Source organism: Rattus rattus, chromosome 12, assembly GCF_011064425.1.
Source record: "Rattus rattus isolate New Zealand chromosome 12, Rrattus_CSIRO_v1, whole genome shotgun sequence".
NCBI classification, from domain to species: domain Eukaryota; kingdom Metazoa; phylum Chordata; class Mammalia; order Rodentia; family Muridae; genus Rattus; species Rattus rattus.
The window spans coordinates 50,992,565-51,064,653 of record NC_046165.1 but is presented as its reverse complement, the minus strand read 5'-3'; the positions used below and the strand labels follow the sequence as shown (position 1 = coordinate 51,064,653).

At 43.2% G+C, this 72,089-nt stretch overlaps 2 protein-coding genes across 2 annotated transcripts in view; both read right to left on the bottom strand.

Moving 5' to 3' along the window:
- Rb1 (RB transcriptional corepressor 1) overlaps window positions 1-1,155 on the bottom strand; it is a 152,478-nt gene extending 151,323 nt beyond the window's left edge. Inside the window, 2 exon segments of the mRNA XM_032917967.1 lie at window positions 792-870; window positions 873-1,155. Coding sequence (XP_032773858.1) covers window positions 792-870; window positions 873-909 — 116 coding nt within the window. The 5' untranslated portion in view covers window positions 910-1,155.
- A 42,948-nt stretch (window positions 1,156-44,103) lies between these two features.
- On the bottom strand, window positions 44,104-67,064 carry Itm2b (integral membrane protein 2B). Its single transcript, XM_032917341.1, has 6 exons — window positions 66,768-67,064; window positions 49,955-50,083; window positions 48,422-48,628; window positions 47,861-47,971; window positions 46,425-46,575; window positions 44,104-44,985 (listed from the first exon to the last, which is right to left on the bottom strand). Exons 1-6 carry the CDS (start codon window positions 66,882-66,884, stop codon window positions 44,900-44,902), a joined length of 801 nt encoding a protein of 266 aa, XP_032773232.1. The 5' UTR covers window positions 66,885-67,064; the 3' UTR covers window positions 44,104-44,899.
- Window positions 67,065-72,089: the final 5,025 nt, after the last annotated feature.

The following is a 72,089-nucleotide window of genomic DNA, read 5'->3' as shown; positions in this document are numbered from 1 at the left end:
CAATCAGCACGCAAGAAGAGTTCTACCCTGAAAAAAGGGAACAAAGTTTAGAAATTTTCAAGCCCTTGCATTTAAATGTCTCCTGAAACTTTTGCCCACATACCAGTTCTTCTATGCTCCACCAGTCTCCACAGATGGCTTTAAATCCCCGGGGCCTCAAAGCATTGTTCTAAAGAAACCCCCACAAAGCCCGGGAGCTGAGGACCCCGTGAGCAATTGACACCCACGACCCTGCATTTCGCCTACAAGGCTTTTCTTGGCCTCTCCCAGGACCAAGCTGCCAATACAGCGCAAACTCAGAGGGAAAGGCTCCCAACTGTTGCATCGCCGGACTGCAAAAGAGAAAGTCAACCCACCCCGGGGGTGCTCCGGATCTCCACGGAAGAAAAAAAAGGAGGAAGAAAGAAAACAAACATCGGTCGACTTTTTTTTTTTAATATTTATTTCAATTGTTTTTGCGTCTGACGGGGGCTCTCCGGGACCCGCCGGCTCCGCGCCTGGGCGTCGCTGGAGTAGAGCCTGCACCTGTCACTTCGCTCGGGAGCAGGAGCCCCACCCGCCCGACACCTGTCAAGCCGCAGTCCAGACCCCTTCGGGATGCCCTCCCTGTCGCCCGCGAGCCCAGGACCGTGTCACCGCGCCGCCGCCGTCCCGCGGAGGTGGGGGACCGAGGGGACCCCGGGGACCCCCGGCGCCGCTCCTATCGCTAGCCTGGCCCCGCCGAGATGCGCCCCGCGTCCCCGCGCCCTTCCCTTCCCTTCTCTCCGGCCCGCGGCGGCCGCGCTCCTCACCTGGCCAGGGGCAGCTCTTCGGGGTCACTGTCCTGCACCGGGTCGTCCTCCCGAGGCGGCGGCGGCGGCGGCGGCGGGGCTCGGCGGCCGCGGTTCTGCGCGGGGCTTTGGGCGGCATGACGCGCTGCGCGGGCCGGCGCGAGCAGGCGAGGAGGCGCGCGGGGAGGCGGCGCGCGCGCACGCCGGGCACGCCCCGTCCTCACCCGACTCCCGTTACAAAAATAATGGGGAACGTCCCCTGAGGAAAAACCGGACGCGCCCGGCAACCGAGCGCCCGGGCCAACCGCGGGAAAACGTCACTTCCGCCCGCGGCGTCACGTCCGCGAGGCTCGCGGGCCGCGGGCGTCAGTGGGGAACCGGGGCGGCGGTGGTGGCGGCGGCGGGCGAGGGCGAGGGCGCGGGCGGGAAGCCGCGGGGAAGCCGCGCCTGCCTGGCTTGTCTCCGCCCGCGTCGTCCCCGTGGGCGGCGCCAGCCGAGGCGGGGCGGGCCCGCTCCAAGGAGCCGCGGCCTCTGGGAGAACGCTGGACAGGGCGCGCCCCTCGACCGGCCCGCGCGGCCGGCAAAACAAAAACAAACGTGCCCGGCCAGTGGGAGGTGGGCTCGGCCGGGGTGGGCGGTCCAGGGTGGGGCCATTACTGGCCTTCTGGAGACGGGGGTAGATAGGCGATGTACAGGGTGAAGTGTGGAGTAAGTCTTTTGATGTGGAAACTGGAGGCGCGGTCCAAGCCCGACAGATCTTAACGGGAAAGGATCTTTTGAAAACCAGCTTGCCAGGCGGACCCAACTTTGAAAAATCGTTTACAAAATCGTTTGAAAAGAAAGCAGAAACCAGTTTGCCGTGTTAATGCGCGCGATCCAGCCCCCTTTCATAATTGTTTCTCAGAGACAGCCGGTCAAACTGGGGAGGCCAGCATTCCACTTTGCGTGTTGGAAATGGGAGTTCGGGGAGTTGATTGCCTGTGTCACATAGCCGGTCGGTGGCAGAGGACTCAAACCCAAGTAATATTTGGTGACTCACCATATCACCAACGCACAGACAAGGGGAAAGAGCACACTAGAACTACCGCCACCAAAAGCTGGCTCAGCAACTATCTTTTCTAGTTACAGTTTTCACGCGTCAGTCAACGTAACTTTCTCTCTTTGCCAGTCCTTATTGGTGGTTGCCACACAACTCCCTAATTGAGGTGCAGTGAATAAAAAGCAGTTGTTGTTCCGGTGTAAACTATCTTGGAACAGCTGAGCAAAAGCTGAGGAAGCAGGAACTTAATTGGGTAGGTTGCAAACCTGGGCTTATTCTCCGCCTTGACATGTGTGAAGGATACACGGACCTCCTTCAATTGAGAAGCCTGTGGAGCAAATGTTAGTCAGGAGGTTGAGCCCGGGCCCTGATGCAGCCACCGAGAATGTATGGAATTAAAATAGCAGTTGAGTTCACCTTGTCCCAGATTTAGGCAAGAGCTCAGGTTACATGCAGTCTAGGTTTGAGGAAGATACAGGATAGACTGCAGGGGGCCTGAAAAAAATGACAGTCCTGCCTCAAAATTATCAGAGAACGTGACACTTGCTAACTGATGCCCCTGTGGTAATTTGTGGCAAGCTGCAAAAGAACCTGGGCTCTCAGACATGTAACAAAGCGGGTGATTGGTCATCTCTGCTGGTACTGACCTCAAGCTGATGGTCAGCTATGTGTGTCAGAAGTCATTGGAATTAATATTTCCTCCATGAGCCCTTTTCAACATACAGACCAAAGTTGACCTGGTAGCTCAGGCTGTAATGCTCTGAGGCTAAGGCAAAAAAATCACAAATTTAAGTCCTGCCTTGGCTATAGAGTGAGTTGAACTCCAACCTGAGCAACTAAGTAAGTTTATTCCTATAATAAAAAGCAAAAATACGTGTGGAATATAATAGAATGCTTACCTAGCATGTGAGGAACTGGGATTTCAAATCCCAGGAACACATGCACATGCACACACACACACACACACACACACACACACACACACACACACACACACACGGGACGGGGGAGAGACAGACAGACACAGAGAGGAGGAGACAAGAGACAGAAGGCAAAATTTCATACATCATCACAGCCTTAGAATCTAAGGCATTGGCCACATTAGAACATAGGACAGCCAAGGAAAGGCTGGGGAATTATAACTCCATGTGTAGATAAGACTTGTTTTATTTGAACCTAGTTCATCAATAAGCTTGCAAATGAGATTTTTCAATTCTTGATTACAAATGCCAAAACCTGTTTCAAAAAAATGGGGCAAATAAATGGGGCAGGGCCAGAAGTGTAGCCCAGTAGAGGGGTTGAGGAGGGGATTTGGTGATAGAGAAGGAGAAATGGAGGTGGGGAAAGAATTTGACAAAGCATTTAAAGTGTTTGTGTGTCTGGTAGTTTGACACATGGAAACATCCAGGTGCTTGGTTTTGGACACCTTCTTACTCAGACTCTAGAGGTCTTCAGGTGGCCTTCAGCTTGCGTGGGCTGTTGGTGGGTAGGATGGCTGTGCTTTTGTCACATGCCAGGGAAACTGGAAGGTGAGTTTGCCCCTTGTTACTCAGAATAAGTAGGAAGCTGTAAGAATGTAAATATTTATTGGTATTTTCAAAGTCCTTTTCATTTTTTAATTGAGCCTGGTTTTGAAAATTCACAGCTAAATCAAGGAAGTAAACATTTTGTCATTTCTTTTGGATCTTATAGTGGTTTTTGAAAAAAAAGATCCTGTCTCACTTTGTCAGTAAAAGACACACATCTGTAATGCATTAGTAACAGTAGTAGATTTCACAATAGTCACAGAAATTATTCCAAAGAATTAAAGCCCTGTGGGTTTCTCCTGAGAACTGTAGTGTCTCGTTTATTTAGTAGGAGGCTGAGACAGAAGGATTCCACATTCAAGGCCCCTTTGGGTCCAAGAGTGAGTTCACAATAATACCCTCTCTCAAAATAAAAAAAAAAAAAAAAAAAAGTTAAAAAAAGTGGAGCCAGGCTGGGATGTAAGTCAGTACACTTGTCTGGTATGTATGAATACAGGTTCAATCTCCAGTACTGCAAAATAAAAATAAATTCAGCCTCCTACTTATTTGTAGCCATAGCTCTTAGCAATGGCAACAAAGGCATCAAATTTGATAACTATATGTCCAAAGTGGAAAGAAATTAGTTAAGGATTTGCTAACCATTTTGAATATTTACTTTCCACCAAAATAAACTTCTCAACAAAAATTCACAAATCCACACCAGGCCAGAGACTCTGGAATCAGAAATGGACCAGAATCTCTTTCTTTCACTGTTAAAAACAATTAAAATATAGCTTTAATCCTGTGAGCCAGCTTTTGGAACAGGATGTTGATGAAAGGCTAAGGATAACATTTTAAAATAAAGCCTTGCTTCCTTCCTTGTGGAGAAAAGCTTGCTGCCCGGGGCTGGACAGATTAGTAAGACCATCGCTGCTCCTGCAGAGGACCCAGGTTCGATTCCCAGCACCCTCATAGTGTTGTGGTTTGCCTTGGGGTTTTCTCTGAATTTGTTAAATAAAGGCAAGAGCGTGAGATTTGGGCAGAGGTAGGAGTTGGGAGTGAGAGGGGGATTAGATTCAGAGGTTAGGTTGACAGTTGACAGTTGGAGACAGTTGAGCGAGTGGAACCTGAGCAGGGGGGGTGAGGATTGACAGTTGAGGAGGAGGGTTAGAGAAGGAAGCCAGGAGGAAGAAGAGAGGGAGTTGGAGAGACGATGGGGAACTGAGAGGAGTTAGAGGTACCAGGGGGGAGAAGAAGCTGGAGACTTGGTAAATAAAAGGTGCAGGGATGAGTAATTTGGGAACTGGGATTAGGACAGTGTAATGTGGATCTGCCAAATCTAGACGCTGGATTGCTTTAATGCTAAATGAGTGTGTTTTTTTTTTTTAAGAAAGAGTCTCAATTTAAGTAAGTGTGGCTGGGCTGAGTTTATGCCAAGATATCCAGCAGATATCTGGGGCACTGAGGTGTGGAACCCTAGCAGGGTAAAAACACCAGTTGTATGCTCTTTTGTGTAAGAGTCTCAGTATAAGAAAGTGTGTGGCTGGGTTGTGTTTCTGCCAAGATATCCAGAAGATATCTGGGGAAGCGAGGTGTGGAACCCTAGCAGGGAAAAACACCCTGAGGGAAAACATTCCACCCCCGGTTTTCGTTTATACATTTTTACTTTTACTTTATTTTTATTTATTTACGACAACTTATGGCGCCCAACTAAACCATTAGAACTCAACTAACCTGAGATAAAAGTTTACTTCCCTCTCAACCCCAGAATAGGCAGGAGTACTAGTGGATTGGGGAATTGACTGGGTCTGGAGGGTCTCTGAAGAATCGAGAGGACTGCACGTATTCTGAAGCAGAGGAGAAAAAAAAGGTACAAGGGCTTCAGATCAGATACTACTTTGATGTAAGAGAGATATATAACTTTATGATACTTAAAGATGAGAAACATAATGAATATCTTTTGGGCCTTATGGAATGATATTTTGAATGGTCTGACAGTTGAGAATTTTGAGGAAAAAGACACTTTATCATTTACCAGTATTGCAATATTCATTCTTCTGATTTACTATATCTTCTCAAAAGACAGGGCCCTAAATAACAAATTTCTAGCTTTAGAACAGAAGATACAGGTAATTATGGAACAACATGAACAACAGAAAGAGAAAATTAAATCTTGGCAATATAGCCTAGAAGGAACACTAGAATTGAAGACACAGAAAATTATAGATCAGAATAAGAGACAGAAAGATGAAAATGAAAGTGATAGACAGGAACTAGAAAGGATGTTAGAACAGAACATACAACAGCACACAGCCCTAAATAGCAAATTTCTAGCCTTAGAACAGAAGATACAGGTAATTATGGAACAACATGAACAACAGAAAGAGAAAATTAAATCTTGGCAATGTAGCCTAGAAGGAACACTAGAATTAAAGACACAGAAAATTATAGATCAGAATAAGAGACAGAAAGATGAAAATGAAAGTGATAGACAGAAACTAGAAAGGATGTTAGAACAGAACATACAACAGCTCACAGATCATACTGAACAGCAGAGAGAAAGTAATGAGGTTTGGAAGCAAGACTTAGAGAATAACTTTTTAAAATTAATCAATCAAAAGATAATAGATAACAAATTATTAGAAGTACAATATAAAGAAAAATTCAAAGTGTGGAAGCAAAACCTTGAACAGAGAATTCAGGAACTCAAAGAACAGGGGGAAAGACAGAAAGAGAAATATGAAGCACGGATACAGACTTTAAGAGAGGAATTTAAAATTACAACTAAAGAAAAAAAACTCAGGTAGAGACAGAAGATAAAATTAAGGAAAGCCAACCTAAGGTTTTAGGAAACAAACTTTAGTCTATCCAGTTAGTGTGCAACAAAAGGCCTCCAAACGATGATCATCCACAGGGTTATGAAGAATTTGAATGGCAACCCATGGATGTATTAGAATTAAGGAAATTTAAGGAAAGTGTAACTAATTTTGGAATGCATTAGCCATTTGTAAAACAAATCTTAATTTCTTGGGCTATTAAAAATAGAGTAATCCCCAAGACTGGAAAGATATGGTAAAACAATTCTAGAGCCTGCTGAAAATTTGCAATGGATTTCATGGTGGAGAAGAAGAAGTGAGGGAGATAGCAAGACAAAATAGAGCTAGGGGCAGAGAGATTTCCACAGATCAACTGCTTGGTGAAGGCCGCTTTGCTGAAGTAGAGGTGCAGGCTATATATGTGAAAGAAACTCTGTCATGGTGTGATTGTCAGCCTTAAAGGCCTGGGACAAAGTCGCAGAATCAGGAAAAGACTTGAAACATTCACTCAAGTCATACAAGGTCCTAAAGAAACCTTCCCTGACTTTTTACAAAGGTTTACCTAAGCTGTGAAAGGGATTGTATCAGATTCAGCGGCAAGAAAGGCGATAATTGAGTCTTTAGCCTTTGAAAATGCAAATACCAAATGCAGGGAAGTAATTAGACCACTAAAGGCAAGGTCCGCACCAATAGATGAGTGGATTAGATATACAGCTGATGTTGGATCTTGTTCTCCTGATACTACTTTGATAGGAGAAGCTGCCACTGGACAGCTAGAGATGACCCAAGATTTCAAATGTTTTAATTGTGGTGAGCAGGGCCATCTCAGATATTACTGTAATAAAAACCAAAGTGATACAAAAAAGGGGACTGTGCCTCCTAGAATGTGTCAAAAGATGTGGCAGATATGGACATTTGACTAGGAAGTGTACAGCAACAACAGACAGATGGGACCGCATCCTGACAAAAAACTCCCAAGGGGCCTCTGAGGCCCCAATACCAGGCAGGGAGAGTTCTCCTCATCAGAACGATTAAACAACAAGACTACAAAACGAATATTTTGGCTAACGTCTATAGAGGACCAAAGGCCAAAACTAAAAATACTGGTAGATAATATCGAAATTGAAGGAATGGTTGACACTGGAGCAGATGTTACCATCATCTCTCCAAAATCTTGGCCCATTAGTTGGCCACTTCAAGGAGTGGATATGCAGTTTCAAGGTGTTGGCACTTTATCCCAAATAAAACAAAGCATCAGGTGGCTTAAATGTATAGGACCAGAAGGTCAGGTAGGAAAATTAAGGCCATACGTGGCTGATATAGCCATTAATTTATGGGGAAGAGATCTACTACAGCAGTGGAAAACTCAAATTAATATCCCCTCAGTTTCAGGTTCTGGCCCTGAAATTCATCAGACTCCTAATAAAAACTTTAAATTAGTCAGGGAATGTTATCAAGGACAGTTAGAGACTGTCCAAGCTGTCCATAAGCAAGATACAGCAGAGGCTGACAATTTAGTGCTACCCCAAGGAGCCACTGCTGTTAAGACAACAACAGCCTTGCCACTAAGGTGGCTGACTGACCAACCATCTGGATTGATCAGTGGTCCATGACAAAAAGAAAAAACTACAGGCATTAGAGCAGCTAGTCCAGGAGCAGCTGGAGGCTCAGCATATAGAGAGTCCACCAGCCCTTGGAATTCTCAATATTTGTCATTAAAAAACAGTCTGGCAAATGGAGGTATTGACAGATCTCAGAGCAATTAATAAGATTATTCAGCCGATGGGTTCCATGCAGCCTGGATCCCACTGCCTTCTTTGTTGCCTAGGAGTGGCCTATTATAGTGATTGACTTAAAAAGATTGCTTTTTCACTATTCCTCTACATGAAGGCGATAAGGAAAGGTTTGCCTTTTGCGGTTTACCCTTAATAGAGGTCCCCATAAAAAGATATCAATGGAAAGTCCTTCCACAAGGAATGTTAAATAGCCCAACCTTGTGTCAATATTTTGTACAGCAGCCATTAGATATAATTCCCAAAAAATTTCCCCTATCTATTATTTATCATTACATGGATGACATTTTATTGTCTGATTCAGATATAAATATCCTGGAAAGAATGTTTGATGAAGTAAAAAAAAACATTACCATGCTGGGGATTACAATAGCCCTGAGAAAATACAAAGAGGGATTCTATTAATTATCTAGGGTATAAAATAAGTGTACAAAAATTAGGCCACAAAAGGTGCAAATCAAAAGAAGCAAATTAAGGACATAATGATTTTCAGAAACTACTTGGAGACATTAACTGGTTGAGGCCTGTGATTGGCTTGACCACTCAAGAGTTGAGCAATTTATTTCAAACACTACAAGGCGATAAAAATTAAATAGCCCAAGGAAACTATCAGCTGAGGCTGAGAAAGAGCTAGCTTTGGTAGAAAGGAAACTGCAGGGGCCATCTGGATCGTATTGATCCAAAGATGGCCTGCATATTAATCATCTTGCCCCTCTACTCATTCCCCCCACAGGAATTCTCATGCAAAGGGAAGATTATATCTTAGAATGGATATTTTTAGCACATAAACAGAGTAAGAAACTGAAAACCTACATTGAGAAGGTCTCTGAATTGATACTTAAAGGAAAATTGAGACTTCAACAATTAGTTGGAATGGATCCGGCTGAAATTGTGGTACCTTTTACTAATGCAGAAATTAACTCTTTGTGGGTACAAAATGAACATTGGCAAAAGCATGCAGTAACTTCTTAGGAGACATTAACAACAAATACCCTAAAAGCAAAAGACTTCAGTTCATAAACGAACTAACTGGATCCTCCCTCATTATAGTAAAGGGAACTCCAATATCTGGAGCCCTACATTTTACACTGATGCCAGTAAGTCAGGGAAGGCAGGATATAAATCGGAAAATGTAAACAAGGTGACTGAGAGTCCCTATAAGTCAGTTCAAAAATCTGAACTGTATGCAATACTCATGGTGTTGTCAGATTTTGAGCCTCTTAATATAGTAACTGACTCTCAATATGCAGAAAGGGTTGTTTTGCACATAGAGACTGCTGAACTTATTCAGGATGATTCCAATTGACATCACTATTTATTCAGCTACAACAAAAAATCAGAAATAGGAGTTACCCACTATATATAACACACATAAGATCCCATACAGGTCTGCCAGGCCCTCTGACACAAAGGTAATAATGAAATTGACCAGCTACTGATAGGAAGTGTACTAGATGCTTCAGAATTTCATAAAAACACCATGTTAACAGCAAAGGCTTAAAGAAAGAATTTTTCTATCACTTGGCAACAAGCCAAAGAGATTGTGAGGCAATGTCCTACTTGCTCGTTATATAATCAAACTCCATTGCCTACAGGAACTAACCCTAAAGGGTACCCAAAGAAATGAAATTTGGCAAATGGATGTTCTCCATTTTGAGAGTTTAGTAAGCTGAAATACATACATCATACTATAGATACATATTCAGGATTTCAATGGGCAACTGCCTTAACGTCAGAAAAGGCCGATTCTGTAATTACACATTTGTTAGAAGTTATGGCTATAATGGGAATACCCATACAAATTAAAACGGACAATGGTCCAGCATATATCTAACAAGATTAAAGCGCTTCTTTGACTATTATAATATAAAACATGTTACAGGTATACCACACAATCCTACAGGACAAGCGATTGTGGAGAGATCTAATCGAAGTCTAAAGGAGATGCTTAACAGGCAAAAGGGGTCAACAAAAACTCCCAGAGATAGGATACATAGTGCTTTATTAACCTTAAATTTTTTAAATGCTGATGAACAAAACAGCACAGCTGCTGAAAGACATTGGATTGTGGAAAAGACTACTGAACTAAACCAGCCTGTTTACATTAAGGATATTCTGACGTCAGAATGGAAAATGGGAAATGTGTTACGCTGGGGAAGGGGTTATGCCTATGTTTCTACAGGAGAAGAAAAGCTGTGGTTCCTTCCAAGCTGATAAAAATCAGAAATGACAGGGGAGACCTCCTGAAGTCCTTGGCAACACAGAAGAAAAGGAGACTAAGACGATCAACAAATAGGTGATGTATATATGAGGTTGTTTAGGTCTCCGTGTATGAACTGGCTGAGACTGAAATGTCTATAAACAGCCAGTGATATTTTGAGTGCAAATTCCTCATAACTTGTAATACCTGTATGTATTAAAATTATATTACCAGTTTGATTATATGATTAACCTAACCTGAAAAAAAGGTAGTCATTTTTTTTTGATCTTTATTTACTAAACTGTGCACCTGCTTATCCCATTTGAAAATGCTTATAGAACTATATAATGCTTGTAAAGTTTTGTGTGCTGCAGGATGAAGGAAGAAAAGATAGCTCTGAAATGATATACACTCTGGGATGCTGAGATTCCGGGACTTTCCAGTCCAACTGTGTTTGATTCTCCCTTAATTACACTGAAGATGCTTGATTTAAAGGCCTGCTTTCAGAACTTTCCCAGAATGGACATCTTACTTATCCAGCCCTTCAGACTGTCATAGTCAAGATGTCAGCTAAGCGATGAACTTTCTCAGCACAGAATGACTGGCAGGCAAATCCCGGCTAATCTACTTGACAAAAGCCAACTTTTCCTAATACCCTTGGGCCCCAGAAGAATTCTTAACGGCCCAATCCAGCTAAAGCAGACAAGGAAGATCGTCGTCCCATTTCCTTATGTTGGGGTGGATGGTTCTGTTTATTTTAAGAACTGTGGATAAGTTTTCTTTTAAGGGATACAATACAAATGTAGCTTTGGGCAGAAACTAGAGAATGTAAACTCAGGGATTGCTACTTTTCCTTTCCTTTTTGTATCCTTCTTAGATATAGTAATACATAGAAATTAGAGAAATAGACAAACAGATAGATTGGCAAACTTACTCTTAAACAAAATTTTACAGCTATATTTTTACATTGATAGAAATGTTTGTAATTGATACAAAGTTGAAGCTGTAATCTTTTCATTGGTATAGAATGCATTTTACACAAATCACGGGTTTTCAATGGTATACTTTCTTGTTGATTTATAATTGAGATTAATATTGCTACTTTTAACATGGGCATTGTGCCTCCACTATGCATCTAAGAATACAAGTCTTAGACCCGGTCCTATAACTGCTGTTATACATTATTTTTTAGTTGATTAACCAGTACCAGCTAAGGGTCAGATGGCAAGGTTATGGTTCTAAGTTAGTTTAGATGGGTTTTTGTAAATACTTGATTAGAGAGGGCCAGCGGTACTCTATGTAAACAGTTCAGAAACATCCTATGTAGATAGGAAATCTTCAAGGGCATCAGAAGTCCAAAGAATAACCTGTTTATGGACATTTCTTCATCTAGATCATTTTACTAGAGACGTGTCTGCAACTGACAGGGCCGCTTAGACTCGAAGAAAAACTAGAGCATCAATGGAGATGATCAAATCGTAGTAACGCAGCCACTGAGCAAATTGCTTCAATTCATCTACAGACAAGACACTGTCCAGAAAGGGACAAATTATGCAGAATAGTCGACTGATAATCTCTGCCGAGGCAGGGTGATCAGCCCTTCAAAATCTGCATTGATAAGGTCTGTCAGATGATCCTGGGCCAGAAGGCTGAAGACTGATGCTCCAGCATATTAAGGAATAAGGTGACTGTCCAGGTGATCAGCAGTCTTTATAAAATTGGCTAAGCTTGGAAGCCATGTTTTGTGCTTCCTATGTTTTCAGGTAATATTAATCATTCTTGGATTTCTGATGTGGTTGGAGACTAGTAGTCTCATAGACAACCCGAATGGTTTAGTATTGAGAAAGATGATAAATCTGTTAGAGTAGTTTTAGGGTGGCATAGGATCTAGAACCAGGATATAGTCAAGTATAGTTTTTAGTATAGATGACATGGTTAATGAACAAAATTGATGGACTGGGTGATCAGCGTATTGTTGGTTTTATAAATTGCAGAATGGTAATAATGATGCTTAGTTCACCTATGTATAGGAAAAAGTTTTTTAACTGGACAAAAAGGGGGAAATGTTGTGGTTTGCCTTGCCAAGATGTGGTGTGGATAACATGGTTGGTGAACAGAGTTGGTGGACTGGGTGATCAGCATATTGTTGGTTTTGTAAATTGCAGAATGGTAATAATGATGCTTAGTTCACCTATGTATAGGGAAAAGGTTTTTAACTGGACAAAAGGGGAAATGTTGTGGTTTGCCTTGGGGTTTTCTCTGAATTTGTTAAATAAAGGCAAGAGCGTGAGATTTGGGCAGAGGTAGGAGTTGGGAGTGAGAGGGGATTAGATTCAGAGGTTAGGTTGACAGTTGACAGTTGGAGACAGTTGAGCGAGTGGAACCTGAGCAGGGGGGTGAGGATTGACAGTTGAGGGAGGAGGGTTGAGAAGGCCAGGAGGAGAAGAGAGGGAGTTGGAGAGACGATGGGGAACTGAGAGGAGTTAAAGGTACCAGGGGAGAAAGAAGCTGGAGACTTGGTAAAATAAAAGGTGCAGGGATGAAGTAATTTGGGAACTGGGATTAGGACAGTGTAATGTGGATCTGCCAAATCTAGACGCTGGATTGCTTTAATGCTAAATGAGTGTGTTTTTTTTTTTTTAAGAAAAAGAGTCTCAATTTAAGTAAGTGTGGCTGGGCTGAGTTTATACCAGATATCCAGCAGATATCTGGGGCACTGAGGTGTGAACCCCTAGCAGGTAAAAATACCAGTTGTATGCTCTTTTAATGTAAGAGTCTCAGTATAAGAAAGTGTGTGGCTGGGTTGTGTTTCTGCCAAGATATCAGAAGATATCTGGGGCGAGGTGTGGAACCCTAGCAGGAAAAAACACCCTGAGGAAAACATTCCACCCCGGTTTTCGTTTATACATTTTTACTTTTACTTTATTTTTATTTATTTACGACAACATCATAGCAGCTCACAACCATCTGCAACTCTAGTTCTAGGACTCCAAGCCTTTGTCTGGCCTCCACGGGCACTGAGCATGCACGTGGCACACGACCATGCATGCAGGCAAAACACCCACGTGCATAAGAGAAAGAAATTTACAGTTAGTGACTGAAGTATGTTCTCCCATTTGCCTTTATACCTTGGAGAGAAAGGTTTCTGCAGTTTTGATAGTGTTATTAAAATAAAGAAACAATTTAGCTATGCCTTCAAGTTGCATGTCATCAGTCTAAGCAACATGTAGCTAAAATATCTCATTTAACAAGCAAAGAACACAGCTCACTCCTCACATTATCTGTACTTACCGGTATGGACATATTAAATAATGTTATTTTTGTAATTCTCTTCTTTCCATTTTACGTCTGCCCCAGTTTTATTTGCTGAATGTAATTTTATTTCTGGTTAATCAGAGAAAAAAATCTAAGTTTATATTTAGTGCGTCTTTATTATTTGTCTTCACTTAATTTCCTGGCAATTCTTTGTGTTTTTCTGAGACAAGATCTCATGGCATAGCCAGAGCTGTCCTGGAATTCACTCTGTAGCCCATTGTCTCAAATTCCTGGCAGTTCTCCTGCCTCAGCCTCCCAGGTGCTGGAATTACGCCCAGTCTAACAATTTGTTTTTGTTTTACTTTCCAAAAGTATCAGTTCAAGACAACTGGGAGATTGAAAGGAATGAACAGTTCCTGCTCAGAGAGTATGGGAAACAACTGGCCTCTGAAGAACTTCCGTTCTCTCGAGGTGGACTCCAGACCAGGAATCACTTCCCTCATGTGTATACGTCTTAGATGCTTTCAGGTTTCAAGAAAGGAAGCCTGCTGGGTTTAGCCCTTTTACTAAAAAGGCTGGTGGTGAGCTGGGGCAGGGTAAAGGGATGGGAACAAAGGCACAGGAGGCCTTCTGCATCCTCAATGTTCTCTGTGATGACAGCAGGTGCTCAGCCAATCCCACCACCTGGTCCTTACCACACTGAATGTTATTTTTATCTCTTCCCAGTCCCCGCGCTCCTACCTGACTCCCCCACCATGCCACCAGTTCACACACCTCAGTAGAGAAAATAGGAGTGATTCTCCCTCAAAGTTGTGGTTTCCATTAGCAGAACCATTTGCATCATCTCCAAGGCTCTAGAGAGAATGAAAAGATAGACTCCCTGTTTAAAAATTATTTAAGAAGGATTGGAGACGTGGCTCACTGCTGAAGAGCACTGGCTGCTCTTCCAGAGGACCCAGGTTCGATTCCCAGCACCCACATGGCAGCTTACAACCTGTAGCTCTAACTTCAGGGGATCTGGCACCTTCGCAGACATACACTGAGGCACTGGGGCAGGGTAACCAATGCACATGAAAAAGTAAAATAAATAAACCTTAAAAAGAACAATATTCTTTTTTAAAAACTACCAAGAATTTCAAGATCGTGACATCAGAGCATTAAAACTAATGCTATGCTCTAGCATGAGGTACAACGTGAGGTGCACACAGCCGGCCGATCGATGAAGGCAGTTCTGCAGCCATACTACACAGATGCATCCCCAGGCCTGGCCTGGCCTTGGCACATGATGCAGAATTTTAATGTATGTAAACAAGTGACCCTAACAACCCCATTTTAACGTCATTAATCTATTCTCCAAATACAGTCACATTCTGCTGTCCAGAAGAAGTCGAGATGCCAGCATTATGATTGGAAGAAATGCAGCTCAGCTCATAATATTTGTGGAAGTAATTTTGGCAGGGCTCTAAGCTCTCCTCTAATAAAGAGGGTAAATATTTCTCAAAGGTTATGAGGGAAGATGTTAAACATCCAAAGGTATCCAGTTGTCACATAGGCTCTAACTTGTATCTCAAGGGCACAGAGGGATAAAAATGACAGGCAGGCTTTTTAAAAAAAGAAGGGGGAAAAAAAGCCTTTATCACAATGTTTGTGTTGGCCTCACACTGTAGCACCCTCATTGCATGCCCAGCTCTTCCCTGCCTGTGACGAGGGCCAGGAAGGGAGACCAGAGCAAGCTGCTGGATTACTGCAATTCACGCCAACGAAGTTACTACACTGCAAGGAGAAACCGTTTCACATCCAAGCTACATGGTTTGACCCCTAAAGAAAAACAGTTGCTTGTGGTTTAAATGCAGCCCTCAAAATTCGTATGTTGGAAACTCCCCTACACTGAGGGCTGAGACTTTGAAGAGGTGGCACACCCTTTGATATTTGTCCTAACATTATGGTAGACCAAGAGAACTGGGACTGAAGACACATCTCTTTCCTGACCAAGTATTAACAGCAACCATTCTTGAGCGCACAAAACTCTCCTTAGTTCTCCCCACAGCACCACCAGCCCCTGCCATGAAGAATGGGAGCCGATTAGTCATTTCATTTACGTGTGGTTTTTCTTACCATTCTTAATGTGAGGTAGGTCCTCACCAAGACAACTAGAGCTAGGGTTTACAGATGGGCCACACTGAAAGCTTTTCCTGCTTAGAAAAACGCCACTATTGTCTTAGATTCATCCTTTTGTGTTATAGGGATAAAAATATTTTGTAGTTTTCTCTGTTTTATCCCATTGTCTTGATAATTTGATAACCTATTCGTGTTTTTGTTTAATTCCATCATTTCAGTTCCTATAATGGTCGCCAGTTAAAACTGGTATGTTCCGGGGTTGGGGATTTAGCTCAGTGGTAGAGTGCTTGCCTAGCAAGCGCAAGGCCCTGGGTTCTGTCCCCAGCTCCGAAAAAAAGAAAAGAAAAAAAAAAAACCTGATATGTTCCCCTCTTCTAATGAATAATGGCTTTCAGAATCACAGGACCTCTTCAAGATCCCATTGTTCGACATTGTCACATTCAGGGTAACATTTCCAACATATAAAATCGTGGGGACACATTAAGCCATAGCATTACTTTTTTTCCTTTTGAGGATAAATGCCTGCAATTACAAGTAGAGGGTGTCTTCTTGTGGTGAAGTGGCTTTGATCATTGGCTTGGGTTGTGACTGAGGAGTTGATGCTTTGGTCTGTTTCAGGCAAGGTGAGTGAGAAAAGAGAAATACTATACTATAGAGGATGGTATAAAGGCACATAAGTAACATATTTCAGTAGCATAGAAGTTAACCACAGTAATGTTAGCTGACAATAATAGAACCTAAATATCAATGTATTAAAAGGTCACTTTTCCTTCTACTAAGTATCTAGAGATAGGAAAACCATGACTAAGTGAAGCTTATATTTAGCACAGCCCTTAGGGACACATGCACTTTGAACTCACAGCTTTGCCCTCTCTAGATAGTGCCCAAGGTCCAATGTGACAATGAAGTGTGAAATGTGAATTTTATGTGTATGGGTGTTTTGCCTGCTTGTACCTGATGCTCGTAGATGTCAAAAGAGGGCATTAGGGTCCATGGAACTGGAGTTAAAGACATTTGTGAGCGACCACATGTACTGGGAATTGAACCCAAGTCGTCTTAACTACTGAGCCAACTCTCCGGCCCCTTGAACTCTGGTTTTTAGAAAGTGTAAAATAAGATACTTGGCATGAAGAGAGTCCCACTGACCCTAGGACACTGAGTAATGCTTGAGTGACAATGAGTCTACCCAACGACTTGTTCCGAGAACCAGAGTGGGGTATCGGAGCTGGGTTACTCACTAATCCTATGACAATAAAGCCCCACCCCGGCACCTTGAATAGTAAGCAGAACTCACAGTAATATGATTACTAAAGCTTCGCATCTTCAGCCAATTGGGATGCAGTATAAGGAGGAGGTGGACTAGGTGGTGGCGGTGATGTTTGAATAGCAGGAACAAGCCGAATAATTGTGAAGTGAGCTGAATTCTGTTGATGGAGTTATACACTTTGCAAGTCTCAGAGTACTAGTTTGTCACTGTAGCACACACTGGGAAATCACTGACCTGTCCTGATCAGCCTAATTTCCTGAGGCCTAAAGCTGCAGGCACAGGGTCCTGTAAGAACTGCGTTCCTGAGAGAAGACATACGCTTTCAGGGCTTCACAGGTCCATATGGTTCACTGAAGGTGGAGGAGGGGCAGTCTAAGAGACATTTGGGTTGAAATGCCAGCAGGACTGCACTTCCCCAGAGTCGGCCGATGTTACAGGACAGTGACGTTTTCCCCATGCTGTGACTTGCAACCCTCGTGGAGCTTGAGGTGAGGTGCTGGACAAAAGATGGAACACGACAGCGGATGGCTTCTTGAAATAGAAAGGATGGATCTGTGGCCTTTGGGACTTACCAAAGGCATGGCTTAGCACAATGTCAGCTCGCTTTCGGGAAACTCTACAATTAAGATAATGTATTAGAGATTTTTTTTTTGTTACCTTCTCTTAGAAGTGCCACTTAAAAATAAAGAGGAGAGAATGTCAACATTTGCGTGACCTTTATCATTTTCCTCTAAGTGTACTGGGGCTGTGAGAACAGTTGCATTCACAGAAGAACATTTGCATATTTATGCTGGATTGGTTTCTAAAAAAGAGCGTTATGGTAACAAATAGAACTCAGTTTAAAACCTGCCCCCAAAAGAATGGATGAAGAAATTCTGGCATTTAATAAAATACAAAGAATACTGCTTTAAATGGAATGAGCTCTTGAAACTCTCCAAACATGAATAAGTAAAAAAAAAAACTTACTAAACCAAGAAAAGCAACACAAAAGGAATATTATCTATATGAACCCATTCATAAGACACTCTAAGACCAGCACAGCCTATGGTAAAAGAAACTGGACCAGTGCATGCTCTGAACAATGAAGGCAGGCGTGCTTTGTGTTTGAAACACTGGTCATACACTGGTCTTTGCCAAAACTATTTTAAGAATTTTTTTAGATTGTGCGCTCTCTCTCTCTCTCTCTCTCTCTCTCTCTCTCTCTCTCTCTCTCTCTCTCTCTCTCTCTCTGTGTGTGTGTGTGTGTGTGTGTGTGTGTGTGTGTAGTGTGTGTGTGTGTGTGATCAGATCCACTTAGAGCTGATGAGTGGTTATGAGTCACCTATGGGTGCTGAAACTCAAACTCTGGTCTCCTGAAAGAAGAACAAGTGCTCTCACCACGGAGCCATCTCTTCAGTCCCCCGTGCAAGCCGTTTAACCAGCAGACCTTGCTCCCTCCATCTCCAGCAAGCTCATGGATTCCTAGTAATCTCCAGCATGCATCAGGATAGTTAGACCAAAGCTGCTGAGCATGCTGCTCTACTAAGCCACTAAAAACAAGCAGTTGTAAAGACATAAAACACAGAATGGCCTAGAGCAGTGGACCTTGAAGTCAAGTCCAAGCTGGATGCCCAGAATCAGCTGAAAGAAAATTACCAAGAAACTTGAGGGAGGGAGGGAGGGGCACTGCCTAGCCAGTAGATACCACCGATGTATTGTGATTTTCTTTCCTCTGTTAACGTCAAAAATTCATGGAACATTTTGGAATATGGTCTCTGGGATGGTCAATCGATTTGACTCCAGGATAAACTCTCTATCTCTTCCACCTCTTTGAGGTGAGAGTTGTGTTTGTGTTGAGGAAGACAAGAGACAGTCTCAGGTGTCCATCCTTCCCTCGACTCCCACCTTATTTGTGACCGGGTCTCTCTTGTTTTCTGCCCTGCGCACACAGACTAGCTGGCCCTCAGGTTTCTGTGAATGCTCCTGTCCCCACTTCCCAGTTCCCCACAGGAGCACTTGGGTTACAGGCACCAGTGCTTTTTCATGTGTGCACAGTTGGCTTTTCCATGAGTTCCAGAGATTCAAACTCTTGTTCTCCTCAGTGCAGGGCAAGCAAGCACTTCTACCCACTGAGCTATCTCACCAGGATCACCATTGCTTCTATTTTTTATATGGTAAGTTTATCCTGCTTCTCTGTTGAAACTGCTCATTAGTTCCAAGAGTTTTCTGCTGATGTATTCAGTCTTTTATGTACAGGATGATGTCATCTGCAAATGGGTAATTTGACTTCCTCCTTCCCTCTTTGTGTGCATACCTTCTGTTTACCTCTCTTGGCTTATTGCTCTAGCTAGGGCCTTAGTAAGGCTATATTGGATGTGAGTGGAAAGCATACACTGCACCCTTGTCTGGTTCAGATGTTAGGAGAAATTGTCTCATTCCCCATTCAGCACAATGGTGGTTATGGATTTGTCGTAACATAACATTTAGTGTGTTGAAGTATATTTCTTCTCATCCTAGCATCTTCAAGGCTTTCATCATGAACAACTGTTCATGAAGTCTTTGTCGCTGTCTGAGCATTGATGGAAATCGAAGGACCTTGAGCCTATGTATGCACACTTACTGATTTGCATATGTTGAACCAAATTTGTATCTCTGTAGTAAAAGGAACTTAGTCACAGTTCTCTTAGCACTTCTTAATGTGTTCTTGAATTTGATTTGTAAGCATTTTACTGAGAATTTTCCGTGTGTGTGTGTGTGTGTGTGTGTGTGTGTGTGTGTGTGTGTGTGTGTGTGTGTGTGTATTATGGGCTGCTGAGAATATGTTTCTGTTGGATGCAGCATTCTGTGATTACCTGTTAAGTCCACGTGCTAGCCCCTAAGAAAATGCTACAGCAGAAACCATCACTTTGTATACTAATTCTAAAAACTAAGAGCCAGGTGATGGTGGCACATGCCTTTAATCCCAGCACTGGGAGGCAGAGGCAGGTGGATCTCTGTGAGTTCAAGTCTAGCCTGGTCTATATAGTGAGTTCCAGGACAGCCAGGGCTATATAGTGAGAACCTGTTTCAACAAATAAATAAAAACTAAGAAGAAAATGAATTTTTCCTCTGATCACCACAGAAACACCATAGCACACAAACCAATGAAATAAAAATATTAAGCATTTGCTATGGCTGTGCAAGAAACATGGAAAATTACGTGTATTCTATATGAAAATCACAGTGAAAACCAAAGCCTTTTTTCTCTTAATTATCTTTTCCTTCTACTATTAAACAAGTCACTTTCCACCCCCACTTTCTTCTCAAGTAAGACACCATATTTTTTCTCTAGGTCACTAAGACCCACGTGTATGCATCACTAAGAATTGTTTTTCCAGAGCTGGAGAGATGGCTCGGTGGTTGGTGGTTGAGAGCACTCACTGCTCTTGTGAAGACCCGGGTTTCACTCTCAGCACCTATGTGGCAGCTCACAATCATCCGTGTACACACACACACACACACACACACACACACACACACCAATAGAACTGATAAAGGCATACTTTGATCATGTATGGGACACATGTTAATAAGGGAAATTAGCATTCTGAAACAAATATTTGTGTAGTGATTTCAAACTTTAACCCTCAAACCACCCTGTTTTTCTCTATATTGCTTTCTATTTAGAGACTTAATCCCCTAACTGTGAACAAGGTAAATTTAGTAAACACATATCGGAGAGATATATTTGATTCGTGTGATATCAATACTGGGAGATGGGGCATCAAGTCCCCAAGTCTGCTTTCACCTCAGCTGTCATTCAGTTACCATCTTCTTACTCTGTACTGATTTACTGATTTGTCCAAGAATTCATTCCACTGCTAGCTTGAGTCAGGAAAATTGTGGGGTGCTATCTAGGACCCCATGTGACCACAGGGTCCATCGATGTATCTGAAGGCCACACTGTGGCATGCACGACTCCGTAAGTCACAGACTCATGGCCACCACATAACATTCTTCACTGAAGGGTCTTAGGCTTAGAACTCAATGGGCACAGCGAGAAAGACTGTTCTCAGAGATTTATTAGACAAGTTAACTCCATGGACATACGGACAGACAACAACAGCATCATGGGGACTCTGGTGAGAGCTGAAATCCATGGGGCAGAGAAGGAGCCCTTCTTGTAAGTTTCAGAGGAAAGAGGTAGTTGCACGTAGTCAGGCCATGTCTGAGTCTGGGACAGCGGAGACCAGGGAGGGACAGAATGCTGCAGTAGGGATCTGTGACTCTGAGGATGTGGAGAGGAGCCTATTTGTTAAATGTGCCTAGCGTGTGAATGGGAGATGTGATGCCAGCAGTGCCCCTCTCATGTGGTAGGAGCCACATGTAACTTCCATGGGAGAAATAAGATTGACACTTGCCATTCTCCTGGACTCCAGGTGCCTTGGAAATCTATTTCCAGATTCCTGGTAGACTGTCTCTCCCTGCTGCAGCAAGGATCCCAGAATCAAGGATAAGAATGAGGGTAGAGAGGGCTGCAGGTGGGCAAACTTAAACAGTGTCCAGCAGCCCTGGTGCCCAGGGAGTCTGTTGCAGATTGACAGGCATGCTCTTGGTACAGCTTGTCCGAAACTGGGGGCTAGAGAGAAAAGAGGAAGTCAGCTCCAGGGAAAGGGAAGTGTGGCCTGATTAAACCCCATCTCAGGATTCAAGAATCTGAGATCTCCTTGAGTTCCAACTTGAGAACATTCTAGATTCTAGATGGCCCTTCCACCCCGTTCCACACACAGCTACTGTTTCTGTCATGTCCCTTTCCCCAAGGGACACACTGAGTGTCCCTCTCAGTAGCTTGCACGTTTGCTCCTCACTTCTGTCGGCCAGCCCCTCCTTTCTTCTGTGAAGGCAAGAACCTTCTCATTGGCTCGCTTTACAGCAAATCCTGCATTTCTAGCCCTCCTCGGGGTTTATGAGAAAAGGAGATCATTGCAAAGAAGTTGCTCACGAGTGAGCTAAAGTTAGACATCACACAAAGGTTTTTACAACCACAGAAATTTGCGAAAGTAATTTTCCATTACAAAGATCATTTCTGAGTCATTTCTCTGATAGGAAAGGCATTTTTTTCTTCCGTAGGTAAGGTTTTTACTTTAAGCAGGTAAAATCAAGGCGTACCTTCTTGTTTACAGTCACCAAATGATGACTTCATCATAGGATCTGGAGTGTAATTACAGAACGTACTAGAGTGGGGCTGGAGCTCTCCCTCAGTGGTGAGAAAGCCCTGGGCTCACTCCACAGTGCTATAGAAAGTAAAAGTGAATAGAAAATGATGTGCAGGGGTTGGGGATTTAGCTCAGTGGTAGAGCGCTTGCCTAGAAAGCACAAGGCCCTGGGTTCGATCCCCAGCTCCGAAAAAAAGAAAAGGAAAAAAGAAAAAAAGAAAAAAAGAAAATGATGTGCAATTGTGGAATAACTTATCCAAGAGTTAGCTCTTTTATTTTTTACTTCTCTTTATGAAAACAATAAAAAATTGACAATTATTTTCTTTTTTTTAATCCCCAGGTGTATGTATGGGGACAGGTGACAAAGCCAGATCCATGTACTTTCTCCCCAGGCATGGCAGGGTCTTTCTAAAAAACTAATTCTAGGGGCTGCAATGACTCAATGGTTAAGGACATTCTTCCAGAAAACCTGGATTTGATTCCCAGCACCCAAGGAGGATTCAGTGCACTGTCTGGCTTCTGTAGGCAATATACATAAATAGTGCATGACGTACATACTGGGAAAATATCCATAAACCCCAAAATAAATAAATCTTTAAAAAGAAAAGAAACTCTAGACATTAAAGTGAAAAGTTAAATAGTAATATGTGAGTGGATAAGAAAACTGCCCCAAGGAATGGACAGCTTTCATCACTGTACTTACTCTCTCTCTCTTTCTCTCTCTCTCTCTGTATCTCTGTCTCTGTTTCTGTCTCTGTCTATCTCTCTCTCTGTGTGTCTGTGTCTCTGTCTCTCTCTGTCTCTGTCTCTGTCTCTCTGTCTGTCTCCGTTTCTGTCTCTATCTCTCTCTGTGTGTGTCTCTGTGTCTGTGTCTCTCTCTGTCTTTGTGTCTCTGTCTCTCTCTGTCTCTGTCTATCTCTCTCTGTGTATCTCTGTGTCTCTGTGTCACTGTGTCTCTGTATCTCTCTGTCTCTGTCTATCTCTCTCTGTGTATCTCTATGTCTCTGTGTCTCTGTGTCTGTGTCTCTGTCTTTGTGTCTCTGTCTCTCTCTGTCTCTGTCTATCTCTCTCTGTGTATCTCTGTGTCTCTGTGTCACTGTGTCTCTGTCTCTGTCTATCTCTCTCTCTGTGTATCTCTATGTCTCTGTGTCTCTGTGTCTGTGTCTCTGTCTTTGTGTCTCTGTCTCTCTCTGTCTCTATCTCTCTCTGTGTATCTCTGTGTCTGTGTCTCTCTGTGTCTCTGTCTCTGTCTCTGTCTCTCCCCCCGCCCCCCAGCGGGAGAGTTTTAAAGACCTTCAGGGTTTAAGCATAGCAGCACTGCCTATAATCCTGGCACTCAGGAAAGAGACAAGAGAATGGCTAGTTGAAGGCCAACCTGAACTACAAAGTGAGCCTTTGCCTCTAAAACACATGAACAAAAACGAAGTGTGGAATTCAAGAAGAAAGAGTACCAAGCCCCCTTTAGCCATTTAAATTGTATGTACAAGTTGTGATGGTGTGACTATCTGTCCATCTGTACCTGTTTCTGCCTGTCTGTCTGTCTCTCCTTCTCTCTCCCTCTCTGCCCCCTCTCTCTGTGTGTGTTGCCTATGTATCTATTTTGAGTGGGTCAGAGAGGAAGACAAACTGAGGGGAAAGAACAAGAGAAGTCAGCCACCTACTCCAGCAGCTGTGTAATATCTGCATGTCACACAGGAGGGGAAAAACTGTCTAGCTGTCACAAATGCGATACAGTTACTGACAGTGCATGATGTTACAGAACTACATCTGTGCTCACCAGCAGGCACAACCACAACCACAACCTATGCCTGCATTTATTCTTGTTGATTTATTCATCTAGTAAATATTTATCAAATCCTTATCCTTTGTGTGTGTGTGTGTGTGTGTGTCTGTGCGTGTGTGTCTGTGTCTGTGTCTGTGTGTCTGTGTCTGTGTCTGTGCTGTGTCTGTGTGTGTGTGTGTGTCTGTGTGTCTGTGCGTGTGTGTCTGTGTCTGTGTGTGTCTGTGTGTCTGTGCTGTCTGTGTGTGTGTGTGTCTGTGTCTGTGTGTGTGTCTGTGTCTGTGTGTGTGTGTGTGTGTCTGTGTCTGTGTCTGTGTGTGTGTGTGTGTGTGTGTGTGTCTGTGTCTGTGTCTGTGTCTGTGTCTGTCTGTTTCTGTGTCTGTGCTTTGCCAGGAATCAAAGGCACGAGTTAGGGAATGGTTGATCACCGAGCTCCATTCTCAGCCCAAAAAGGAACCTACATCCATGAAGCCCATAAGCAAATAAGGCAGGCAGACATGATAATTACCAAATTCATCATTATAAACAGTGAAGGAATATCTATTGAACTAGGAAAGGCATAATCTGGGAGTGCTCTACTCTGGAAGCTCAGCAGATAAAACCACTTTTGCCACCAAGCCTGGTGACCTGGATCCAATCTCTGGGGCCCACATAGTAGAAGGAAAGAAGCAACTCTGACAAATTACCCCCAGACCTCTTGCCCTGGAGCACATGGACACACACACACACACACACACATACACACACACACACACACACACACACACCACATGTGCATGTGTATGTGTGTGTGATGACTAAATTTGAAAATATTCAATAAGAGATGGGAACCTCTTCAGGTTGGGAATCAAGGTTATCCTAGAGAGATGAGGTCTCCTTAGAACCACAGTGCTAGGCCAGACTGATTCTAGGATGAGGGCTAGAATCTTTGGATCTGAGACGTCAGCTTCAAATACTTGAAAGCTGGATGAAGGAAACTTGGGTTGATCTTAATGCTGCTGGCAGGAGGGTCACTGAGTGGCTCTAGAAATTAGTCACACAGCAAAGCTCATACCCACCTCCAGCTGAATCCAGGAGATGAGAGTTACAGAATTATGGTGAATCAGCCTGCTTACCAGTTCTGGCAGGTCACTGGACCCCTGCAAAAGCCTATGCAAAGGTAGTGAGGACTCCAATGGGGTACCCTCCCATGTTCATTAGAAGATCATGAGCTTCTCCTTCCCTGGAGAGGATTAATTGGTGGTAAGTGTAACTTGGACCACAGCTAAATGACGAATCAGGATAGTAAACAACTCCTGTCCCTCTTGGGGCTTGAACTTTGGCAGTTTAAGTAGTAAGCTTTGTGTAAGAAGTGCAGGGCCTATAGGTAAGTGTTTCCTTTGTGCTGACACAGATCTTCTTTTGTGTGTAGTTCAGATGTGCTAGTAGGCCCTCTGTGGTTTTTTCCCCAGGTGAGGCTCAGGGGTGGGAAGGTAATGCCAGTTTTTGACAGAAATGAGATCTGGTATCACAGAAACGGATGTAAGTAGAGGCAAGTGGCAAGAGCAGTCTGCTATCCAAGGAGCAGAAGAGACAGGTCCTTGGAATGCTTCTGGACCAAGACAGAAATTGACATAATAGAATTACAATTCTCCCGGGACACTGAGGCAGAAGGATAACTAGTTTATCCAGCACAAGCTTCAAAGTGACTTCAAGGCCAGGTTGTGGCTACATAGCGAGACCATTTCCAAAAGAAAAACATTCTAATTTTCCATAACCCACTCATTAGTTTTTATCGAATTAAACTCCTCAATACCGGACGTTTTGAAAAGAAATCTATTTAGTGGGTATTTGGATCATACCCAACACTGAGAAAAGAGACCACTGTCGTTCAAACTTCCCACTTGCGGGCAGCAGACCTGCAACATGGCCTCCCGTCTGCGTCTGCTTATTCGGCAGGAGCTGCACAGGGCAGGAGTGGGCTCTGAAGCATCATGTACATGGTCGGGATGGGAACCTTCACAGCCCATTCTTGCTGTACCCCTAGGTGTGTCCACCATGACGCACCACTGCCTTTTGATTCTCCTACCCTAAGGCTCCTTCATTCTATGGGGAAACCATTCCAACCTAGGGAAGCAAGGCTTATAATGAACTATGAGAAGCCAGGCACTTTGCTGATAAGACTCAAGTGACTAAGACAAAAATTCCTCTCCTTACTATACTTTAAAACCAAACATTAACTTGTCCTTAGGTCGTCTCTTTCTCAAGGAAGTTAAACAAGCTAGTTTTCACTTCACTTTTCCAAACTTTATAATTAGGTAATCATGGTTGCCCAACAAAGACATCTACAATAGAAAAAAATCAATTTTGTAACTTTGTGTTTGCTTTTTAGATTACAAATGAGTTCAAGGGCATTCAGGGTAGCATGACTGTAGACTCTTTTTAGTATCACAGTTCTGTTATTTAGAATAAATCTTAACAAAGTTATCACATGTTATACTGGTTTTTAATTTGAAGAAAACTTGCTGTGTTTTCCTGAATCTTCAAGTCTAAATGACAGTCATAAAAAATTATGTGAATTATAGGTATTTTGTCATATATGTATCTGTGTACCATGTGAGGGCCTGGTATCCTCAGAAACCAGAAACCTTGAAACTGGAGTTACAGGTGCTTGTGGGATGCCATGTGGGTGCTGGGAATCAAACCTGACCCATCTCAAAGAGTAGCCAGTGATCTTAGTGACTGAGACATCTCTCCAGCTCATAGGGCAATTTTTTATTTTTGTTTCTTTTTCTTTTTAAAATTTTTATTTTTATTTTTATTTTTGAGACAGTCATTGTATAGCCCTGGCTGGACTCTAGATCAATGGCTCCTAAGCTGTGAACTTTTAATACACTTAGTTCTTCATGTTGTGGTGATCCCAACCATAATAAAAAAAACATTTTAAAGGCTGGAGAGATGGCTCAGAGTTTAAGAGCACTGACTGCTCTTCCAGAGGTCCCGAGTTCAGTTCCCAGCAACCACATGGTGGCTCACAAACATCTGTAATTGAATCTGAAGACAGCTACAGTGTACTCATATAAATAAAGTTAAATTAAAAAAACATTTTTTTTTTCAGAGCTGGGGACCGAACCCAGGGCCTTGCCTTGCTAGGCAAGCGCTCTACCACTGAGCTAAATCCCCAACCCCCTTAAAAAAACATTTTAAAAATTAAAAAGGAATTCTCAAAGAATAAATAAAATACTTTATGTATGTATTTATACGGACACACACATGGCAGAAACTTCAAGCATGCTACATAGTTTTTGTTGTCTTGACACAGCCGGGGTCATTGAAAAGAAAACTTCAACCGAGAAATGCCTCCATCAGATTGGTCTGCAGGCAAATCTGTAGGGATTTCCTTGATGGATAATTAACATTGGAGTGGTACACTGAGGATGGTACCATCCTGGGCGGTATAAGAAAGCAGACTGAATAAGTCATGGGGAGCAAGCCAGTAAGCATCATCCTTCCATGGCCTCTGTTTCAGTTCCGGCCCCCAGGTTCATGCCTTGAGTTCCTGCCCCAGTCTCCCTCAATAGCCTATGATTGACATACACACACCAAAGTAACCATTCTCCTCCCCAAGTTGCTTTTAGTCATCACGTTCATCACTGCAATAGAAATCTAACTAAGATACCAAGATAGTCTATGTTTCACCATCCTTCCAAATAGTTCTGACTTGCTGGTCTAAAGAACTCCTAAATCATACAGCATTCATGAATTACAAGATTAAATAGCCTCACAATATTAATTATCTCAAATGTCTATTGCTAGATGGATGAATAAACAAAATATGGTAATTCATGCGATGAAATATTATTCACATGAGCACACCATGATAAGACTGCTAAGCAATGAGCCGGGCATAAAAAGACAAATAATGAATGATTGCCCTCAAATGAGGCGCTGGGAAGAGTCAAATTCATACAGATAGAAAGTGAAGGTTGTGTGAAGTGGTCAGCGTGTAAGACAGCCATTGCCAAGGCTGATGATCAGAGTTCCATCCCTGGACCCACAGAGTGAAAGGAGAGAGCAGACCCACAAGTGGTCCTCTGTGGCATGCACACCTTCATGTCTGCACACAACAGGTACACACATGCCTACACACAGCAAATAAACATGTACACCTCCATGCCTGCACACAAACAGGTACACACATGTCTATACATGGTAAATAAATATGTACACCTACATGCCTATACACAACAAATTTATTTATTGTTAATTTAAAAAGAAAAGGAAGCGTTTGCCCATGTCTGGGGCAAGCGGAGACTAGAGAGAGTTTATTAAGTAGACTCAGGCTCCCTGTTTTGCAGAAAAGGTTTCTAGAGACTGGTTGCACAATCTGAGTGTACTTCATAGCACCAAATGTCTACTTAAATGCTGAAATGGCCAGTTTTAAGTTTTGTGTATTTTACAAAATACACAAAAAGGGTATATAAAGGGTCTCAGTGAATTTTACTGTATGGGTCATAGTGGATACTGACTCAAATATACAAACATATAAACTTTAAGACTTTAAAAAGGAACCAAAGCCAGTTGTAAATTTCAGGGGGGAAAATGAGGGTAATTGCATACTTAAATGATATTAAATTATTATTGCCTGGTTTTCAGTTCTTATTTTAGGGATTTATCTTATTATTTATTTGTGCATATGTGTGGGCCTCTGTGTGTGCATGGTTGCTCACACGGGCCAGATGAAGCTGTTGGAACCTATGGAGTTGGGGCGCTGACATCTAAACTTTGATCCTCTGGAAGAACAGCCAGTGCTCGTAACCACCAAGCCATCTCTCCAGCCCTCGTCTAGATTTCTGGTGTAACGTGGTGTTGTCTTGTTTAAAACTTTGGCTTTTATAAATAAATACAAAGATAAAAGGGCTTTCTGAATAGAGCTCGGTTTAAAGTACGCAGTGGATGGGGACATAGGTCGAGCTGGCTATGAGTTGATAGTAGCCGAAGCAGGTTTATGGGCATGTTCATTTCTTTTTCCTCAACACACCGATACATGTATGTATTATGTACATATAACTATATGTACCACACAGTCCACATAATAAAATGGATTAATAGATAAAACTTGATATCATTATGTTAGGCTTACAAGTGGGAATAACAGAGAACTGTGTGTGTATGTGTGTGTGTGATATACATATACAATTCAGATATATAATACTATTTTGCTTGAATATGAGTGGCATCTGACTTCTAAAATTGTCTATTTTTATGTGTATAGATGTTTTGACTGCATGTATGTCTATGTAGCACATGCATGCGTGGTGCCAGCAGAGATCAGAAGAGGTGTTGGATCCCCCACAACTGGACTTACAGATAGGTGGGAGCTGCCGGTTGGGTGCTGGGATTCGAACCAAGGTTTTCTAGAAGAGCAGCCAGTGCTCTTAACTACTGAGCCATCTCTCCAGCTCGTGACTTTTATCTTTTCTGTTAGTTACACAAAAAGCAAAGACAGAACTTTGATGTCTATTTATTCCCAGCTCACAATGACATGTTTGCTGGGTGGTAGTGATGTTTATCTTTAATATTAAATATTCAAATAGCAAAGACACTACATTCATGCCAATTTATTCTCAGCTCACAATGGCTGCTCGCTTCCAACCTTGTCAATCCATTTCCTTCTGTCAGACACCATAGAAATAAATACCTACTTGCATTTCAATTGCTCAGAAGCCAGGGTAAATAGCCCTGTACCCCCTGGCACCATCCGTTCCTGTACCCAGTCCAGAAATAACACTGGGAAATGGGTCACTAATGCACATGTCTGTCTGCTGAAAGATAGCCTGTAAGTCACAAGGTGTCAAAAACCTGTGGTCTGATGATTGCTTTGCAAACAGGACGGCACTGGAGACACGGAGGCTGAGTGTAAGGTTAAATTTATCCATGAAGGAAACAGCCAGGCCATGTTTATGAGCTGGTAGGAAACTGAAGAGTGAGACCATCATCAGGATGCTTCAAGCTATTGTCCCAGAGCTGTTGCTGAAGAAGTTAGCTGTTTCCTGCCATTGATTTCTAACCTTCGCGTGCACAGTGTGAAGTAGGGCATGGTGAGGGATATTTGGGTTTTTCTTTTTTTTTTTTTCCAAGACAGGGTTTCTCTGGGTAGCCCTGGCTGTCCTGGAACTCACTCTGGAGACCAGGCTGGCCTCAAACTCAGAGATCCATCTGTCTCTGCCTTCCAAGTGCTAGGATTGAAGGCATGGGTTACTATGCCCAGCTGAATGATTCTTAAAATGTGAGTCTGGTTAAAAGCATTCACATAGATGATTATGTTTAAAAATAAGAACTGGGCTGAAGACATAGCTCAGTTAGTTGATAGAATGCTTGCCTAGCAAACCTAAAACCCTGGGTTCAGTCCCAGCACCATATGAACCTGGAATGGTGATTCTCACCTGTGATCCCCGCACCAAAGTAGTTCAAGGCCATCCTCATACATAGAATCAGCTTGAGGCCAAGTGGGTCTAGATGAAATACTCAAAATAAACAAACAAATACATAAATAAACAAACTCATGAAAATACAACCATAACCCTACTTAAAATGTATTTTCTGTCTGAAGAGATGGCTCGAGTTAATAGCATGTATGCTCTTACAGAAGACCCAAGTTCAGTTCCCAGCACCCATGTCAAAGCTCACAACCACTTGTAATTCTAGATCTAGGGATCTGATGCCTCTGGCTGCCATAGGCCTCTTCGGTTCCCCTTACTTACATTTCTCTCTCTCTTTCTCTCTCTCTCTCTCTCTCTCTCTCTCTCTCTCTCTCTCTCTCTCTCTCTCTCTCTCTGAATAATAAAAAGTTTAAATTAAAAACGTTTTCTCTCCCTCTCAAACATCTGTCTTTGGTCCTGGCCCTCACTCTACTGGGAAATCACTTCTGGCCTGTGTTTTACAGCAGTGCTGTAGGGTTCTGAATCCAGTAAATTCAGCATTCACCTTAAGCATATTGAAAAGACTGTGTGAGCATTTCCTTCTGTTTCCTCAGGGAAAACGCTTAGTTCAGGGTAAGCCATGCAATGGCAGTACATAATAAATAAAGGACAGTGGTGCTGAGGTCAAGCCATGGTCTGGAATCAAAGTAGCTGAGTGGTCAGCTAACAATCCCTCAGCCCGCTGGGGCTCCATGCTCTTCCTTCTGCATGGAGATGCCGCTAGAAGATAATCTTTAGGGTAGCTTCCAATTCTAGGATCTTTTAAACGAGCTCACGTGTGTAAGAACTGGTATGACTTAATACGACCCGAGATACATAGACATTCCAGAAGCCAACATCCTTCAGCACAGATTGGTTCTGTCCTCTTTTTACTTACTTTACATGTAAAACACTAACAGCCAGTACAGGACATGATCAAGGGTAAGAGACGGCACCAGGGGACCGTGCCAGTGTCCTCTTTTTCACCTACAAAGATGGAATGCTTTTCTACAATTTCTTTTTAAAGAATGAGCCCAGATGAATGAGCCTGGTTAGATGTCAACTAAAATCTCCAGGAATTTCAAGGCCATCAAGTCTGTGAAGCCCGCCGAGTGTTTCTTAACTGAATACAGAGAACAGTCTTATTTGATGTTGGCACCACAGCATTTGCGGAACAAGTCAGTCCTAGGCGTTGAAGTTGCTGTGAGACAGCTCCAAGCATCAGTGCGCTCTGAGAAGTCTCAGTCTCAAGTTCCCTTTTATGAAGCGGGGTATGTGCCTCTCCAACGAGGCAAAATAACAACACACAAACTTACTACCCAAGGAGAGCTAACTGCAGTCTTCTTGCCTGAGTGTGGTGGTGTTTGCTGCTGCTATTGGGGGAGGGGCTGAGGCAGGGGAATCAAGAGCTTCAAGTTGCTCAAGTTTAAGGCTAGCCTGGGCTATATGAGACCCCATTTTATAAATAAAGTAGGTAAATAAGTGGCTGGAAGGTGGGGAAGGAAGGAACTCAGGGGTTGAAATAGACTTAAGTAGATATGGCAGCCAGCATGGGTAAAATGTAACAATCCACGTTGTTTGAATCCCAGTTAACAAAAACCAACTATGAAAAGTCAATGTTTAAGCCAAATGAAGAATATTGACTAAAGATTTAAATATGAATCAGCTAAATTTTGTTGCTTAGTTTTTGAAGATAGGAGTAATATCGTGATTTTATTCTAAAACGCTTATGGATGGCAGTATATATGGATGAAATGATATTTTAGCATAATGGAGCAGTTGCATAAGGAAGTCTTCTTAAAATGAGAAACACCAGATTATTAATTCATAAAGTTAACTGGCAAGTTAATGAGGATTCTATAATTGTGTCTATGTTTGGACATTTTTTCCAACAAAAAGAAACAAGTACCATTATCTTTAAAAACAAAAAAGAAGTGATTAGTAGGTAAAAGCAGCCCTCTTCTTCCAGACTGCCCCTACTGTGTGCTCTGCCTTGTCCTGAATTCAGATGCTAGAACACTGTGTAGTCAGAACCAGTCAACTCTATGTCTAACAATGGCAGTGACATTGGAAACTCCGTTTCAGGATCCTTGCCGAGAGCTCAGAAACTTGTAGCAGTCTTTGCAGGAAGCTGAAGACTTCTGTAGAAAGCTCTCCAGAGAAACAACTTTGTATCTGAAAATGATGCTTTGAGAGATGCCAGGCCATAGGTCATAACGGCTCCAGCTACTGTTTCAAGTTGACAATGCTGATAAAATCACCAACGTGAAGCCGGAGAAGTTTATGCTTATTATCGGGCATCTTTATCTGAACTTGGTTGTGGTTTTATATCTGACCTCCATGTGTGATTGTTTTTTTCCATTCTGGTTTAAACTCTTCTTGTTTGCAATGCCTTGCCCTTTGTGATTAACCAGAGCTGGCGCTCCCTATCCTTGACCCAATTTCCTGTGCCTAGATTTGACATAATTTAGAAAAGGCCTTAAAAGATCTTTTGTGTGTGTGTGTGAGTGTGTGTGTGTGTGTGTGTGTGTGTGTGTGTGTGTGTGTGTGTCTTAAGACAGGGTCTCCTATGTCCAAAGCTGTTCTCAAACTCCCTATGTAGCTGAGAATGGTCTCGAACTTGCAATCTTCCCCTCCTGTTGGGATTACAGGTTTGCACCACCAGCCCAATTTACACGCTCTACCATTGGAGCGTCCTCAGTCCTTCCAGAGAAACATACTCTTGTCTTCTGTTTGTTACTGGTAACCGGACTTTGGCGAGTGGAACAGCCTTGTGCTTGCAGGAGCCATCATAACCATCTCTCTTTCTAAGTGGTAGGCAGGAGGAGGCTCACATGCAGGATTCACAGTCCTTCTAGTCAGAGGCTGTTTCCAAAATGAGTAGGCGTCGTATTGGAATCGGTAGCCTGCCAGTCTACCAAAGCAAAGAGCCCACCAACATACAACAATAAATGCCGATTCCACCTTACAGAAAGGCAATCTGGACCAGTCTCAATGGTGCGCCTCTCTTCTTGTACTGGAAGCAATTACCCACAAAGACAGCCAAGCTTATTATTCTCGTTTCAAGACCTTGGGAGGGGAGAATTTGTAAACCCCTTCAGGGCAGAGCTTAGCGCTTGTGATCTGCACATGTGGGTACTCCCTGCATGTTACTTATTGACCACCAAAAGTCTGGATTTTCCGGGTCATCTGGTAGAGAATATTTCACTCCAGTAAGCACTGGCTTTGAAAAAGGTTAGTATTTGGGCTGGGGAGGTGGCTCAGTGGTTTGGATCTCTTGCCACTCTTGCAGTAGATCCAGGTTCAGGTCTCAGCACCAACGTGAAGGTTCACAGTCATCACTAACCTGGGTTCCAACCATCGCTTCTGGGTTACACAGGCACCAGACATCCATGTGGTGCACAGACATACATGCAGGCAAACACATATATCCATATATACACAATAGTATGTGATACACAGGACATAATAAAATTATTCTGTGGGATAGATGTGAGAAAAGGCTCTCCATTGAGTCTGCACTATGTACAGCCAGTTAGAATGCTAAATGTGGAGGTTTTCAATCGAGCGAGACTTCTCACACAACGCCGTCTCCGGGAGGACCTGAACTGGCCTGACCTTCCATGCACTCTGCCATTTTTTTTCCCCTCCAAGGTGATTCAAACTACCACATTCAAGAAATCCCACATTAGAAGGAATGTGAACTTCAAACATTGAAATTAGTAGCAGATTTCTTCTGCTGTGTGCACTAAAAACAGAATGTTGGTCTTGCTTAATATGGCAACACAACTAGTGCCAAGTCTGAGGTGTATGTGGCCATCCCAACCCCTAAATAAATTCTAAGACTAAAAGGAAACAAAAAAGCCCCAGAAGAAGGTTTAATTTGTAACAGCCTCTGAAGTCTACACAACGAAGCCAGTCTCAACGCCCCCCAGCCCCCACCCTGCAACCCTGGTGCAGAGGTCTCACATGGCCCACACTGGCTTCAAACTTACAAGGTAGCTAAAGATGACCTTGAACTTCTGATCCTCCTACCTCTACTTCCTGAGTGCTGAGATTACTGGATGATGCTGCACCTGGTTTATGAGGTACTGGGGGTTGAACCTGGGGCTTCCTGAGTGCTAGGCAAGCCCTCTCCCAACTGAGCTACACACCCCTTCCCCACATAAAGTCAATTTCTTAAAAGGAGACTACATAGAGCTATGTTAAGAATGTAAGCAAAACTCACTAGGCAAATATTACATACTTATTATATGTCAGGTGTTGTTCTCAAAGGTGAGAACAAGAATAAAGTTTCAGGCTGCATTTAAAGTCCCATTTTACTCAAAGAGACACACAATAAACAAATAAGACAATGTGTGTATAATATTTCAGGGGGTAGTTCGTATCACAGAGAGCAAAGACAGTGTGGTCATGACCAGGAAGTCCTCAGGAGATTAGGAAAGACCATAGTCACTGACTTAAGAATGCTTTGGCACGAGCCCCGTCAGACTCACTGTCCAGCAAGATGGCAAAGCTGCTGGGTTAGGGTTGTTGAATGGCCTATATGGGGAGAGGAAGAAAACAAGGGTTTTGTCCTTTGCTGTAGTGGACATAAGCTATGTCTGCCATGTAATCTATGGAGAGCTCAAAGTTCTAGGTCCCTACTCCCTAATGAAAGACCAAGGGAGCTGGGGTAAAGCTTGTCCGGTTCCTAATTTTGCACTACCTACTTCAGAAATGTGGGGGATGAGTAAGTGAATACAGTTTGCACCAGGAACTGAATCTAGGGTCTTACTTGCTAAGCATGTAGTCTACCACAGAACCACACCCTAAGACTGTTCTAGGAAGCTCCAGACACGGCCAAGTCCCCAGGCTCATTTTTTCCCATCCTCTAACTTGAAGCTGTCTCTGTGGTCTGGCCAAGGTCAGGCAAAGTAAGAACATTGTGCAAATAGAATTCTCCACTGTTGCCAGTGGAAGTGGGAGTCTGTTTAGAAAAGGTGCCTGGAGGCTAGATGTGGTGGCTTGTGCCTATAATCTCAAAACCAGAGAGGCAAGATTTCTGTGAATTCTACCCCCAAATCCTAGGGTAGTCTGAGTTATATGTTAGACCTGTGTCTTAGTTAGGTTTTTACTGCTGTGAACAGACACCATGACCAAGGCAACTCTATAAGGACAACATTTAATTGGGGCTGGCTTACAGGTTCAGAGGTCCAGTCCATTATCATCAAGGCAGGAGCACGGCAGCATCCAGGCAGGCATGGCACGGGAAGAAGAGCTGAGAGTTCAACATCTTGCTCCAAAGGCGAACAGGAGGAGACTGGCTCCCATGTGGTTAGGAGCAGGGCCTCATTGCCCACCCCCCATAGTGACACACTTCCTCCAGCAAGGACACACCTCCTAATAACGCCATTCCCTGGGCCGAGCATATTCAAACCATCACACTCTGTCTCGAAATAATAGTGGAAGAATGGAGAAAAAGTTTATCACAGAGGCTCTGGGGCAGGGATAGTCTTGGTATGTTCAAAAGAGAGGCGGCCATGTGATGGGGAGAAGGGTGGTATGGTAGATGGTGCAGGAAGGATGACAGGAGGTGTCAGGTTAAATATGGTCCTATCACAAATTCCGTAAGGACTTTGGCCTCCATGTCCAACAAAAATACTGCGATTTGGAATACTTCCATCTAGGAAGGTTCACTAGCCGGATCCTGCATTGATCTTAGCAGGAAACGATGAATGGTGTTGGAGGTTTGGCAGAAGGGTAAGCCTTGGATGTCTGTAGCTTACAGGTGGAATTCATTGAACTTGACAATAGGGCAGACTCAAGGTCTATGAAAAACCATCAGGATAAACCATATTTTCAGCCAGATCAATGGAAAAGGGAGTTGAAGAAATCCCAGGAGAGCTACTGGGGTGGGGAGTGGAGCTGGAATAAATTTGGCACGCCAAGGCAGATAAGCCTATTAGACAAGCAAGATGAGATTTGAAGAGATCATAGCCTATGCTCTGTAGGATACATTAAATGAGGTATATCTCAATTGCGGCTACCGGGAGGTGCACATTCATTGTATTGATTAGGCCTTAACTCAAAGGTATTGGGGAACATATTTATAAGTTGGTTTTAGTGTTTATGACTGTGAACCTGATACTACTTGGGAACTGCTATAGGCTCCTGTGTTATTCATAATACATCAGCCACTCCAAATAATAAGGTTTACAATAAACAGTGAAATCATTACAGATTTTAAAATTTTATTCAATTTTGGGGGTTTTGTTGTTGTTTTTATTTTTGAGACTAAGTCTCATGATATAGCCCTGGCTGGCCTGGAACTTACCATTGTAGACTACCCTAGCCTTGAACTCACAGAGGTCCATCTGTCTCTGCCTCCTAGTACTTGGATTAAAGATGTATGCTGTTATGCCCAACTCCTAACAGACTTTTAAAAATAAACTGTCACCACAGACTTACATGTGAATGTTCACAATAACTTTATTCCTACAAGGCTGTTCCAAATTGGAACAAGCGTATGACTCTATGATATAGTCGTGACAAGGAAACCGTGGTGTACACAAAGGTGTACTCAGCACCTGAAGAGGCGCTGCCCCACACGACTGTCAGAAGAATTGGGTGCAAAGGGGGATAGGAAAACGATCACACGGTGCATGTGCCTGTATGACTCCACTCTAACAGAATCAGGAACAGCCTGACATGTTCTGTGGCTATAGAAACCACAAAGTTGCTGCAGCAGAAGAGGAGATACGGAGTAGAAATGGGAACAAGGGAATTTTCTGGAATGATGAAACCGTTCTGACAGTTAACATGGATTATGAAACTGTCAAAATTTTATTGAATACTTTTGATGTGCTTTTATTGCATACAAATTACATCAAAATACACAAAATATGTGAACCCTGATGAAAATGGTCTATGTAGAAATGCTAGGCTAAAAATAACTTGTCTAAATTAGGAACAAACTCAGCGTTGAGTTTCCCATCCACCAAAGCGAAGGGGGAGGGAATAATCTAGCTACGTAAATAATCTAGTACATTAACATCTAGCACGTATTGGAGGGGGCGAAGACTGTCAGTTCTGGTAAGATCACAGTTAAGAGCATTGGGGAGGAAACAAGCACTTTTGTAAGTTGAAGGAACTTTTTTTTTGTTTTGTTTATGTTTTTTTGCTTTTTTTGTTTCGGTTTTTGGTTGGTTTTTTTTTGTTGTTGTTTTTGGCTCGGTGCTTTATCTGTCAATCTTTGACCCACAATAGGAGAGTATCACACCACTGTTCAATGAAGGCCTTCCTTTGAGGAACGAAGACAGGGATTTAAGACAGAGGGTTTGGGGAGTACAGCTAGCTGCAGAGAGCGTCTAGATCCATTCCTATGGCCCAGGAGTCTCAGATTTCACAGGCTCCTCCCCTCTCTGAAGGTCTCAGAGTTTGTGATAGGAGTGGAGAGTTGGTAATTAGAGGTTCGAGTGTAATGTTCTCTGGAACTGACTGAAGCTAAGTGGCTCATAGCTCCTGAAATGCACATTGCTAATTACGGGTGTGAAGGATGTCCCAGACCTTGCCATCCTTATAGCCGAGTGGGAAAACATGCCTCCTACTTTCCAGGCTTAGGGGATACCTTTCTCCCTGGCATTCTGAAAGCTCTTCTGGGTCTCTTTCAAGCTCTGCCGCAGACACATACAGAATATTAAGATGGGGCCGACATTGGCAAGCAGGACTCCTCAGTGTTCAAGCTCTTGAAATCACTGGGTTTCACAATGTCAGTATCCTTCTGACTGAGTGTGGAAGACCACGGCTCCTTTGTGAACCATGGAGACATAACTTTGCTCTGAAACATCTGCAGACGAAGATTCTCAGCAATCCACGGCTGCAGGTCCCCCGTGAACACTTTAATTAGAACAAGACTTAAGTCGTCATGCCATAAACTGGAGGATGAACAGGAGAAATCCTTACTACCTGAGTTGACCCACAAGATGTAGTTTGCTTGTTCATTTGGCAAACGTGGAACTGCTTCTCAGCGGGGCTGGGATGGGCAGTTTTGGCAGGGCCTGAGTCTACATTACTTGACTCCCTACTTTTAAGACTGTTTCCCAGGGTCAGCGGGAGGGCTCCCTGGGTAAGGGAAGGCTCCCTGGGTAGAGGTGCCTGCTCCCAGGCCTGAGAACCTGAGTTTGCTCTCCAGGACCCACACAGTGGAAGGAGAGACTCCAGCAAGTGTCTTCTGATCTTAAAACACCTGTAAGTAATCTAAAATTAAAAAACAAAATTAACTGCCAAAAAAATACTTTAGTTTTAGTGACATCCATGGCACACTGTTTACTGAGTCAGGTATTACTGTATTTCCACATTCAATGCTAAGGCCTACTGCATGCCACATATTGGAAGCACTGTGGGCAGAAAGCTTTGCTTCTGGTCTCATGAACACAGAAATAGGAGGTTAGAAGACAAGCAGGGCGGTATCTGTGTATCTGGAGGAGGAAGACTTGCCTATCCACGTGCTTTGTTTCCACAGCACAAGGATGGGGTAGAGAGAGAAAACTGTCTCAGCCTGGGCTAGCAGCTCATATTACAATCAAGTCATAGAGATGAGGACATGGAAAACAGAAAACGGCAGAAAACACTATAGTGGGGGCAGAATTTCAGGACTCAGGAGACGGGTTTTCCTACATGCAGAACAACAAACATCAGGACTTAAGGAGGCAACCTACATTTTCAGAAGTAGACTTAGGAAAATTACTTGGTGCGTGCACACTAGGGGCTCAAGGAGGACTAATTCATTCAATAAATGAGTTATGTGCAAGGCACTTTACTAAGATACTGGAAGCTAGAGGCCCGGAGTACAGTGCATGTTACAGCATGTGCCTATCAGGTATGAGGGTCAGAACCAATAAAACAGAAAAAAAGATACTGGCATCTTGGTGTTAATATATTAAAATGTTTACCATACTAAATGCCTCAAAAGAAAAACGTGTGGTGCTAATGACACCAAGAGACAGGACGTTTACCATTGGTCCACAGAGGAAGGAAGGTGAACAAATCTTGAAGGTTGAAGTACATGCTACCTCAAGAGCATGGTTTTGTGTAGCAATTTCCTTTGAGACAGAACCATTGTTCTTGGTCAGAAATTCCTTAAGAAGCAGGCTGTTAATAGGAACATGAAATATTAGGATGCTCTAAGGGGAGGGGAAACATTCCAACTTTCAGGGAAGTGCTTTAAACTCAAAAGTGAACGACTCACTAGTTTCAGGAAATCCCTGAAACTGATCATATTCACTATGCTCCTCCCTTCCCAAACAGCTACAAGCATTTAGGGCTGCTAAGAAATACTCTCAGACCAGCCAAGCCACCTTAAAGGGATAGAGAGCAGCTGAGATGCCTGGAAGAGGCTCAGACTAACTAAGCCACCTGGAAAGGGCATTCTTCAACCTCTAAGGTACCTATAAGCTATATAATGTTTCAGGTTCCCAGATTTTGGGAGCTGTCACCTATGCCAGAGTGGGTTTTGGTGACACAGCTGTCTTGGAGTCATTTTTGCTCCTGTAAATAATCCTGCACCCATATTCTTGTAAGAAACCCCAATAGAACTTAATGGTTTAACAATTAAGACTTTGGGTGGTGTCCTTACTTTGGTCTATTGTCAGTTTCCTATCTGCAGTGAGTAGACTGTTTCTTTCTCCCCAGGAAGAAAGCACACTACAGGAGGGGAACAGATAGGAAATGGCTTCAGGGGAGAAGAACATTTACCAAGAAACCATAAGGCACCTTGTAGCAGGGTGGGGGCTCAGAGCAAAGGAGAGTTTGATATGTGGCTAGAGTATGGGTTGGGACTGGATTGCACAGCACTGTCTTTTGGCTTTCACTATAGGAACCAGAGTTGAGACAGTGTTTAAAACAAGGGCAGTGGGGGCTGGAGAGCTGGCTCAGCAGTTAAGAGCACTGACTGCTCTTCCAGAGGTCCTGAGTTCAATTCCCAGCAATCATATGGTGGCTCACAACCATCTGTAATGGGATCTGATGCCCTCTTCTGGTGTGTCTGAGGACAGCCACAGTGTACTTATATACATAAAGTAAATAAATCTTTAAAAAAACAAACAAGGGCAGGTACAATGTTAGCACTGTGAAATTCATGGTTTGAAGGTTACTTTGTAAAAGAAAAAAGGATTATAATAGCATGCACGTTGCAGTGTGTTGAGTCACAGCTGAGGAGTTGGGGAAGTTCTTTGGAGACAGAGGACTTGGTGACTATTCAAGGATGAATTTTCTGGCTTGACCTTTTTCATTTTTTTGTGGCTATGACTATTTTGCCTGCATGTCTGTGTAGCAAGTATACGCAGTGCCCCAGACCAGAAGAGGGTATTGGATCCCCTGGAAGTAGGGTTCCCATAGTGGTTCAGACCACTGTGAACCACTGTGTGGGTTCTGGGACACCCTATGCGGTTCAGGTCCTCTGGAAGAGCACAGGCCTGCTCGCCTGCTGAGCAAGCTCTCCAGTCCCTGGCTGGGCTTCTTAAACATATTTCCACTTTGACAGGAGGATGCCACCGAGTCATCTAAAAGTTATACCATACATTAAACTGTTAACAGCCTCCTCTAAGGTCCAGGGCTGGGACTGGAGAGCAAGACTGGTGGACACAGGGTAGCATTCGCCCTTAGTATTTCTGAACGTTTTTTTTTTCTTACCAAAAAGTATTATTTCCAAGTAAAAGTTTGATAAATATAGAAACCATGAAATTATGTATGTAATACAAGTAAAAAAAGACAGGGACTGTCCAGCTTTGAGCCACTGTTCTGGACTTGTTCTAGACAACCCACCCCGTCCCTTCTGCTTACACTCAGTCTGCCACAGAAAGTCAAGAGAATGTGGATCACATCCCAGTGGACACACAAACAACATCAGAAAACATTTCTATTCATGGCTTCGAAGCTCAGTAAGGAGTTCAAAAGTCTTAAGGTGTTCTTACTGATGTTTTCAACTTCACAAAAGCCTGAAATGATTGAACAGTAGGGAGCAGACACTAAACTACGCCTTACTCAAATAAGCACTAAGGACAAAGACCAAGAGAGAAAAAAGGTGATAATGTCTTTGAATAATACAGGGTGAAGAGCTGTCTTTTTTCTCAATAGACAGGCTGAAGTCCTGTGTTTCCTTTGAAGGCCTATGGAGTCCTTTGTTTCTGTAGTTTAGGAAACAAAGTCTTAAATACTTGACCATGGCAGAATCAGAGCCCAACACAGAATAATTTACAAACACCTGGACTAGAAGCCCTTTTCAGTGGAAGGAGCCTTAAAAATACTAAACTATTAAAGGTGCATCTACCGGAATCTAAATTTAGCCAGAAATAGCTCCTAAGCATATTAAAAAGTAGACTCTGTACTGTGTCCTTCCAATAATCCATTTGATTGTTGGCTGCATTGTTAGACCGTCTTTGAGTTTCTTTAAGCTGTATACTCTTACTGCTGGCATTTGAGATAAATACCACTCAGACTACTGTGTGCTTTTCCCCTTTATCCAATTTACTAAAATTAGTATATTAAAAAAGTTAGTCAGGAAATACAATTAAAAAATTACACATTTAAAGAAAAATCCTCATTTTCTTGCTCACCACAGTTAGTGCTGGGGTTAAAAACTGGCTGGAACTGCCAATGATTGTACAGTTAATACAGAACAATTTTAGTCACGGTTTAACCAGTCACCTCTTGAACCAGAGGTCTCATTCCTCTGTCACAGATGAGCAATCAAGGTCCTAACTATTTGTTTTCTAACTTTTGTGTTCTTTCTGACACAGAAGCAAGCAGGCTATACTGCAAAGGGTGCAGGCCGAGGTCCACCGTGAGCCTTCACGCAGTCATTCAGGGCACCTTATGATCGGAACTGTATCCTTTTGACCTGGCCACACCCAAAATTCATGTTGAAATCCTAACCTCCAAGATGTCAATGGCACTAGAGTAGAATCCACGTGTGGTCACATGGGTAGAATCCACGTGAGGGTCCAGAGGGAACAGTGGGCGCTTCCTGTTGTGACCTTGATTTTGGACCTCCAACCTGCACAGCTGTAAGAATCAACTCTTACTGTTGATAAGCTACTCGCTCGTCTGTATCTCACTGTAGCACCCGCCTGCAAAGAGAACTGAAGGTCCAGGAAGGACAGCAGTCCCCTGGCAACCTGGAAACCAGCAGCCTTCACTCTCTAGCTTTCTCAAAGCTCCTCCACAGAACCTGAGATCAAATGGCACCGCCAGAACCCCAGCCAGGAATTCTCAAATTCCTGGGAGGGAGACACCTGGCCAAGTGTGGGTCAGAGTTGCTTTCTTTCAAGACCTCAGCATGTGGCTGAGAGTCACCAGAACCCCATGTTGTTTACATTGCCTGGAACTCACCACGCTGCTTCAGTTTCCCAAGGGCAGAGGTTACAGACACACACTCCTGACTCAGGGCACTCTACTTCACTGACGTAATATTAATGGAAATAAAGTGGGACAGCCTGCTAGTCCGATCCAGCCAAATTCATGGTTGTAAATGTTCTGCACTATCAAATGTTTGACTAGGACTGTATGAAATTTTTAAGCCATTCTAATGAAACATTATGCCGGAGCCTACCATGCTGACTGCAGGCAAACTCAGACTGTGTGCAGCCAGTGAGAAGCTGGGGTTGTTGCCACAGCTTGCCACCCTAATGGTACAGGACTATAAATGGAGGAGCAAACTAACACGCCTCTTTCAACTAAGAGCCCCTAGGAATGCCCATAGGTTCCCAAAGAGCTTGAAGGCAGTATCTGAGGAGGGTGGGGCGCTATCTCAGTGACCGCATCTGTCTAGCACCTTCGAGGTGCTTTGATTCACAGATCATAAAAATGTTTAGATCAAGGTCTGTCCAGTATTTATCATACAAACCGGAACTGGCTGACCACTCATTACTCGCTTACTAGGTTATAAAGATCCACAGATACAACACTTTTTTTCTTTGAGTGGACTCCATCTCTATCTCCATCTCAACTGTATGTGTTGGTCCAATATGGGACTCCGTATCTGCTCTTCAATCTTCACAGGTCCCTGAAAAGCCATGAAATTTTAAAGCCTGGGAAGTAGGAAAACGTAGTTCTTAATTTGTTACAACCTCTTCTAAAGTAAGTTGTCAACACCTAAACGCCCACTTCGCTGCACTAATAAAGCTCTGGCAGGATTTCCGAAATACAACTGAGAGGTAGGAGTCGCAAAACCTCCTTCCAGACAATGACTAGTCTCCAGACCAAATCCTTTATGAACCTCTAAAGTTTTAAAAATTTTGACCTAAGGTCAGAATTGAAATGTTTTATTTCAGGAATTTATTGCAAAACCTGCTCTTGGTGTTACTTTTTACTCAGGTGTCTGTTGCATTGTGTGCAAGGCCAGGAGCTGCATTTACAGGCAGTTGTGAGCCGCCCAAAGTGGGTGCTGGGAACTGAACTTGGGTCCTCCAGAACAGCAGTAAGCACTCTTAACTTCTGAGCCATCATCGCTCTAGCCCCACTGGGTGTTTTACATGTAGAGGATCCTGAATCCTTTCAGGTAAGAAGCAACCTCAGAGATATGAGCTGGGTGTGGTGGCTATGCTAGTGATCTTAACACCCTTGGAAACTGAGGCAGGAGAATCATCATGAGTTTGAGACTGGCCTGATTAGGTGAGTTCCAAGTCAGCTTAGCTTCTAGATGAAGACCCAGTCTCTAAGTCTGAAATAACCACAACACTCCCATCTCTGACTTGCCAGGTGCTGTGGTGCATGTCGGTCTCCTACTACTAGAGGCGATGTCTGGAGATCACTATCTCATCAGCACAGTGAGATCGTGTCTGAGAACAAAACACACCGGACTGAGAACAACCGCTTAGATCCGCACTTGACAAGACGCACTTCCTATCAGGCAGTGTCAGTCAAGCTCTCCCTTGGTGTCACTGGAACAGCATCCACAAGGAATCTGATTTAGTAATTAATGGCTTGTTTTATTTTTTTAAAAAGCTGATTTTTATAACTGCATGTAGAGAACTAGACTTTATAAAATAGTTTCATTCTTTATGCACGTGGATTACCTTAAAATATGGAGAACCAAATCATTTCTTTGGTTTTTATCTCGTGGGAAAAACGACGCACAGTCTCATCACATGGCTTTGTGATATTTATATTCCATTGCACAGATATGGGCTGTACAAATCAGTAACATGAGTTGTTTCTTAAATTCCAAACAGTTGTCTAAAATCTTATTACAGCAGAGGCCTAGGATATTAAAACATCAAGGCTGAAATCCTCTAAAGTAGTTAACGCAACAATGAGAAGGTGACCGCAAATGCTAACAGGCTAGGCAGCAGGGCTATCGGCATCTACAGGCAAGTCACCGCGGTCCTCTTAGCGATGCAAAGGACTATTCTTTAGGTACCCTTCCCTCATGGAAGTGCAGAAGTAACACAAAAGTCCAGATTAGTGATGTCTAGACAGTTATATTCTTCCTAGTATGTAAACTCTATGGAAAAGCAAATCTTATCTAGGAACCCATACATCTGCTAACTCAAATACCAAAAACACCACACTTAGAAAAAAGGAAGGTTTTGTTTTCTTTTTTTAAGATAATGGTTTTTAATTGAATTATTGAGATGAAGAGACAGTGAAGCCCTGTTTGCTACTTACATGAAAAGAAGATTTTAAAAACAATCACTGCACAAAATACAAAGGGGCAGGGTATACTGTGGCATTGAATTTCTCCTCACTTTTTTTCTTGACGTCTCAAGAACAAATTAAAGTTTCCACAGCAAATTTGTTCTCAAAATGCCGAATGGTGAAACAGTTACTGGCTTCACGCTTCTGAATACCTGTTTGGAAAGAAAAAGAGTTTTGTTTTTAGTTGTTTAGTAACAAATACATTAACCCTCTCAGTTAACTCTTTAGACATAAAGAAGCATGTCACTACTCTATATCCACCCCATAATTTCCACATTTTAAATTTGTTCTCCACTGGGCCTTTTTATATATCCTAGCAACGGGGAACAAATGGCTTACAGATGTGCTGCCTAGTCTTGTGTCAACTTGACACACAAGCTGGAATCATCTGTAAGGAAGGAAGGAACCTTAATTCAAAGGCCTTCCTTCATAAGACTCAGCTGTAGGGCATCTTAATCAGTGATCTGTGTGGGAGGGCCCAGTCTATTGTAGGTGGGACTGCCTCTGGGCGGGTGGTCCTGGGTTCTATAAGAAAGCAGGCTGAGGAAGCCATGAGGACAGTAAGCAGTGGCCCTTCATGGTCCCTGCACCTGCTCCTGCCTCCAGGTTCCTGCTTTGTTTGAGTTCCTATCCTGACACAGATATATGAGCTCAAAGCTTGGGAACATTCTAGTTCTGTATGGTGGCATCACATGCCCACATGTGCTCAAAGCTTGGGAACATTCTAGTTCTGAATGGTGGCATCACATGCCCGCATGTGCTCAAAGCTTGGGAACATTCTAGTTCTGTATGGTGGCATCACATGCCCACATGTGCTCAAAGCTTGGGAACATTCTAGTTCTGAATGGTGGCATCACATGCCCACATGTGCTCAAAGCTTGGGAACATTCTAGTTCTGAATGGTGGCATCACATGCCCACATGTGCTCAAAGCTTGGGAACATTCTAGTTCTGTATGGTGGTGTCACATGCCCACATGTGCTTGCAGAACTGCATACCAGGAGAGACAAACTCCATTCTATCCAACTGGTTTTAGAAAATTATAAGCCCAAGAGTAACTTAAATGTCAGAAATCAAGGGTAGGTTTCACATGACTCATCGGCCTGAGGTGAGAACAATGTCATTACGAGTACTGGAAAGGAGCAGGAGAGCACGTCTCCTGGGTGACGCAATCCCACAGGAGCAGGCTGCAGCGTGGCAGATGGCACTGGACGCTGTGGACCAGCACACACACTTTGCTTTGCATTCATAATGGGCACACGCTGCTACTCTCACTGTTCAGGGGGAGACAAGACTTAGCGACAGCAGCACTACTGGACTCCTTCCTAAGTCTCCTGGCTATGACCAGCCTCAGCATGGTCCGCAGGGTGAATGGACCTATGAGAACTGAGATCCCTGAAAGTCTGAGCTTTTCTACGTGAAAGGGAAGGGCAGACATCTCAAGCAATGGCATTCCATGCTGACTGATCGTTTCTATCTGAAAAGGGTGGCTTGGGATGGCGATGATTCTAAATCCCGGAAACACTAACCAAGTGATACAGCCTCCCTTTAATTTCTCACCAAGCCTCAGAGCGATTATCTGACTCCCTTACCTCTGATGGTTTCCCTGCGCTGCAGTTTGTAGGTCTCCTTGTCGTGACACAGTCGGTAAATGAAGAAGCCCAGGTGGTCCACATTTTCGATGCGGTCGGTGATCACCATGTGCTCGTGGATGAGGTATGACTGAGGCAAGTAGGTCCCGGCCTGCGGGTGAAAAATGTGACATGGGCTTTCCAAATGTGCACTGAGCAAATCAAAGGCAGACAAAATTCTTAGGTGACAGTTTTAAAACAGGGTTTATGGATATTCAACTGTTTTTATAAATACAGTCTTGGTTTTTGAATTGCAATCTTGCTTTGTTGCTCAAGCTGGCCTTGAATTCCCAAACTTGGCTGGCTGTTCTGCCTCAGCCTCCCAGGGAGGACTATAAGGCATGGATCGCTGTGCCCAGCGATACATACAGCTTTGCTTCAAGATAGCCATGCCCAACTCAGAGGCATCAGAAGAAGCCAGTTAACAGTTGTTTTCTGGTGCTTTAGGAAAGATCTGGATGGCATAAAAACTTTCATATTTAAAATTTTTCTATTTTATTTATTATTTACTATGTATGTGAGTAGTATGTGTATGTAGTGTGTGTGCATGTATAGTGTCTGTGTGTAGTGTGTGTGCATATGTAACATGTGTACAGTGTATGTGCATGTATAGTGTCTGTGTGTGTGCGCGCATATGTAACATGTGTATAGTGTATGTGCATGTGTAGTATCTGTGTGTAGTGTGTGTGCATATGTAACATGTGTATAGTGTATGTGCATGTGTAGTGTCTGGTGTTTAGTGTGTGTGCATATGTAACATGTGTATAGTGTATGTGCATGTGTAGTGTCTGGTGTTTAGTGTGTGTGCATATGTAACATGTGTACAGTGTATGTGCATGTATAGTGTCTGTGTGTGTGCGCATATGTAACATGTGTATAGTGTATGTGCATGTGTAGTATCTGTGTGTAGTGTGTGTGTGTGTGCATATGTAACATGTGTATAGGGTATGTGCATGTATAGTGTCTGTGTGTAGTGTGTGTGCATATGTAACATGTGTATAGTGTATGTGCATGTGTAGTGTCTGTGTGTGTAGTGTGTCCATGTGTACAGTATGTGTAGGCCTGAGCATGGATGTCAGAGGACAACTTTCTGGACTTGGTTCTCTCCTTCCACTGTGGGTTTTCTGGACTGAGCACACAATGTCAGCTTGCATGGCAAGCACTTTTACTGCTGAAACATCTCTCCAGCCCAATTTTGAATGTTTTTTAAAAATGTTATTTATAAAATTTAAAGCATTACAAATAAAAAGAAATAACATACAAGGTTCAGCACTTTTTTTTTTTTTTTTTTGTAAATCCCTTGGCTACATACACTGCAGAAGGGTGAGCTCCATGAATGTTAACTTTTCAAGACACAGTACCAACACTATTAATCAGAAATAGCAAACACTTGATACCTTGATGTTAATAAGAAGCTCCAACAGGTTTCTGGGTGGCATAACAATGGAGGTGTTCAGAGGAATCACGTAGCACTTGTCCAGGTTGAGGTCCAAATAAGCAGTGAGTTTCTGGAAAGAAGGACATGTCTCGGATAGGTCAGTGGACCTGAGATACACAGCAACTAGGTGTCTAAGAATTTTACCTGCAAGGTGGGCTGGCTTTAGAACTTATAAATCACTTGAATTTCAACAAATCAAGAACTTGGTGGGATCAGCAGGCAAGCCTCAGGCAGCGAGGTGTGAGAAGGCTGGGCCTCACAGGGAGAGAGGAACCTGCATCTATTTTTGTTTATCTCATTTGAGACAATACTTGACTACATAGACCAGGCTGGCCTCAAACTTGTGATCCTCCAGTCTCAGCCTCCCCAGTGAGCTGCACGCTTGGAGTTTCCAACTCTCCTCCCTCCTCTCTCTTAAGTAAAAGCTAAGCCCTAAACTGAAGAATTTAGCAACTACTGAGATAAAAGTGTAAAACCTGGAGAACCTGTGTTCTTTTCACAACCCTGGACATCAGCTAACCTTGTTAAAGTCATGCACAATGTTGGCAGGATCGCTGTCCGCAAACTCTGGTACAGGCACACTGATGAATTCAACTGCGTCTTCCTCAAAGATCTTAATGTTCTCTTCAATTGTCTGGTATCGAGCAGCTGGGGCATCTGCAGAAGGCTCACTCAAGATGACGTCATCTTTGATGTACTTTAGTCCACAGTAGTACACATCATCTGGCTAGAGTTGAAAACACTGTTTTTCAGCAATCCCGCAGGAGACAGGTTTTTAAATGTAAGTCTTACTTAAACTGCCACCCCCACCTAAATAGTACTTTGCTTACAAACTCTGACTTTTCAGATGACAAGTCAGACAGTTTAATTACAGGGCTAGCACACTCTTTATCAGGTTCTGAAGCTGTTTCTTTAAAAAAGGCTTTCGAGAAGGAGGAAAGCAGCTGATTTCCTCTTTACTCGTTGTGGTAGATAAGAACAAAATATGAAATTTATCTAGTGTTAAGACAATCTGAAGAAACGTGTGTTCTGGCTGCACGTATGACTGTGTCAGATCACCTGGAACTGGAGTTACAGTTGTGAGCTGCCATGTGGGTGCTGGGAATCAGACCCGAGTCCTTTGAAAGAACAGCCAGCTCTTAACCGCTGAGCCATTTCTCCAGCCCACAAATTATTTTTCTGTATCTTATGCTTCTTATAAAAGAAAACACTGCATTTAGAGAGATGTAGACAGGAGTGGTAGTGGCTCACACTGAGCACTTGAGGCAAGGCAGCGGGGCCTCTCAAAGCCCACTCTCATTCTATTAGCTCAGAAATGTTTCTCAGTATGCATTTATCTTGCCTAGAACTAAAAGCAAGCATGGAGGTCACATAAACTCTGGACTTCAAAATTAGTTTTAAAATCTCATTTTGAAGCATTTTTCTCTACTTGGGAACATTCAATCATAAAGGTGGGTTGGGGGGGTGGTATCTTAAATTATAATTACGTGGAATCGGTGTCTTAGCGCACTGAGAACACTATAAACACCGAGCCTCGGGCAGCCTTCAGAGTGACATCGCCATCTCTGCAAGCCACCCAACTCCTAGAGACAGCAACAACAAGGGCTGTCGGGTAGCCTGAACCGGCTGTCCAGGGACGGGTCTGTCAGCACTGCAGCTTGTATCATCATACAAGTGGCAATTCATGACATCTCTTTACTATTAACTATGGTGGAAAATGAACGTCCCCTTTAAAAAGCCATCCATGTCCAAACACTGACATTTGCCATCGACAGAAAGTGCAAGCTTAGAGCATGATGGGGGCATTCTAATTCACAGGGAAAAGGAAAGAAAGATCAGGCCACAAGGGACATCATAATTCCTGCAGAGCTGGCAAGACTGCTCAGTGGGTAAAGGTACTAGCTACTAAAGCTAACACTCTGAATCCAACCTCCAGGAACCATGCAGTAACAGGAGAAAACTGGCTCCCCAAACTATCCTCTGGCCATGTCCCCTCCCCTATGAGTAAGTAAATAAATGTAGTAAAAAAATTCAAATACATTCTCCTACTTACCTGAAGTGCAAAATACTTGTAGAGGTACGCTCCTCCCAGGATGACGCCAGCGAGCATGAAGGCCAGTCCAAAGCACATGCACCAACACCACGCTCTTCTCTGGCCAACTGGGACCACGTCATCCGGGTCCTAGAATGTGAACAGAACAGCCACTTAGTAAGCAGGATAATAGAAGGCTTGGGGTTATTAATGAAGATGAAAACCAAAGTCTCTGATCAAAACTAACCATGGAATGAGGAACGGGGCACCGAGACTCACCCCATGCCTCCTCAGCCAGGGGTGGACACTGGGTCCCAGAGAGACGTCTAGGCATAAGTCCTCTCCCCCTCCCACCCCCTCTCAATATTCCATCCACTAACAGTGTCTTGAACACTAATAAAAAACCACAATTTTTATTTTCCGTACACAACTTTTGGCACCACATTCTAACATCTGAAATTCAGAAAAGGGAACACCACGGCCTTGTCCCACAGTTTTGAAAGGCTGTTTTACACATCCAGGATATTTCCAAATTGCATCACTTATAAAATGGTTTAATCTTTACAAATAGTTTATCTATTTCATTCCAGATATAAAACCATTCCTTAACAATCTAGGGGGAAAACTAATACAAGACTAACAAAAGATAGGACACTAAAATTCTTTGAACAAACAGAATCTAAAAATCAGGACAAAGGTAGGTCTCTACAATTAATTCCGTAATTCCACCCTATCCGAATCTTGGTGTGATAATGGCTTTCATTTTATTTTTAAGAACTAAAACTGAAACCCAGTATGGACTGTGGACGTTACAGGACACAAGTCATCGGACAGAAAGGCTGATGAGTGATGAGGGAAATCAGGGTGAGACAGTGCATCAGCCCAGGGAGCAGCTATGGCTAAGGGATGAGTCACTTAGGAATGGCAGCTACAGTTCTACATTTTCCTTTCTAAGATAAGAGATCATATCTGAGTCCTGATGGGCAACGTCCAATTCCAAGTATTGTAGCCAACGAGAACAACGTTAGAGACGCATCCCATTGATTTTTAGGCAGAGATTCTCACACCACGTAGCTTAGGCTGACCTCCAACTCGTAGTAATCTTCCTGCCTCTGCCTCCCACCTGCTACGATTACTGGCATATGCCACTGCGTTCACAGGGTTGGAAGCTTTATTGTAAACACACAATCATGCAGAATAATAAATAGTATTCGACGTGAGGTTCAGACCGAATGATGCGGCAAGGACTGCGTTTGAGGTAGCTCTCATCGGTCATGGTATGTGGATGTTTAGATCAGTGAGTCTCCTAAAATGTAATGTGGAATGGGAGTGAATGGGGAAGAACTCATCAGATGTCCTGTGAGTGAGAAGTTCTAGGAATCCCATGTGTGGAAAGCGCTTACAGACCTAAACAATAATGCACACGCAGGTCTGCTTAAGCTTGCCTGACAAAAACATCACAGGAGACAGAAAGTGTCCTAGCATAACTGCTCTCAGAGTGGGGACGAGGCTGGGGGATGGGATGACAGATGCAAACAGTTGCTCTCTGCATTTGGTACCAGCTGTTCAGACAGCCGAGTGTGCCTTACCCAGCCCTACCTGCCAGGCTCCCTCCTGTGAGCAGATCAGCGAGGGGCTACGGACCATGGGTAGACGCTGAGAAAGAATATGCAGCCTCGCTGTTAAGTGGACAGTGAGTTCTCAGGCTTTCTGACTTCTGATTTATCATCAGAAGCAACAAACAATGATTTTGAGAATGAATTACACAGGTCTAATGTGTATAAACCATTGCCCTGGGCGCCAGGAATACAGACTCTGCTGAGGAAAAGAAGAGGCTGGACCGCTGCGGAGAATAACTATACAAAAAGAGCCAAGCAGGTTGTGCAGACCTATAATCACAGCACTTGGGGTGAAGTGGGGGGACTGTGGTCAGTGACTACCGTGAATAGGGGTCAGCCTAGACTACACGGGAAGCTCTGGGCCAGCCTTACCTTTCATGTAAAGCCCCTTTCCTATCTAACGAAACACAAACAACGTAAATGTGGGCTCTGACAGGAAAGACCCAGAAGAGTGAGAGACAAGATGGGAGAGAAGACGGTGGCGTGGAAGGACGCAGGACAAACACACACTGCCAGGCAGAGGACAGTATTCCAGGGAATGATATAAAAGGTGAAGACTGAACAAAACCGTGAAGGCAGAACGCAGCACGTTGCCAGGGAGACATGGCACGGCATCGTATTTGGTATGGTGGGAGGGAGCCTAGGGATAGAACTAGAGCAGGCCACAGAGGGCTTTGGTATGGCGCTGAATTCTTAAGTTATTTTAAAAAGTCATTTTCTGGGCCAACAGAACTATTAAAGAACTTAGCTTTAGAACACTTATTCAAAGGGCAGCCAGTTACTCCACACCTGAAACATGGCTCGGAAAGAAAGGAATAAATTACAGACCCGAGTCGACAAACCACTGGAGCCTCCTAAAGCTGCCGTCTTCAAGGTCTGACCTCTTTCCTTCACATTGCTATTAGTCACTAGCTTTCTTGCATTAGAAGTTCATGTAGGGATCTTATCTCTTGCTACTAGGCTAGACAGTTCCTGTTTATTCGTGTTCGTTCTGCATTCCTAGAAACTCTAACCCACACTTGGGGCTTGGTTAGCACGCAGACACTTGACGACCAAATGAAGAAAAAGACTTGGCTGTTTACATTTTCATGATTCACAAAAGTTGTATTGGCAGCCAGGAAGGTAAGGGAGGGGGCAACATAATCATCTTGGATGTGTGACAAGCTGGCTGTCCGGCGAAGGCAGGGAGGGACTGCACTTAACCCGGCATCTGTTAAGGCCAGTTCCATGGAACTTGCTGGGCAAGGTCCTTTAAGAAGGTCAAATGTGAACAAATCATGCTTCTTACCAGCAGCAGTTTACGAACACACACAGGTCTGACAGATATGATGGCCCCATTACGAGCTGAGTCACAGCAAAGCACATGCACTCAAGATAAAGGTTGTTAATCGAGCCCCTGCGGTGGCTGAGGCAGGAACTGCCACAAATTCAAGGCCAACCTAGACTGAGGTGTGTTCCAGGTCAGCCAGGACGACCATGTCAAAAATTAAAAATAATAATTTAAAAAAAAGCGTTAAGAACGTAGAGCTCTAGAGCAAACCTTGTACCTGCTGGTTTACTAAAGCACACAGCACAGCCTTTCCAGTCAGGTGGACAAAATGCTCACTAAAGTTAAGTCTCTTTCTACTCGATGCAGAGCTTGACATCCCAGCCAGTAAACAGCTGTCAAAAGGCACAGGGTGCGAAAAAGAAAACTGTAGAAAACCTAACAAAGTCAAACTATTCTACTACAGATCAACTATTAAATCTCACCTGCCCTTGGACTGGATAGCCTAAGCCCATAGTCTCACACCTGGGCAGCAGAAGCAAAAGAACTACCAAGGTTGGCCAGAGAGCCTCGCGGCTCCTGCCAGGGAGCCCAGGCTGTTCCCAGCACGCACGTCAGGTAGCTCAGAACCCTCAGTTCCTGGGGATCTAACAACTCTCTGGACCTTAGGATCCATATGTGGCACACGTGCCTCCTCAGGCACATACACATCCGTATAAATTCAATAAATATTTAAAAATATGAAATAAGTTCAAAGCGACCCCTCCTACATAAAGTGTTTTTAAAGAATGCCTAGGTTACTTGAGAACCTGCTTCAAAACAGCAAAAAGAAAAAGAGAAAAGGAATAATTATTCAGTGTCATTATTCAAATTTGTTCCAAACTAAAACCAACCCAAATATCTATTAACTGATAAGCAGATTCCCATCTATCACATCCATATTATGAAACATCAGTGGTCCTGTATTTCGTGTGTGCTCCTCCTAGTGCTTAAATAAACTTAATAAACTCTAGGTTGGCGTTAAAAACAGAAAGGTATGTGACTTCCCTTGGCCTGATTTAACCGAGGGCACACAGTTGCCTCCTCCCCTGCACTGTGCTGTAACTGCTGCGCCTTAATGGTGCTCAGAACTCCCGCAGGCCCCACACAATTATCATCTTAATCTTCCTCAAAGTCAAGATTTTAGCCCAGTTTATTAAAAGCACGCCCTGGCCTACTCCCGTCCTCAATAGATAAAGAAGTGGCTTTCAGGGTCTGGCTGGTGGTCCAAAGCAGGAAGGGTGCAGTTAGCAGGCAGCCTAGACAGTTTAAGACAAAAATAAAAAATAAAAATAAAAACAGAATGCTGGGGACTCAGTGTGCGGAGTAAGTACTTCGAGGACACACGACGATGACTGACTCCGGTTCAGTCTGAAACACAGACGTGGTGCAGCGGAATATCTTTCTCAGGTACGACATGTTCTGGTAACTTACCAGACAGTAAGACAAGACTACTTAACTGTACCTTAAGCAAAATGAAGTCTAACTGCATCTTACTTCCATTAGTTATAAATTAGATCACCTCAGTCAGTTCCCTAAGAGGCTTCAATAAATGGGCTTCAGTCATTAAGGTAGCTCAAGTAAGACCTAAGGTTTAAAACATTTATTATTCAAAGCCACAAATCCTTCGCATCCTCTGCTGCTTCTATTAAGCCTTATTTACATGATAAATTATATAATAAATGGAGCACAAGGAGCTTCTTAAGAGGTGTCTTCTAAAGTCTGTCAAATGTAGTGATTTGAGTCTCACAGCAAACGCAACAGTGGTGTCTTAGAAGCCACGTCACTAAAGAGAAAATTACGTCAAGTACAAAAACTACAGGTCCAGGGCTGTGCCAGCGTAGAGTGCTTGGCCAGCAGAGGTGAAGCCCCAGGCTATGGTCTTCAGCACCACCTACAGAAAACCAGCTACAGCTGCACCCCTGTGCGCTTAGCCCTGAGGATGGAGAACCAGGGGAGCAGAGTTCAGGGTCATCCTCAGCTACACAGTGGGTTAAAGGCTGGAGCACAGCAGACCCTGAATGAATGAATGAACGAATGAATGAGTGAATGAGTTCTTAACAGAGACAGTTTGGGGATGGGGAAAACATGGTATAAAAAATACTAGGTATAAAAATAAGAACAAAGGAAAAAATAAAAAATATAGTTAATTCAAAATAGCATGCACTAGTGAACCATCAGAAATAGATTACTTGGAAACATATATTTTTAATTATGTTGGACTAATATAGGTAAATATTGACGGGTTATGAAACAATCCAAAGGCTGTCCCTTGGAGAAGATTCTGGGGATAGTCCTCCCTTGGAGTCCTGCCAAGGTCTTGCAAAGTCTTTCCTCACTTTTCTGTGATTAATCTATGTTTGCTCTGCTTAAAAGGAAAAAAAAAATTGGCATTTCCTTGTATGCAAAGGAAAACAAAAGAAATTATTTTCAAGCCAGGAAATAGAGGTGGGTTAAATGGCTCTGCACTGGAGAGCTTGGCTGTTGTGCTCAGGGGTCCCCTGCAACTTCTCTCGCTTACTCCACACTGCACTGCCCCGAGAGTTCTACAGCCCCCCAAAGGGTTTGCTTTTCCTTTACAGGTTGTCATCACAAGACTCTTCATGGTCAGTCCCCTGGGCACTGTCTCCAGTAAGCAGTACATTGTAAGGTATTTACTGTATACATTTTTAACTCCTACGCTCACAAAACTTTTACTGAGTACAGTAACTCTTTTTCCCAGACTAATCTAAACTATTTTCTAAGATAAAGAGTAAAAGTAGCCTTAAATATGAAAAAAGGGAATTTGAAGTACACTATTTTTCTCTCTTGGTATTAGGTACTTAAGATTATGGTCTGAGCACCAGGCCTACAGAGTTCTGGGTCTTAGTTGAAGGAGAGATGCTCTGCTCACCTGGCTTCAACAATAAGCTACTTTTCTCAGTACAGGAACATAAACAAACAAACAGGTCTCATGATCTTCCCACCATCAAAGCATTAAGTTCTCAGGTGGGTGGAACCGAACCTTGGACAGTCTGTTCAGGACAGCAAACATGTCTGCCTTCTTTCTTCTTCATCCTGACCAGTATATAAAGTTTGCTTCCCAATTTCCTTTATAAACAGGACTGTTATTGTCTCAATGACTAACAAGGCCCACGTAGGGATATTACCTTTGACACATAAACAGGAAGCAGGTTCCCAGAACTGGGCATGCACTGAGAGGAGCAGAAAGCTGCTCTCGGCATTAAGTGCCACAGTTCACAGTGGCCTCGCCAAGTTAATTAGTACTGAGCTGAAATTAGGAAGTACAAGTAGCATGTTGAATCGGGAGTTATCGAATTAGTCTATATTTAGAACAGGGGCGATGAAAGAAAGGAGCTCTGAGTGGCAATGCTGATGCCAACGACACTGCCCTGCCCTCCCATTTTCTTCGTTAACAGATTCTACACTATATATATAAGCAGCAACACAGGAAGAAAATAGCAATCTAAGCTACCGCGTAACATTTTGAGAAATCTGCAAAATCTGAACCAAACTGCTAGCATCTTCCAAAAGGAACGCATGCCTAGGTTAAATAATCAGGTCAGAATTAAAAGAAAAAAAAAACTGAGTGCGGCTATAAAATAAATGCATTTAGTGATGGAGCCTATCAGTCAATTTTGTATCATTAGGGAAAGGCAGAGTATATGATGCAAAGTAAAATACTATGAAATATTAATTTATGAGTAACTTAAAAATCGATTCCTTTTCTGCAGTTTAAGATCTCCTTCTTTGAGATGACCACCATTTTCTGAATGCTCATGCACTCTATGCTTTCTAGAGCTTTACCAAGGACCGCTTATGAAGCACAGGTTGGTGGAGGTTCCAGTTCCTGATGCTGTTATAAAGCAAGGAGACATGGCTGGCAAGTGCTTTGTAAGCAGTATTACATACAAGTTTTACCTGCTGTTAACAGGTCCACTCTCTACAAGGAACAAAACATCTGGCAAAAGCAGGGTTTGCCCTCCCACCGGAATCCGATGGTTACTCCTAACAACTGTCTCCCTAAAACCTGAGAGTTTTCGAACTCTTTAGGAGCCAACACTGACTGATTCGCTCCTTTTTCTCCCATGCTTCTGGCTCCTGATGGAGAGATAGAATCTTCTTGTGAAAGCAGAGTTGACATTTTTAAAGATGCTGTCGGATTCATAGGATGTTTCATCAAATTATATGGAATAGTGTTTATGAAAAAGTACTGAAATCATATACTCGAGGCAAACCTGTAATGGAGAATATCAGGTTACCAACATGCATATTTTAAGGTAAAGCTTGAAAAGCCAAGGTATAAACAAACACTTAAGCACCTGTAATTATTAGTACCCAGGGAGCAGAGGCAGAAGGATTGCTTCGAGTTCAGGGCCAGCCTGGTCTACACAGCAATCTAGTCAAGTCAAACCAGGGCCACACTGCAAGACACTGACAAAACAGAAAAGAAAGAAAAAGAAAAATTAAAAGTAGTCACTGAAAAGCAAACCTCAGAGCACAAAGGCCCAAAGCAAAATCCCAAACTGGTAGTGAGCAGTGTCCAGCAGACACTCAGACGGTGGCGGTCTTGGCTCTTTGGAGAGGAGATTAGAGGATGGTGGCGCATTTTTCTAGGTCATCTTGTCAGGTCTTAAATTAGTGCCAATAATCCAGACAGTTTCCATTATTATCCATTATTAATTATCATTAGGCCTATAGTTAGTGCAAAGGGAATATTCTAATTAAACTTTCAAAAGCTACAGTGAAGGTGGAGTTGAAAGTCCAAATATTGATTTTCAGCTAATGTTTATCTTCTGAAAACTCCATGAGGGAACGGTGAAGGCAAAGCAAATGAAGCTGCGACCCCATGGAACAGACACCATCGACAGCAGAGTCTGTCAACAAAGTCTCACAGAGGGGAGAACCTCACAGCATGGGGAGAAAAGCCCCAAACTTCTGCAGACGGAGAACAAAATGGAGCAAGAAGACAGTGCAGGAAGAACTAGATTCCAGAACAGCAGCAGAGCAGGAGCAGAGGCACGGCACCCAGGAGCTGCCGCTGAGGTGGAACCTGACACCGACGGGATGGAAGGATTGGCTGGCGATGTGCACGCCTGCACTCCCAGTGCTCAGGAAGTGGAGACAGGATAGCAGTGTGAATGGAGGGCAACCCTGGCTACGTCATTCTAGGCCAGCCTCAGCTACAGACACTGCCTTGAAAAGAAGAGGGAGGGAGGGAAAGAAGGAAAAATGGAGGTGGGACCAGCGCACTCAGATATTTGAGACTTTACAAATCGCTAATCACAGACTTTTTTTCTAAAGCAGATGAAATGCACAAAAGCAAACACGACCCAGAAGGACTAACTGATTCTCTGGTGAGCCTGAAGATACAGAAAGGAAAATGGACTCCTGTCAGAAGACGAACAACCAAAAATTACACAGAAAATTAAGTCACATTCCCTTCTCCCTTCAGCTCCAAGAAACGGTGATCAAATCTAGACAAAAGAAAGAGGTTTTCTACAAGAAAGTACAGTGCAAGTATATACATTACTCTGTGTAAACAGCCTTTGTCAAGTGCAGTAAAGGCAGTGGCTATCAATTCAGCAAAAAGTTACTATGCATACAATGAGGACAGATTGTGTGTATAGTGAAAAAGCACACGTGTCCATTATAACTATACCTGTCTTTCCTAAGGACACTACCAAGAAGTAGAGGTAAAACAGCACAAGAATTAAAAATAAACTTTTCAAGACAACATGAAGCAGCAGTCTAAGCAAGTATTTCTGGAAGTTGTCACCCAAGTGTGGTGCAGAGGTCCCTGTCAGGGACCCACAGTCCTATTACTTCCCTAACAGGGCTAGGACGCTGTTCTCACTGTCATTCTCTGTCGGGGCAGCGCAGTCTCCACAAGCTGAACTCATGACATCTTAACCAACAGCATGGCCGTGCAGACTCCAGCTGACTTCTGTCAAACTGTTCATTAAACACTGCACGACTCTGGGAGCCTTACTTTTAAACTGTCCTAGTTGTCTGGAAATGTTCGTGACTCACAGAACAGCTGCTTGTGTTAGGAGTGTAAGTAGTCTGCCTTCTTTCTAATACAGTAAATATCTTTTTGTATGAAATCTGCAGAATGCAAAAGTTCCTTGGATTTATGAACAATTTTTTTAACTTTTACTTAAGATGCTGTGGGCCCAAAGCCCTGATTCAGAGAAATGTGGAGCTCAGATCACGTGAAGCCGAGCGGTGTTCACGCACACAGATGGCAGCTCACTCTGCTCAGCAAAGCCACAGAGCAGAGCGGCCGAGTGGCCACGCTGTAATAAGAGACTCGGAGTGAACATAATTGCTTCTGATTAATTTAAGGGCCCTGACATTGGAATATGTCTCTAGGGAGAGAAGAGACACTTGCACTAGAATCATGACTGTCTCTAAGGAGAAAGGGCATATTGTAAAGGAAAATAAATAATTTCCCAGTTGGTGGCAAAATTCTTTCCACATTGACTGGGATGTTAGTTCAGGTACTTACGTGTAAAATGATCTGTCACTCAGGAGCATACATTTTTCTGTGTATAACTGCACCACAGCCTCTAAGAGTGTGTTCTACTAAGATATTACAGACTATTTACATCTTAAAACTAAATTAATTCTAATGGGACCTAATGTGTAGTGGAGAAACACACGTTTTAAAATCCTGGCGTTTTTATGTCGAAGGACTCCAGAAGAACAAAAGTGTCAATACTGATCTACAACTGATGTGAGGTGGGGCATACAGAGCAGTATCACAGACAATAGTCCAAAGCAGGAATAAGTGGCAGGGGTGAGGGGCGTGGCTTCTGAGGCCTCTATTCACTGTGCTGCTGATGGAAACAGATGTGGAGACCAGAGGTGGTATGGTCAACTTGAGAGGTCAAGGCAAGGTTCAAGTTTCTGTCACTAACTGTATTGATGTGCAAACTGTTATCACTTCCCCTTAACTGAGGGCACTGGATAAAGAGGAAGACTACCACTTTTTTACTCTTTCTCCTAATCATTAGAAAATGGAGCTATCATTCCTGGTTCCTGTGCTATGGAAAACCAAGCGTGACGTCACACCTGAACGCAGGAGTCAGACTTTGCCAGCTTGCTTTCCACACGGAAGGAGATTATAAAGTGGTGGTTCACATCAAGCCATTAGTGTTTCAAGCTAATTACTATATGAACTTAGGGAAAAATCCTGATTTGCCTTTAAAACTGCTGTATTACAGGGTATCACATGGAGTAGCTCAGTGGTAGAGTGTGGGCTTACTGTGTGGGCTCTGTGACCAAGAAATAATATTACCTGCACCACGGTACAAAGAGTGGACCTGATTTCTTTTAAATGAAAAATCAAAGAGAGTCTAACTTGATTAAATGTGCAAAAACTCCAGCTTCATCGATTCACATACCTGGGCATAAGAGGAGTAGTTTGCCAGGCTGTTTAACCTGGCTCGCCCTCTGCTGACTAAAACCGATGGGACTGGGTCCTTTATATACCAGCCAAAAAGCAAAAACAAATACTAAATGAGTAAGAGAGGCCTAAGCAGACTGTCCCTCGAAGTTGCCGTCCCTCTTCCAACAGGGATCTCCAGATGCTACAGCGATCTCAGCGATTTCAGTAACAATGAGAGCTGCCTCTCCGGCTAGGCATGGTGGCACACGTGTTCATCCTAGGACTTAGAGACCCCAGGCAGGAGGATTGCCAAGGGTTTGAGGCCATCTGGTCTACATAGTAAATTTCAAGCTAGCCTGGGTTACAAAGCAAGTCTCTGTCTCAGAAAACAAAGGGAGAGGGTGAAAGAGAAAAGGAAATTAAACTGGCTATTTGCTTTTTACAGTAACTAATTTTAACCAGGTACAATGGCTCAAAAGCTTGAAGTCGAAGGCAGGAGACTGTGGTGAGCTCCGGGCCAGTGGAGTTACACAGTCCCAGGTCAGCCTAGGTTACAGGGTGAGACCCTGTCTCAAAAACATTTAAATTAAGTATTGCAGTCATATTTAAGAAAAAAATTAAGATGTACACTTTATACTCACTATGAAAAACAAGCTTAATTTCTAAAAACAATCTGACACTAAGAGTTCAAGACTCAGAAACAGGAGTGATAACATGTATCTGCAGTCTTCACACTCATGGACTGCTGAGTTCTGAGGCCAGCTTGGTCTATACAGCAGCTCTAGAGCAGCCAGGGCCATAGTATGACCTTGTCTCAGAAATAAACAAACAAACATATCCCAAGAAACTTAAAATTTTAAATATTAAAAATCTAACAAAGCTTGTTCCTTAAGATACAGAGTCCAACTACTTTACTGAATACACATTGTATAAACAAAACTGTTTGTGCAACTATTTCAAATTTTAAAAGAAGTAAATTTCCAGCTAGGAACACCTGCTCACACCTGTGATATCAGCACTTTCCAGTCTGAGGCAGGAGGATAACTACAGTCCTACACTAGCCTGGGCAATAAAGTCCAAACAAACAAACAAACAAACAAACAAACAAACAAATCAATCAATCCCTATCTCAAAAAGTGAAAGAGGTTCTGATGCCGTGCACGGCGCCAGCTTCTTGACCAAATTTGGTACTTAAGATTGCGAGTATTAATAAACCAAGCTATAAATGTTATTTCAATATTAACCTGCCTTTAGTCATATTCATATTAGCACCAAGTCATGAATCACTTCAGGAAAACCTGTCAGCATTAGACAATAAAACAGTTAAGTCCAAAGTTAGGAGATTCATTCTCGCACTAATCATTTTTTCATTTCTATAATTCAATTTAAATTTTCCTGTTTGGGAATAAAAATTATATTATCAATCCAATTTGTCCTAAAATGGGACGACTACTGAAACACTTCATAGCTTCCCCGCCCCCTTCAACTCAATGTAAAGACTAAAATTCAGCAATTCTTAAAAATGTTTTTTTTCCCATTCAACTAGTAGCATAAGCTTAAAGTTTGTGAGAATGTAGATCCTAAATACAGAAGAAAGTGAAAAACCACCATTAAGGGGAGAGGACTCTTCTAAAAAAAAAAAAATCTTTTTTTTGTAATTGTTAAAGTTAACATGGCAAGTATGGGACTAGTTTTGGAAAGTTTTCGAATGATGTCCTTAGGGTCACTTCTGCAGTGCAGTCCTAAACCTTGAACTCAGCTCCCTATCATGCAAAAGGCTGGCTGTGAAGCTCCTGGTAGAATAGGTGCCTGGGGTACCTAGCTTTACACACAGACTGAGCTGACCACAAGTACAGCCCAGTGTTCCTTCCTCTAAGATAGTCAGGAGTGTGAAATCCCTTATCTTAACAGGTAGCAGCTATGGCCTGAATCCTTTGGTGGGAAAGTCCTTAACTCCTCCTCCAGTCTCCAAGCTCTAATTACATGACATATTTAGGGCTGGAGAAATAGCTCAGGGCAAGGTGTAAAACCCTCTTCAAGTGTGCACAAGGCCTAGGTTCAATTCCCAGGACCACAAAAGTGGAACTCTTGCTAGTTAAAAGAGAGCACCTTTACTTTGACCCATTTCTTTGTCCAGATGTTCTTTACTAACACGATATCATACAAAAGAGATCTAAGAGGCTTTAGTCAAAACATGAATTCAGAAAGAATCTCATTCCCGAGAAAGAATGGAGCTTTTGAAGTCACTTCAGATATTTGGGTTATGGTTTGATGACACTGAAATGTCTCAGATGACTGTTTCAAACATTCTTCTCTGGGCACTGACATACAGGTCATGCTTTTGCAACATATAATAAACACTTGGTAAGTTGATTACTGAATGCATTAAATATACCTATATCATAGCTGAGTTTTAGTGTTTCTGATTTAAAACTATATATAGCTATTCACATAAGACTCTTGGGTGGTGGAGTTGAATTTCTTAAGTTCTTAGAGGTTTATGAGTATGCCAAGGACAATATTTGGCCTTGGCCAGCTGGGGACTATCATCCTGGCAGCTAACTTGTCCTCCAACCAATGACAATGACAATATGCAATGTTACCCACCCTCAGAAAACCGAGTGTCTCATAAGAGATACACAGAAGCACCTATCTGTCTCCCAGAATAAAACCCTCACTTGAGACATCCACATCCTCAGAGAGGTCAAGATCTAATGAATGTGGAAGTTTTACTGGCTCGAGCCAGGCATAGTGGCACACGCTTATCCCAGCTCTAAGAGGCAGAAGGCAAGAGGATCACTTCACTTTCCAGGCCAGCCTGGTCCACACTGAATTCTCGGACAGCCAAGTCTATTCTATAATAAACGTTTATAGTCAGTGTCTACAAACATAAATCATGTTAATAGGTAATGAGCTACACACGGATTAAAAAGAGCCAAGCTCCCAGGCCCCCCGTAGAGACCAACATGTCTCACTGAATGACTAGTCATGCATTTTATGTCCTTCCTCTACCCCCTAAAGCCACAAAAACACCAGGAAACACCATTACAGACTGAAACCCAGATTATCAAACCGATGAGTCCTGTCCACGAAAATAGCGAAAAGGCAGAAAGCATAACCCAGCCATTTTGTGACCATCCAGAATGTGTTTGTCACCCATGCTGCCTGTCTCCACTGCTCTGCGGTGTCTCACCAACAGCTCGCACGGCTGTCTAAGGAACAGGCAGAAGGAAGAGCGTCAGGAGCCGGTACTGCAGCACCGGCTGTGGCTTATTCCCTGCTCCTCCGTGAGGTAAGCAGAGCTGATTACATAATCCTCCCCTCCACTTGATTCCTTCTTCTTGGCCACTGACTCCTTGTAGGGCTCAAGGGAGGAATATAACAAATTAAACATGGAAAGGAAGAGAGGAAATTGTCTTGGTGAGGAGAAGAGGACTTGTCTCTCCCCCAACCCCAATTAAAACAATTGAATTGTTAGCAGGGTGTGGTGGTATGTGAGTATAATATTAGCACTCAGGAAGTGAAGACCAGAGGATCTGGAGTTCAAGGTCATCAGCAGCTCCGTGGCAAGTTCAAGTCCAGCCTGGGCTATGAGAGGCCTTGTCTCCAAACCCCAAACAACGATTTTAATTATTGTAAAACTGTAATTTATAGAATCCATGCATCTTCATACAATTTTAAAACTGAAAGAGTCCTTGCAGACCATCTGGTTTGATCCTTGAATCTTCCCCCCCTCCCTCCCCCACAAAAAAGAATTTAAGCTAAAAAAAAAAAAAAAGTCAAGCAGTTACATTAGACATACTTGGGGCTCTGATGCAGTAACAGTATTTTCTTTCTATCTGCAAATATACTTTCCCAAGGTTCAAAGCTCTGAACACAAAAATCAAGGGCTGCTGCCTGTCCCATAGTATATCCTTATCACTTCAAACTGACCTTTGTCACACAGATACTGATACTATGGTTCTTTGCTGTGTCTGTCCCTCTAAATGCTGTGTGTCAATCGGGATGGGTCTGAGAAGACATCAAGACTGTTGACGGAAAAATGTGGAAGAAAAAAGTAATGCAAGCTAGCTGGAACAATGTGATCCAAGTGACAGCTGCTGGGACGCAGAGCTAACGCAGACCAGTCTGAATCTGTCAGGGGAGCAGCGGAACTGCTTTCAGAAGGTTCTCACGCAGGGCAGGGGACAGTAGAACACAGCAGTGTAAACGTACGAGTGTGTATGTTACATAAGCCACTGACAAGACAGAGCAGAAATCTTACAGTAATCCTCAAGCACATTCTGTAAAAACTGGTCCATGGCTACTGTGTAAAAGTGTTAAAATGCTTTCTTTCTAAGTTTTCAACCAGCTTGGTCCTGGGGACCAAAGGAAATGCCCCAGGCAAAACACATTAAGGTTAATTCTGTTCCCAGCCCAGGCGGTCAGACAAGGTGGTTACCACACAGTACAGCCCAAAGGAGCACCAGAACATTATGTAATCACTCCGCAACCCTGGGATGAGATCAGTTCCCTCACTCAGTAAGCAGGCTTTTCCTTTATTCTTCCTACTCCCATTGTAGAGATATTGTTCCCCACTGAGAAGAGACTTCCAGCTTAGAGCTGGAAAAAGAATTAGTTTGAGGGTTTTTGTTTTGCTTTTTATTTTTATTTATTTTTTTGGTATTAATCAATTTGGCTGTGACTTCAGTGTGGCTATAGAACATAAGCCCTCACTTCTTTTCCTTTGGATAGAGAAATCAGATAAATTAAGAAATAAAAGCAAAGTATACAGTTATAAACAGTTACTTTGAAATAAAAATTATTGTGAGCACATGAGAAATCCTAAGAGCTTGAAAGTAAGACCACTACTTCATAAATGGCAAGACTGATTCAAAGCTTCTTGGCAAAGTGAATTCTGATGTTTGTCTAAGAGTTTCAAACCTTTACAACAGTGGAATAAAAAAAAAACAACAGAGAAATGACATCATTGATACTTTCTTGGAGTGGGAGGAGTTATAGTTTTAGAATGCAAAGATCATGTACCTAATAAACACCATAGAGAATGTATATTTGAAGCTGGTCATAGTTACGCACACCTGTAATCCCAGTACTTGGGAAGAAAATGAAGGCAGGTCAGAGTTCAAGGCCTATCTGAGCTTGATGGGACTCAGCAGTCTCCACAGACAAGAATGCCGACATGGAGTTATGACTGGGTACCTGACTACAGGTCTACTCTAGATTAAAATGTGCATCTGACAAAGAGATCCGAGCGATAATTCGCTACGACAATTTTCACCTGTGAATGCTAAATACTTTTTCAGGATCACCAGTGTTTGTACTAGGTTCAGGAAAACAATACTAAAACCAGAACCTTTAATTCTTTTAGGAGATCAGTTCACTCTTCTTATCTCAAGGGAAAACAGTCATTTAAAAATCAACCTGATGTTTGCTTTTAGCTGGAACATTTCCAGAAAACATGTACAAACAGCCCAGATTGCTATTATATTCTCAAAAAATTTATAAAGCAATAGTGGCCTGTTTCTTAACAGTAATTTTCAGTAGATCATTAAAAAAATTAAAAAAAAAAAAAGCTAAAACACCCCTTACTACTTGTACCACGGACACAAACGACTGATTTTAAGTCAAAACTAAAATTACCCAAGTGACAATAGGTATTAAGAAGTGTTCGTGAAAAAATGAAGCAGCACCCTCTGTTAATATCTATAGGTATCAAATGTCAGCAGCCTAAAGACGAGGCAGAAGGAAAACTTAGGAAACAATTTTATTTATATTTAAAAGAATATTACTGTAAGTCACTTTTAAAAACTGAATCCAGTAACAGCTTCACTCAGTGTTAACGGGGAATGTGGTAAAATGAGGGTGAATTTCGTGGGAATGGGAGCAAATTCCTACGTTCAGGTTCCAGTTTCACTTAATCCAGAAGTCCCCACAAAGAAGCTGGTAACATTTAAAAGTCAACTGTTAGGTTACAAGGGAACAGCCACAATAGCAATTACTTTCACCTGGAATATCTGTTACAATAATAAAATCACCAGCCAGAAACTACTCCCAGTATACTGTTGTCTTCTTTCTCCAGACCCCAAGGTGTTCACCTGCCAACACCGAAGGCCTTTTGTAGGCAAGGGAGTTTGTAAAAGAAAGGGGCTTTTAAAAAAATTAAGATGCTTACAGTTGCTGGACTTAGTCCAAGTGCTGTTCAGCCTAGAAACGAAAGTAGGAAACAACAGAGGTTTAGGCTTGTTATGATGTCAGCCATTTTAGGCACAGTATTTATACTGGAAGAAAAGTGCCAAACTCGGTAGTGGCAGTGCCTGTCGCTGCAGGTTCCCAGGCGACCGAGCCAAGTGCAAAGCCGCGGGAGCTCGTACACCTGTGCAACTGTCCCCTCGGGGGTCGCCAGGGCCAGGACCCCGCCCCGCCCGCTGCACACACACACCACAGTACCCGGGAGCGGAGGACCGTCCGGACACCCGTCCCCGCCGCGGGGACCCCGCCCACGACCCGAGCCAGGACCTTGCAATCCACCGCCACGGCATCCGGAGGGGCGATGAGCGCCTCCTCGCTGCTCTTGGGCTCGTCCTTCTTGGCCTCCTTCTGGGCCAGCGCCGAGTTGAACGTCACCTTCACCATGGTGCGGCCTGGGGCGCCCTAGGCGGCGGCGGCGGCGAAGGCTGGGGTCGCGGGTGGCAGGATCCCGGCTGCGGGTGCAGCCTCGTCGGCCGAGCTCAGAGCACGACTCTGCAGCAGAGGAGCGAACTGCGCGACAGCAGCAGCGGCTCGGTGCAGCGCGGTTTCCGGCCTCGCAGCTGGGGCGCGGGCGCGGGGCGGGGCCCGGAGGGGCGTGTTCTGTGGGAGGGGCCATGCGCGGGGCGGGGCCTGGCTCCACGCCAGACCCTCTCTAATTCCCCCCACCCCGCTCACACTCAGTGGGAATCCAGCCAGGCTTTGTGGAGGGCGCGCCTGGCTGAGCTGGGACTTGTTGCCCCTCTGGGCTGCCTGGATTTTCCGGTTTTGAGTTTGCTTCCAACTAGTTCTCCTCTGGGGCCCAGTGTTGCAGGTTGATAAGAAAATGGGGTGAACTCTGTCGGTTGGCTACACAGGATAAGTTAACTTCTGATAGCTCCAAATTCTCTTTAATTGGGAGCCCAAAGGCCGTGGAATCTTTGTGTGAGAAAACAAACAAACATACCCAAAAGCTCTGTTTAATCATTTATTAGCAAGCGACTCAATAGAGCATTGGAATTTTTGAAGCGTTGTGTCCTGGTGATCGGACTTATCTCCCACAGACCTCACCCTAAGGTGTTGCCTGGTTGACTAAGCTGGTCTTTTCTTCCTCCTTCAGAGGTCAGTGCCTGCCTGGCCTAGTCTCAATCCAATGACCAGGAACCCTCTTCATCCATTTGTATCCCTAAAATCCTACACTGGTAAAACAGAATGTACCAGCCGAGTTCATTTGTAAAAACAAGCCAAAAAAAACATATGTGCCCTAGACCAATCTGTGATTTGTGACAATGTACTTAGGACAAGTTCTTATTTTTCTTCAAATTAAAAAATGCTCCTTTTTTGAAGAGGTTTTGCTCCTGACTGACAGAAGACACTGGCCCACACACTCTTACTGGGCTTACAGCCATGTCCGAAGATGGCCATGTCCTTTGGTCAAATGATGGATCCTGTAGTCTTCTCCACATCTTCTCCTTGTTCACCTACAGTAGTGTCTATTGGCCAGAAGATTCCTGCTGTGTCAGCTCTGGCTTAGGCCAACCTTGAAGAAGTTGAGCCCCTGGGTTTTGAGGGTTTTTGAGCCCCTGGCTCTGTTGAAGGAGGGAACCATTTTAAATTCTCCATGGAATTCTGGATCACAAATCCCTGAGAAATCGTTCTTGAGAATAACCTAGGCTGAGAAAGAAATCCAGTCTAGACCTTCAGTTTTCTTTAGTATTTTGAGATTCTAATCAAAATTAAGCCTGGGAAGAGGTGTGTTCCAGTTCCGACCATTTTTGTAGTAACCGTCTGTATGACCTGCCGAGGCTTATTTAGATTCCTTCAACCGGAGTCACTTGTCCATACAGCAATCCTGCGGTGTTCACCAGCCAACCGGCTTTTGATGAATGGTATGTATCTGGGCACGATGTTGAATACCTTTAGTTCCAGCACTTTAAAAGCAGAGGCAGGCAGATCTCTGTGAGTTTGAGGCCAACCTGGTCTACATATCGACTTGGAGGTCAACCAAGGGTGCATAGTAAGACCCTGTCTCAAAGCAAAACAACAAAAATTTTTTAAATGGAGATTTCCCAAAATGTTATAATTGAAGACCACAGGATTCTGGAAGCGAAACCTGTAAGATAAAATGAAGAGTTGCTTGGAATATCTTAATCTTTGTTTCTTTTTTATTTTTAAAGTTTTTGTATGCCTATGGATTTTTTTTGCCTACCTGTGTTGTGTACCTGTGCCTAAGGAAGTCAGAAAAATGAGTCAAATCCTCCAGAACTCGAATTACAAATGGTTGGGAGCTGTCACGTGGTTGCTGAGAACCAAACCTAGGTCTTCTGGAAGAACAACAAACGCTTTTAACCACTGAGCTGTCTCTCCAGTCCCATATCTCTATTTTTGATTTTGGAATTTAGTAGGACTCCATCCCATGAGAGAGAAGGTGAGGGGGTGGATGGTTTATAAGTAGGTGGGGGGAGTAAGCTGAAGAAAGCAAATACGAGAAACAAAAATCAGATTGTCGTTTTAGAATCACATTGGAAGCTAAGGCAAGGAAGCAGAACAGTGGAACCGTAGCTCCCTGGTTAATACTAGGCCACACAGTGTCAGATAAACGACTACTGACAATAGAGTCGTTGGCTGAGTCGGTCAGTCCTGAAAGAGGTAATAACTATTACAAAGGAGTTTTATTAGGCAGCAAATAGTACAGTGTATTCAAAACAAAACAAAACAAAAATAGGCTCTTACAGGAAAGAAAACTTCCCCTTAAAACCTCGAGAGACACTTCCTCAATGGTGAGAGTGAAAAATAGGAGAAGGTTGAGCTGCTTTGAGAGGGATGGCAGGGAGCTTAGAGGAGCCTCTGAGGAGGCTTTTAAGACATCCCAGAGCAAAGGAAATATCAGACTCTAATAAGTTTGAGCGGGGTCTGGTGAGAAGTTTCACACTCTGTGATTTAGCTCAACATAATACACAACAAAGATCATGGAGGATTGGGGTACAGGTGAAGACCACAATGATGAGGGTGGGGTGGGAGTGGGGTAGGTGGAGGATCCCCTGCTAGGTGTGAGAGCTTTTTAATGCAAGGCCAGGTCTGATCTCTTTAGGCTGTGGGAGCTTGCCTTATAGGAGTAACTTCTGTCTTTTTAAGGGTTAAAGAGGGAGAGTTCATTAACGTGCCAGTTAGAACAAAACTGTTGGAGATGTTGAGACTGTTGTATCATCAGCCCTAATTTCTGAAGGACAAATATTTTCCATAATGACAATGAACCTCCCTGTAAATTGACTCCATTTTGATTTTTTGAACCTTTTGCAGGAGCTTACTCTAAAACAAGGTCTTCATACAACTTTTAAAGAGAGATATCTGTGAATGGCATTGGTGTGGTGGTCAGAGGATAATTTACAGGAATTAGTTCTCTCTTTCTACCATGTAGAATCTAGGATTGGACACCGGGCTTTGTGCTAAGATGCCCCTGAGCCATCCCAATGCTGGTTAGTTATGCCCGTCAGCTTGATACAACCTAGAATCAGCTGGGACATTATCCAGATCAGGTTTATCTGTAGGGGATTGTCTTACTCATTAATTGATTTGAATGGACCCAGCCTATTGTGGGCGGCACCATTCCCTAGGCAGTTTCCTGTAGAGCAATGAAGAAGACTAGGTGAGCAGAAATGAGCAGGCAGTATGCATGGATTTGTTTCTCTCTACTCTTGACTGTGAATGTCATATGACTAGAAACTTGAAGTTTCTGCCTTGATTTGATGGATGGTAAACCCTATCTTCCCTAAGTTGCTTTTAGTCAGAGTATGTATCACAACAATAGAAATGAAACTAGAACACATTCATAATAGAATGATAGGGTGAAATGAGAGAAAAAGTCCTCAAAGTATTTGACAGTAGGTAGAATAAGAGAAGACAGTTCTTTCTGAAAAATACCATTCGTTGAGACTTTTGGGTAACTGAGGTAACTGAGGGAGAGTTGGCAAGGTTGACAAACCAGAATTTTTCCTCTGCTCTAGGACTTTTATTTTATAAAGGCGTGTGAATAAAAGACCATTATTTTGTGTGGTAGCAGTGAGCAACAGGATGAAAATCAGTTGGCTGACAGTCTGGGAATAATCGCTGGGTTTTGCTTCTCTGGTTTGGTCTGGTGTGTCTACAGAGCTGTGTAGTGCATAACAACACAGATAATAAAGAAGCTGGCTTGAGACCAAACACAGCAAACCCAGTCCCGTGATTTAGAAAGTTGGCTTGTTGACCCTGTAAACTAAGGGGCGGAGGAGGAGGAGAGTGCATGACTCAACAGAAAGCTAAAAACATAGAGCTAAGTTGCCATTAACTACCACATGTAAAGGGCCAGTCCCAGAAGGACTTTGTTTTCCTTTCTCACAAGAATTTGCTTTTAAAGTGATACTAGCTTTACGCTTCACCTTGCTCTTTCTGTGAAGGAGGCTAACGTGGGAAACTACATTCTAGCATCCTAATTCCCTTAGATCTGTTCGATGTGCTTGTGCTGTTGCTTTTAGAAGTTCTTCCCCTTTCCCCTTCCCCTTTCCCTTTCCCTCTGTTTTTTCTCAAGACAGCGATTCCCTCTTCTGCGAGACTTTGAAGTTGAGCAGAACGATTAGGAAGCATCTTTTGCAAACACAGGGCCCTTGCTGAAACAACATCACTGAATATGCCTTTTGAAAAGTGTTCTTGGCACCGGCCCTCATACCCCAAGTGTGGCTTTAGTTAGGCCGCTTGTGGCTTTGTCTCAGCTTTCAAAGGGAAGTGGCTCTTCTAGGTTACAAGAACTCTTCAGCCTTTACAGAGACTTCAAGACTGCTTGTGTCACCGTAGCGGTGGCTGTCCTTTCCTGCGTGTACATTTCCTACCTCTATGGTCTACTTCTAGAATCCTTTTTAAAATTTACACGATAGCAGTTTTTTGTTATCGTTTGGTTGTTTTATTTATTGTTGTTTGGTCTTTTGAAACAAGGTCTCATTTTGTATTTTTGACTCTCCTGGAGCTCATAATGTAGCTCAGGCCGACCTCGACCCAGTCACGGTTCTGCCTCAGCTTTCAAGTACTGGGATTCCAGGCATGAGCCGCCATGCCTAGTTAGTATAGGTTGTTTATTTGTTTCTTTTTTTTTTTTTTTTTCTTGAGACAGGGCCTTTCTATGTAGCCCTGGCAGTCTGGGAACTCTCTGTGTAGACCAGGCTAGCCTCAAGCTCACAGAGGTCTGAGTGTTGGGATTAAAGGCATGTGCCATCATACGTGGCATATATCTTCACTTCTCTTTTTTGCGACAGCCCCTCCCACCTTCGCCATCATGGCACCCTCATGCCCAGTCTATAGCATTCATTCAGACTTGTGGATAGTTCATCACAGGGGATGAAGAGATGACCCAGCATTTAAGAGCACTTGTTGCTCTTGCAGAGGACCTGAGTTCAGTTCCCAGCACCCACATCTGCTGGTTCCCAAACATGTGTGACTCTAGCGCCACAGAATCTGATATGTCTTCTGCTACATGCACTTATGTGCACATAACTCCCCACACCCACTGAATGTGTGTGCACGTGCGCGCGCGCGCGCACACACACACACACACACACACACACACACACACAATTTAAAAATTGA

What these genes read in the sequence shown, in the direction of transcription:
- Itm2b (XM_032917341.1), bottom strand. Translation starts at nt 66,884, where the DNA reads ATGGTGAAGGTGACGTTCAACTCGGCGCTGGCCCAGAAGGAGGCCAAG. An exon ending in TTGTGCATGACTTTAACAAG is followed by an intron (nt 47,972 to 48,421) that starts GTTAGCTGATGT and finishes CCTTCTTTCCAG; the next exon opens with AAACTCACTGCTTATTTGGA. An exon ending in GCGCAGGGAAACCATCAGAG is followed by an intron (nt 44,986 to 46,424) that starts GTAAGGGAGTCA and finishes CTTTCCAAACAG; the next exon opens with GTATTCAGAAGCGTGAAGCC.